Consider the following 72,089-nt stretch of genomic DNA (forward strand, 5'->3'; position numbering starts at 1 on the left):
ATGCGTCCTGTGAACGTTGCCTGTTCCTTGCTGGTCTCTTGTTTTCTTTTTTCAGGACTTAAAATTAATATCATCAATAATATGGCCAGTGACAGTGGCATACTTCTCCATATAGTGATCTGAAGTAAAAAATTCTGGAAACAAAGTGATCCCTCGGAAGCATTAATCACAACAAAATTACATAAGAATTGCAGACAGTTGCCTCGTACTTCACTTCAGTGTTGTTAATATATTTTTCTGGTACTTCGGCACTAATATATTTTTCTGGTACTTCGGGTGCCAGCACTTTTAAGTGTTGAGAATTGAGTACCGCTCAAGCCGGTGCTATGGGGCGTGAGGGATGTTGCACTTATTCATTATCCCTCATGTATAGACTCGATCAAACCGAGTCTGCAATTCTAATTGTAATTTTGCTGTGATGAATGCTTCTGAGGGATCACTTTGTTTCCAAATTTTTAGCTCACCTGAAGTGGTCAAGGTGAGGTATAGTGATGGGGCTATGTCCGGCGTTGTGCGTCGTCAACAATTGGGTTGTTAACAGTCTAGCAGTCCCAGTTTTGATTGGATCATTGTCAAACTTTGTCAGAATGTTTGTCTCAATGAAATACAGATCGAGTTCGAAGATTGGTTATCTCGAGTTAAAAACTAGGTCACAGGAGCTAAAAATAGAAAAAGCTTGTTAACACTCTAGTGGCTGCAGTTTTGATCCAAATATTCTGGAAATTTGTGAGGAAGGTTGTTTAGATAATTTCTAGGTCAAGTTTGAAGATGGGTCATCTCCGGTCAAAAACTAGGTCACATGAGCTAAAAAAAGAAAAAGCTTGTTAACACTAGTGGCTGCAGTTTTGATCCAAATATTCTGGAAATTTGTCATGAAGGTTGTTTTTTTGATTTCTATATCAAGTTTTAAAATGGGTCATCTCCGGTGAAAAACTAGGTCACAGGAGCTAAAAATAGAAAAGGTTTGTAAACACTACTGGCTGCAGTTTTGATCCAAATATCCTGGAAATTTGTCAGAAAGTTTGTTTTGATAATTGCTAGGTCAAGGTCGAAGATGGGTTATCTTCGGTCAAAAAGTAGGTCACAGGCCTGGAGCTAAAAATAGAAAAAGCTTGTTAACACTCTAGTGGCTGCAGTTTTGATCTAGATATTCTGGAAAATTGTCAGGAAGGTTGCTTTGATGATTTCTAGATCAAGTTCAAAGATGGGTCATCTCCGGTCAAAAACTAGGTCACAGGAGCTCAAAAAAGAAAAAAAGCTAGTTAACACTGGTGGCTACAGTTTTGATCCAAATATTCTGGAAAATTGTCAGAAAGGTTGTTTTGATAATTTCTAGGTCAAGTTGAAGACGGGTCATATCCGGTGAAAAACTGGGTCACAGGAGCTTAAAATAGAAAAAGCTTGTTGACACAAGTGGCTCCAGTTTTGATCCAAATATTCCAGAAATTTGTCAGAAAGGTTGTTTTGATGATTTCTATGTCAAGTTTGAATATGGATCGTCTCCAATCAAAAATTAGGTCACATTGCTCAAATATGGAAAACCTTTTTAACACATTAGAGGTCACATTTTTGACTCAATTGTCATCAAACTAAGCTAGGATGCTTGTCTAAGACATTGATGGCAGGGGGAGCGATCCAGGGCCATCATGGCCCTCTTGTTTTTAGGGAAACATGTTTGTTTTTCTGTCTTGCATGTTTTTGTAACCTAAGTATTTATGGTGCTTGCACAAGATACCTCATAAGCTGGACATTTTGAACCGTCCCCTTCACCGCGCAAAATATGATAAACAAGATCAACAAGGAAAGGCGGGGTTCACAAGTCATGCGCTCAACTTATATATATAAATATAATATATATTTATATATATAAGCTAACTTCTCTGTACATCTATCCATTTTACAAGAGCACAAACAGAAGTTCTAAATGCAGTAAGTGTTGCATGTCTTTTCATCGAATGACAAGCTATGTTCTTACTTTAGATTAAGATTTAGATATGTGGACATGTTTTATATAGTTCATCATTGTATATTGTATGAAAGTTCTCACGAACATCAACTGCATTTTACTTTTATGTTTGCTATCCCTGTATATCGTAGAAAATGATTCTCAAACTTTAGACTGGAAACAGCGTGATCCCTCGGAAGCATTAAAATAGCAAAATTGCAGACTCGGTGTGATTGAGTTTGTACATGAGGATAATGAAAAAGTGCAACATCCCTCACGCCCCTAGCACCGGTTTGAGCCGTACTCAATTCTCAAAAATTAATAGTGCTTGTTTCAATGATTTCGAAATTTAAATCTTCTGCCATTTTTAAATGAAGATATCGTGGGTTTTTACAAAAATTAAAGTGAACCATATTCAATAAAAACGGATAGAAAAATCGTATGTAAATAATGACCTTTAATACCAAAATACATTTCTGTTATTAGAATGGATTGGTGATATTTTGGAAATTAAAACGTGTCATATGAATAATATCATATTTCGCGACAGTATGGAATGTTTTATAGTTATACTTTCGGGATTTGATGTATTATGGTTATATGTTATGTTTTGTTGTAGTAACATTACATTGAGTTGAACGTTGTGCTGGAATGGTATAATATGGTTTTGTGTAAAGTTCCCACAACATATTAAAGACTAACCAATCACTTTCAAGTGATGTTATGTAATTTTACAAAAGGGAAAACACAGTCATATAGTATCATAAGGATAATTAAGATAAAACATGTTTCATACAAGTTTCTTGATATGGTCTCTTTTCTAATTGCAAGATTATTTTGATTTTGATAGACGGACGATTTATGTATTTCTTTGGTAAAGTGAAAACTTTAGGGAAGTACCAAAGATACCATCGTTATATAAATTCAATTATCAATTGTCTAAATCTTCCTTTTCTCGATTCCACTGCTTCAGATGAATAAATATCACATGCGGAAATTGCAACTACGTTCAGACTACTTCATCTTCTTATCTTCAGTGAAATTAAATCTAATATTAAGAGTAAATATTCTAAAGCACATTCATAAGCAAGTAATAATATGGAAATGTGAACTATTGTAGATGTCCACGCTATTGATGTTCAATATAATGGCATTTTCTCGTACATATATTGCATATATCTGGATGATGTGATACTTATGTTCCTAGTGATGAGCTGCCTGAATGTCATCATGATTAAACGATTTTAGTTTAAGAATACGTCTGCTTACAACTCGTTGATATTCCAATATTCATTCACGAAGACACATTAAATGATATCTGGCAGCTTCATTTCCTGAACATTGATATTAATCAGTGCTTAGCTAGATTCTCCTTGGGACTTTTATCTGTATTCGTTAAAACAGCAATTGTTTACTTACGGAGTTATGTGGTAAAGATCGGCATACCAGCGTTCAAGCGTAATTTGATCACTTTTACTTTTTCCATCATTTTAAGAAAGTCTATGATGTTTATTTCAAAATATTTTGAACTTATTCTAACAGAAATTCTTTAGTTAGCTAATACATGTTGTTTTTTTTGTATTTTTAAATTATTTTTCTGTTTGTAAAAAAATTCGTATAAGGAGTTAAATAGAAAAGGATTCTTTTCATTGTGAAATGCTAGTGAAATAACCAAATGTAATTTATTTCACGGAAACGAGCGTTGTATCATAATTTCTCGGAAATCGTTTGTGAAATTAAGAAAAAAAAAGAATCACTAAAGAAAGTCCATACATTGATATTACAGCTTATACATGGATATTACAAGTTTCAATTAACAAGTTTGGTACATGTATGTTTCGTTTTCTTCGTTTATATAAGATAATTGCTATTTATAAATTAAATCAAATCAACTAAATGTATAAGCTCTACGTACACTTTTATTACCGTTCTAACTTCACTGGCTCTGCATTCTCATCAATAACGCAGTAAAGGAAAAACAAGCTTGAGATTAATGAACAAAACCTTACAAAGTCTTGCCTAATCATCAAGTCCATTACGATAGAAATTTACAATCAATTGCATTATCAAATGGTATTCATGCTTCTATTTAGACTGCTATGTATTTACGCAATGCTATGATGTTAAGTCTGATCATATGAAAACCAAATCCCTTCACTTAAAGATCTTGTATGTTGTGATTAAAGTGGTAACCACACTAAATGAAATTATAACATAATTATGCAAATAAAACAATTTTCAAACATCGAAGAACATGTAGAATATGTACTGCAAATATTTGTGCATATCATATGTAATCATTACAATATATGCATTCATTTCTTATTGTAAAATTGGACTTTATAGAAAATAATTTTTTATTACCTCCCTTTATTTAAATGAAATATTAAATTCGGTAATTTCTTTATAAATAATGCTTTTATGAACCTACAATATTGATTAGTCTTAATTTGAGCATCATATTTATGATTTAAAACTATAACGAAATTGTGTCACAGGATCTTGACTTACTTTGTTTTGATTATTTTGAATGCTTTATTTTTCAACACTATCATTGGAGATTCGTAAAAATATTTGTTTATAATAGCGGGAACCTAAAACAATTGCTACAGACAGATTATTTACAATGTAACATTAAAACGACTGAATATTTATATTAATGATTTTTTATCAGTTCATTTGTATCAGTCTATTAATTTCGCAGGTTGAAAGCTTGATTTTATAAAAGAATATAATATACATTGTTGTTGTCACATATATAAGCGATCATTTTCTTTGAACTATTACCGTTCATAAGCTTATTAAGATATAACTGTCATGTTTGCCTTAACAAAGTGTTACGACTTATCAAGCAATCCTGTCTAATGTCGTATGCTGTATAATTACATTTTCAATACAATTTTGTCTGATTTATTTATAATTTACCGAGATTAAACAATCTAGCTAGTACATTGAACACAATAAGCATCTTTGTTGAGCACTTACTTTTTCTGTATAATGATGATATGCCCGTTTATTTTCTCAAGGAATGGGTTTCAAATAACGTCCGAGAAATATCTATTTTTAGTCCCCTACCGGTTTACCGGAGGGGACTTTAGGTTTACCCTCCGTCCGTCAGTCCGTCCGTCTGTCTGTCCGTCAGTCCGTCCGTCCACAAAACTGGATCCCGCGATAACGCAAAAGTACTGAAAATATTTTAATGAAACGTGATATATGGATAGATGGCAGTATGGAGATTATGCACGTCTTTTTCTTTTCTTCCTATGTTAAAAATTCTGGTTGCTATGGCAACAAATAGACTGAAAATATGGCAAATTTTACACATAACCTGGATCCCGCGATAACGCAAAAAGTACTGAAAATATTTTTATGAAACTTGATATATGGATAGATGGCAGTATGGAGATTATGCACGTCTTTTTTTTTCCTTCCTATGTTGAAAATTCTGGTTGCTATGGCAACAAATAGACTGAAAATATGGCAGATTTTACACATAACCTGGATCCAGTGATAACACAAAAAGTACTGAAAATATGTTTACGAAACTTGACATATGGGTAGATGGCAGTATAGAAATTATGCACATTCTTTTCTTATCTTCCTATGTTGAAAAAACTGGTTGCTATGGCAACAAATAGACTGAATTTCAAGATTTCTGATTCTAGTTTTTAAGTTTTTTCACTATAAGTTCTTTATTTCTTAAGGTATTTTCCTCAAACTTTAAGTATAAATTGCTTGTCATCAACCACATCATATGTGACAAGGTTTACAACTCTAGCTCAAAATTTATCAGAATTACCTCCCTTGAACTTAAAATTTTCATGAAAAAAAACATTGTTTTTTTAATAACTTCTTTTTCTGAATGTATCTACTTCAAACTTCATATAAATGTTTCTTATTATCACTCAACATTTGTGAGTGTTCAATACTCTAGCAAGACTATTTCCAGAATTATGCCCCTTTTGAACTTAGACTTTTTTTTGAGAAATTGGTAATTTTTACTCCAACTTCTTCAATCATGATAGGATTTTAAAAATGTTATATTTTGATAACAGGGATGTTTAAAAAATAACTTTAGAGTGTCCTTCAGTCCGTCTGTCTGTACATAAAAACTGTTTCGTGTGATCACTTTTAAAGAACTTTTTCAACACTTAACATAGGAAACTAAGTGAATGGCCAATGGCCCTTCAGAATGTTGCTTGGGCTCTTACCGGTAGGGGACTTATGTATTGCTTGCAATACTATGATAATTGCTTGTTTAATTATGTTTCAGATAATGCAATGCGCTATGCAAGACTTCATTATAATGTTATATCAAGTTTGAATATTTTCATGCATCGTCTTTCTTTAAATAATATTTGAATGTTTAATCATCTCAAGTTGAATATATCCGAATCCCTTGTTCCTGCTGACAAAGTCGTGCATTTCAACATTAATTTAACACATTAACTACAAATTGTTGCAATGGTTAAAATGCGAAGATGCGAAATTTTGAATTTATGATAAAAACAATAAAAGCAGTCAACAACAGCTTTCTTTTTAAGACCGTTGACCTGAAAGAGTTGTGTCAATAATCACCCTGGATGAACAAGTTTTGTCACGTGACCACAAATGCAAACGCCGATTTAACATTTCAGCAAATATTTGCAGATATCTTTTTTTCCACTGCGAGCACAAAAATAAGACATAGACCTTAGGACCCGGCGTAAACTAAGCTTTTATATTATGTGAGTAGTCATTACTAGACTTTAGTAGTTTTTTAGAACACTTCGACACAAATGTGTTTTTCGCAAAGCAAACGCCGATAGGTTTTACTTTTTTCTATCATTTTTTTTTCACTGGAAATACATGTTGAGGTAAAATAATAGAGGATATGTCTTTTTACATGCCATTCCCGTCCCTAACTCATTTATAATTCCATTAGCAAAGTTATATTTGACGTAATCCCATGTCATTCCCCGTATTGTCTAATTTGCAAACGTCGTTTGAACATGTAAAATATGCAAACGCCGGTTGAACATATTAGATATATAATATTTCTTGCATCTCAGACAGGATTTTCTTGCATCTCACACGGGATTATCTACCGTTTACACCGGTGCTGGAAAACTCTGTCTAACATCCCCATGTAAGACAAGTCGCGTGCTTTAAATTACGTCATTGATGCGCGCCTTACATGAATGAATCGCGTTCTTAAAATGACGTCATTTTTCCGTTATGAATGAAGTTGTATGTTCATACGCTACTATAAGAAAAAAGTGCGTAATGAGAATATCAGTTTTCATAATTTCTGTTCCGAAAATAATTGACATGTAACATGCAAGAAAAAGAATCTAACACCGGCTGTCAGTACAGACGGGGATATCTAGCTCTCTGGTAACTGTTTAGCAGAAACTCGACAGAGCCTCGTTACCGCTGTAAACAGTTACTCTCGAGCTAGATATTCAAGTCTGTACCGGCAGCCGGTGTAAGATTCTTATATTCTTGCATCTCAGACAGGATTATCTACCGTTTACACCGGTGCTAGAAAACTCTTTATCACACACCCGTGCCGATTTTGCGACTCCGTAAATATGGTATTGCACGGCCGTGCATATATTTTGACGTGACGTCATTAGCGTTATACAAACATAGTGTAAAGACGCGCTAAATGTTAGCGTTATACTATAGGCGCGTCAATGAAAAATGACTCTTAGTTCACTTTAAACGGTCTTTATTTCGGGTATGTGATAAAAAGAATATTAAATTCGTGTAAGTTCATTACTGAATTTATTGCACTCGTTGAATAAAATAATATTATGCTCGCCAAAGGCTCGCATAATATGATTTTATCTAACTCGTGCAATAAATTCAGTATTGAACTTACACTCATTCAATATCCTCTATGTCTTACACCCCCATGTAAGACAAGACGCGTGCTTTAAATGACGTCATTGACGCGCGCCTTACATGAATGAATCGCGTTCTTAGGATGACGTCATTTTTCCGTTATGAATGAAGTTGTATGTTCATGCGCTACAATAAGAATAAAGTGCGTAATGATAATATCAGTTTTCATAATTTCTGTTCCGAAAATAATTGACATGTAATATGCAAGAAAAAGAATCAAACACCGGCTGTTGGTACAGACGGGAATATCTAGCTCTCAGGTAACTATTAAGCGGAAACTCGACAGATATTCCGGTCGGTACCGGCAGCCGGTGTAAGATTCTTATAAACCGGTGGTTATTTAAGTCAAGTTGCAAATATTACAATTCTCTGAACAAAAGACTTCTCTCTTTTCTCCTTTTTTTATTTCAAAACATTCTTCTTCTTGAATAACAAACTTTTATAAAACTTCTGTATATCCCATATATACATGTATACATAAAACCATATAATCTTCTCAAAAATCAATTCCACACAAAATCCGTCGGGAATAAACTTTGATTTAAAAATGTAGAAAAAAATCCATCTTCTTAGGTTGAACTATACAGCGACGTTGAACTACACAGTGAGATCACTTGGAGTTACTTGTTTCAAATAAAATTTAACGAAGGTGTTTTCTTTTGACCAATCTGCAGCGTTGAGAATTTGGACCTAAAGCTCTCGTAGAATGTGCTGTTTCGTTTTTATGTTTATCTTCATAAGCCTCTTGAATATTGGTTTTTGTAACACGTTTGTAACCAAAAGAAGACATAACGGTTGAGCTTCCGACAGATTCAATAAATCTGGAAACCATGGGCGTAGTGGCCAGAATGTTATTAGAATCAGTTTGCAATGAAATTGTTTAATATGATGAAGAACTCTGGAAATGAAACAAATATAGTTCAGCGTTCAAAAAGACATCAACGGGTGCTTGCATATATTTCAAATGACCAACCCATTTTACATAATCAAACGACGTTTGCAAAATCGACAACAAGTGGAAAACATGGGTTTATCTCGAATATAACATTGCTAATGAAATTATGAATAAGTTAGGTACGAAAATTACTTGTAAAAAACATATATCTTCTATTATTTTCCCTCAACATAGGTTTCCAGTGAACAAAAAAGATTAGAAAAGGTAAAACCTATCGGCGTTTGCCTACCAAAAAGACAATTTGTGTCGAAGTGTTCTAAAAAATCACAGAAGCCTCGCAATTACTACCTACATAAAATAAAAGCTCAATTAACGCCGGGTCCTAAGGTCTAGGTCATAATTTTGTGGATGCAGTAGAAAAAAAGAAATCTTCAAATAATTACCTGAAATCGGGTCCGTAATTGCTGAAATGTAAAATCGGCGTTTGCATTTGTGGTGACAATACTTGTTCATCCAGGGTGATAATTGTCAAAGCCGCAAAATCATTTTTAAATAAATGGATATAAACAATAAGATTCGCCTCTCATTATAAAATTACATAACCTGCAACAAGGTTGACAATTTTTGCTATATCTTTGATCCTCTTAAATCCAGTAAAATTCCTAAATAATAATTGTTCTACTTCCGATCGTTCGAACACCGATCGGTCGCACTATCGAACCTTATTTCTGGTCCCTTCGGCAGAAATACATGTACTCCAATCTATTTTAAGTTTATATCTTCTTTCTGTAGCAAATGAGTTGGCGCTCCATCCGAGAATTTTATACAGAAACCTGAAATTAAAAAAGGTCTAAATATGTTATGAAATAAATTCATTACACTAAAGTTAACGATCAGGAAAATGATACTGGCTTTTTTAGGTTTTATATTACTAGTATTTCTGGAATATGTTATACAGAATAAAGAAGAAATTACATTTTATCTAAAGTATTATTTCGCTAGAAATAAGATCAATTAACTTTATATTCCGTTATTAATCACTTCTTTGAGATAAAAAAAATGTTTGAGAAACAATCTAGCGGCCGTATAGATTAAATGTTCTATGTGTAAGGAAACAAAACTTGAAATTAGGAGTACTAACCAGTTAGATCTCATTATAACGCCAAAGGTCATTAATAAGCCTGTGAAATTAGAACGTCTTTTCCAAATAAACCCGCTTTTTTGACAAAAGTATATTTAGCTTATGCATAAAGCTGATAATTTATTAGGTGATGTCCCTATTATTTATCGTATTAATGTCTGATTAGAAAGAAGAATGTATGCGCGTTAAAGTTACTACATTTATTCATTTTACGAGGATGAGTGTTAAGTCAAGTAAACATCCGTCTAACAGGTATTCAGTCGCCGAATTCAATCTTAAATGCATTTTATTGTCTTATTGCGGTATACTTAAATATTTGAATATAGCAGAACCGATTGTGTTTGCGGTGAACACATTTTCTTAAAGATAAATATTTCGCTTTGGAAACAAAACAAAGTCGCAGGGAGCAAGGGCTGTTGAATGCGTAGGATGGGAGAGCACAACTTTTCCAGCCTCTTAAAAATATATGAAAAAAAAGATCAACAAGGAACGGCGACATTCAATGAAAACACGACCAAACATTGTCACCTTTTGCGGGTCTTCGTTTTTGAAAGTATTTGTTTAGCTTAGATCTTTAGTTAGTTAAATGATGCATTTACATATTTACTTTAACCTAATGTTAAAGAAAAAAGTGTGCCAAATAATTATACAACGTGACGTCATTTACGAGGTCACGTCAGTAAGTTGGTTTCCGGTACTGTGTACTACGCTGGTATTTTACTGAAACAACGTAACAGGCTTAAATTCAAAACAGTGAAAATTATCAGATTGATAATTTTACTGTTTCGAACAGTGAAATAACAGTATTTCATTTCACTGATATATTTTTATGAACTACCGAAAAGCATGTAATAAAAAAAGTTCCTGAAGAAATTTACTAGGTTTTATTTTGCAGCTGCTTTACACGTCAAAGGTTTTCCTTAAATTCAAATTTACTAGGCTTTAACAATTTAGTACACTCAAACCATGAAGCCTCTGATGTGTTGTGTGTTATCTTGTATACAAAGTTTGCAAACAATTTTGTTTGGCACATTTTATTTTCTTTGTATTGATCTACCTATTTATTTTTAAAGAGAGTGAGTTTTATAAATATTTAATTATTAATTAGGTTTCAAATAATGTAATGCGTTATGCACGGATTTTTTATAATGTTAAATGAAATTAGAACATTTCATGCATCGTATTTTTAACACTTATACATCTTGAGTATTTCCATGTTCCTAGAGCCTGCTGAAAAAGTGGTACACAGGCTTAAACTTTCACCTGCGGCATAAATAAAAAAATGCAAGTGATAAAATATTACATTTTAATTTAATAAAATACAAAAACTTTTCAAATTTATTGAAATTAAAAGAACTCATGCCAAGAATTGTTCGAAGGTAATTGGAAAATCTTTTAAATGATATTTCTTTTAATAAATTGATATAGACTATAAGGCTCATCTCAATTTATAAAATAAAATCACTTGTAAAAGGGCTTTGCTAAAAACGTTCTTTAACTGTAAAACCTCTTTAATCCAAATATAAAATGACATATCAAGATGTAAGGATGTTAATCATATGTTTCAGGAATGTCTTAACAATGTCCTCCAATATAAAAATGTATGTCCTCTTTCCTAAGCAGTTGAGTTGGCGTATACTTATCACAGTTTGATAATTTCAGGTTTCTTTAAAAGACATTTGCGATCAGAAAAAGGCCACCTGTTAAAGTTTCAAATTATTCAAGAAGAAATTTAACAGTTTTTCACCATTATTTAACATGTCACTTTCCGTTTTGTAATTCAGATAATATATTAAAACATGATTTCTTGCCTATGTATACAGCCAGTGCTTTCTGTACCTGTTTTATGCATTTCACTACTGATTGTTCAGTAAGATCGATTTCTGTTTTTGATCTTGAATTCATCTTAATTAATTATAAGAATTTAGATACGATTTGCATGATATATTGTTTTTTATTAACGATATATCTAAAAACAAAACCTGATCGTTAATTGTAAATTGTATGCCTGTTTTCAGCACATGTTTATGTGTAACTAAACTATTCACAAGAATAACGTACTCTTTTAAACATCGACAGCTTTCCATATATTCCATATTGATCGAACACACATAATAATCATGTTTGCGGATCCATTAACCATGTTTCAGAGTCTTTATATTGATATAGATTTGCAATTACATGTGCCGTGTACTTAAAAACAAAACATGTTTCCTAACAAAACATGAAAACGTCTAGACATTTCAGGAAATGAATGTGCATGCAACACTGCAAGAAAAGACTCGATGATAGATAAAACTGAAATGTTTTCAGAGTAAAATGTCTATAGAACCTTTATTGTAATTCTTATTACCCCCGTATAGAAATTATCGCCCATAACAAAACAATTAATTAACATTTATTTTGTCTGGTAACGTAATAATGTTCCTATTATAGTAAAAGAGGATGCTCATATATCAAGTACCGCCTTTTATGATTACAATGTATTACAATGTAAATAGTTCATGTAAAATAACTTGGTTCAAAATTATCCGCCGATTCCCTATTAATATGTCACACCAAATTCCACGATGCTAGATACATTATGCAGTATGAAAAATAATATCAAACTAATGCAAAAGTAAAAAGAATTTTAATTTGTCGATATAAGTGTCTTTGATATGATAGTTTAATAACACAAATAGTGTTAAGAATGGTTTCATTGAAACTGACTCTTATTTTTGAAATATAGAAATTGTTGAAATAATTACTAAACATATAAGTTGTTTAGAGTAAACACGTGGGCATACTAGCAATGCTTGCATAACAAAGACATAATAATTTCGTGTAGCTATGAACAAAAACCATTTTGTAAGCATAGAAATTCAATTATAAAAATTGATAGTGATGTATCTTCCTAGTAGGAACATTTTTATTTTAAAATAATTTGATTTAAGTGTACCTTGCGTTTGACTTTAAAAATGTTGTAATCATATACAATATTGACAAACAAACAATATTGACAGCATTATTGAAGGAATCTAATAAGAAATATACATGGTTCAATGAGATCATTTAATAGCATGTCTCATAATTTTATTTGATTTTGTTGTTATTGAAAACTTGACGTAACTGTTAAAAATTAACTATGCAGTAATCCACACATGTTATTTCCTAATTTCAATTGCATTTTAAAGTATATAAAGCAGTAAATTGGTAGTGTTAAATAATCACTTATTTGTGATCAAATTGATTACATAATATCTTGAATACCAATTTGTTTGTTATTTGAATGGTAATAAATTTATATAATATAAATTGTTGGTGTCTAGTAAGGCCCAGAAGTTGGCCTATATGTGTGCGCGCGACTTGCGCCCTATATCGATCGTTGAAGGGGAAGGTTTCAAAGCGTTTTGTAAAGAGCTTAATCCAGCTTACGATGTTCCATGCGTAACCACCATATCAAAATATGTTTCAAAACTATATGAGACGGAAAAGACTGATTTGGTCAATCTAATTAAGAAACAGAAAGGTGTAGCCCTCACATCAGATCATTGGACAAGCTTGGCTACGGAGGGCTATATCACAGTAACTGGCCATTTCATTGATGATGGTAATATTGATCTCGGTTCTGAAATTCCATAATCAATTTGACACATTTCTCTATAATTTATTTCAGTCGATAGTCAATTTTAGTTTAAATAATCAACGATCAAAATTTCTAAGACGTGTAAAAAAAAATATATTACCCGATTTAAAAATCCGTTGTCTAATTGTCATTTTGTTTTCTTCTTTCTCTCCTCTGTGTGGTCAGTTATTAAATTAATGGTTTTTTTAATAAATCACAATATCTTTGAGTTTCTTTTATTCTTTTATTGTGATTGCACTTAAAATTTATATACATATACAGTAATTTCACGATTGTCAAAATATTTATTCGCTAATATTTATTAAAATCTAAACCAACAATCATAATAATTTACGTTTTTTTGCAAAACTATTCATGAATTTTTTCTATTTTTCAGAATGGCTGTACCAGAACTTTGTTCTAGCCACACGTGGGGTCAAAGATAGACACACAGGTGAAAACACAGCGAACGAAATCCTATCCATTACAAATGAATTTGGAATTACAAACGACATTGTCACCGGTATTGTTACCGACAATGCTTCTAACATGGTTTCATGTGTACAACATCTTAACTGACCACATATCAGGTGTTTTGGCCATACACTTCAGCTTTCTATACGCAATGCATTCGAAAATTCTCAATTGATTAAACGTACCATTCTCTCGTGCAAAAAACTTGTAAAACACTTCAGAAAATCTGTTATTGTATCTAATGCGCTCCGTGAGAAACAAAAACAAATGAACATAAAAGAAAATATGTTAATCATAGGTTGTGAAACACGATGGAATTCGACATATGACATGTTTGAACGCATAATTGAACAGCGTTTACCTGTATATGCTGTACTGCACGACCCAAATTTTACAAAAATGGAAGATGCACGTGTCCTTTCATTATCTGATGACCAAATGAAAATAATTGAAGGGCTCGTCCCTGTCCTTAAGCCATTGTACATTGCAACTCGTACAATGTGCTCTGAATTGTACCCCACTGTTGGAGGGGTTTATCCGATTCTTTATAGCATTATTCGCCATCATTTAAAGGCAAACTCTACAGACTGTTCAGCAGTCTCGAAATTTAAGGCTGATGTACACGCAGACCTAGTTAAACGTCATGGTGTCGAATCCGATGACATTTGTACAAGCTTACCAATTCTCTGCACGTTCCTTGATCCTAGATATAGGTCACTGCCCTTCTTCTCACCAGAACAACGGTCTCGGGTCCATACCGAAATTTTGGCACAAATTACCAAATTTGAAAATTCATGCACATTAAATGACAGTCAAACACATAGCCCTAACAAGCGTTGCAAACTGCAATCGCAAGATGATATGTCATTTCTATTAGGCGATTACTATGATGCTTGCAGAGTAATTATCCCTCAAACCGCCACAGAAGAGGTTGAAATGTATGGGAATGAAAAACCCATACCCACTCCCCAAAATCCATTTAAATGGTGGAAAGAAAACTGCGAAAATTTCCCCAAATTGGCGTTTCTTGCTCGCAAACTTGCATGTATCCCGGCTACATCAGTACCGTCAGAACGAGTGTTTTCTCTTGCAGGAGGCACTGTTACCAAATTGAGGGCATCACTTGACCCTGATTCTGTAGATAAATTAGTTTTTCTTCATAAAACCTTTTCTCGCGCAAAGCCCTCAACGGATAATGCAATAAAAGGGGACCTTTGCAAAGGGGACCTTTGCAAAACCGTTAAACAGGAAATGCCCGAGTCCAGCATACCAAACGCATTGCCTCAGCTACCTAGCTTACCTGATTTGTAAACTCATAATTATACTTACGTGAGTGTTTATGGTTGTGTTAGCTTCCGTTACACTTGAAAAAAAATGTAGCGTTAGGAAGGAAGTTCAAGAAACTTTAAAAAATTGCATCTGTTCAAATCGTTGCATGTTTTAATCTTCTTATATGCACTTTATGATTTGTGTTAAAAAATACAATGAATTTGTAAAAGGTATCGTTATAAAATATCTTGTTGTTCTTTGTTTTTATTCCCTAATAATAAAGACGTTTTTTGTCGTTTTTACTGGAATGAATATATCTAAATCAATTCATTTGTAAAAATATTATACTACAGACAGCAGCAGATATTTATTTCTTTTAAATTTACGTTTTAAATGTTCCTCAGATTGAATGAAACGTTGAATTTTTTTTCAAAGGCCGAAATAAAATCTCTCATTTAGTGCGCAATGATTAGTGATATACGGCCCCTCGATTGATTTTCCACGTGGTGGTACTTGTGACAGCTGACGTCATACTGTAGGAAATGACAATCAAAGCGCTTGCAGTTTCGTTTTTTTGCAACCAAATTTCAAAGATTTCTATGTAAAGATTTTTCGAAGATAAAACTGATCATGTAAAAAGGTATTTACTTGTTCGTCACTTCAAAATAGTGTAGTTAGATTCTTTAGCAAATAGCAAGTAGAAATATATAGACTACTTTTATTTATTAATGTATTATCGCGCAACTCTGTTACCGACGTACTCTCAGTATTTTGTCATGTGCAGTCATATATACGTTGAAGTTAGAAATATTTGACATCGTTCAATAAAAAAACATGTAATGATTATTTGAATTTGTTTTGCCTCACTCAAAATATTCGTTATTAAAAACATCAATTAAATTCAGTACAGACATAGTATAATACGGAGTCCCATGCAACTTCCGTTTAAACGGTATCGTTTCGTTTTTTATCATTCGTGTAAACGGTTACAAATATTTGTAAACGTGGGAGCCTTTGTGTCTAGCTTACTGGAAGTGTGGGGTTTACCCCGTAAACATCAACATAATGCATACATTTTTAAGTAAGGTACCAAGAGTTAAAATTTGATTTTCAGCACAGCATCTAGCTAAAATGATCGACCTCTTTTATGAGAGGCAAATATGTAACGTAGATGTTACTTTACGTTATTTTTGTAGAAAATAATAAGCCTTTGACAGAATTATGTGCACTATTTCACAACAAACTTGTATAGTAAACGTAATGCTTTGAAGTTTCAACATAACGAAATACGTATCCAAGAATTCCATGCAATATTGCTTTGATATACGAAAGTAGATTAAATGGTTTATTTTTATCTTTGAATTCAAATGCATATTCCTGCTGAAATGGTGCGACACATGTTTCAACATTCAACTGTAGTCGCATTCAGTCACATAAATAATAACCAATCACAACGGATGAAACTGATGTTATATGAGATGTTTTTCTGATACATATAGCCATGACTGTCATTGTTCAAGATAACCTTTAAATCCTATACAAATATATTTAATCGATTTCTCAACTGTCTAGTTACTCTCGCATTTTATCCTAAAATAAACGGTTATAAGATAGACATGATTCATCTTGCTAGTGTCATTTATTAAATTGTAATATTCAAGAATGATATAAATGAAATATAAGGCTGTTTAAGTATATTTTGTAGGAACGAGAGAAATAATGCAGTTTATAACTCCTTAAATATGTGTCTTTCCCTACTTTTTGTATGCTACACAGTTATATGAAATGGTCAGAAATAACATAATTTGAAATCCGGAAGAGATGACGAATTCTTAGCAATCATTAGTATGATCAGGTTAGCATCTAAAATATCATAGTTAGATAGTTTTTTTTATTGTTATACTTTTTTTCGGATTGAATCTGCTTGTTTAGGTTAAGTTAATGCTTATGTCGATCATGTTTTAATCATATCCCTATTATTTAAATCTTAATATCTGATTAAAGATAAACGTTAAATTATGAAATATACGTTTCAGTTAATTCCAATATGATGCATGATCGCTTTGTTTATTTATTTTTGCAGAAGCGAAAGAGTTCTTTGAACATTTCTTGATAATGAATCTGTCCTTACGCATTGTAACAAATTAAGTATTAAGTATAATTTTCTGGAAATCTCTCAGTACCTTAAGTTGGAACGGAATAAATAGAGTCGGCTAAGTTTGATTGCTAGTCAGGGAGCAACAACAATCTGACAACCTATGCAGTAGTATCACCCGATCCTGTTTTGTTAGCTGCTACTAGCACATTTTTATTAGACTTATTAGGCTGCTACTAGCACTAACAAAAGACGCCTTTTCATACTATAGTATGTTTCTGTTAGTGCTACTAGCGCTAACAAAAGATGTAACTGTTGCAGCCAATAAAAAAGAGTCACGCACAATGTACACATTCCGCCATTTTTTAAAAGTATATTGGTATTGAGCATTTAAAAAAACAATTTAAAGAATGGACGTTTTGGGTTTGCATCAAATGGTAAATAGCTATTTAAAATAGAGTTTCCATTAATATGTCCACATTCAAATGTTATATATATTTGATACACTGGTCTATATTATATTAAAAGCATTGGTATATTAAGTTATATGATCCATACCAGTAGCACTGAATAGTTCAGCACTGCACGCATCAGCGACACGCAAATCCTAAACAAAACGAATGATTAAACCAAACTAATTCGAACAGTCGAATTCGTTACCATCACCGTAAATGAAAAAAAAAACCTTAAAAGTTAATAAGGGTCATACGGATCATTAGCATCTAGATGAGCGTGATATCTAAAAGAAACACAGTATATTTCGGGTAATGGTTTTTTCGGATAGCACCTTATTATAACTACGGTTTTAATTGCAATGTAACGTGTTGTAACAAACACGTGATGTAACTTTGGGACATTTACCTTCATAAAACAAATACACAAAATATGAAAATGTAAAAATATTACAAGCTCATACATCTAAGCTTTTCAATGTGACTTCTTGTTCATTGAATCCCAACCAATTTTTTATCATGATATTAGAGATTAAATTCCAGATAAAAAATGTGAAAATCAATGCGTCTTTCTATATACTGTTTTGCTAATTTACTGCAAGTTGACGTAATAATCGTTTCTTGTCAGTAGGTAGTTAAAACGCTACGTCACAGTGATCGTTTACAATTATGAAGTTCGTCCAATAAACGGTGGCACAATGGTGACATGTGTGTGTTTTTGTTTATCTCGTGGCCACTTGATACTATGTCGTGGCCACGAGTTACTAAGTCGTGGCAACTTGATTCTATGTCGTGGCCACGAGTTAACTAAGTTGTGGCCACGAGTTACTAAGTCGTGGCCACGATAGAGCTAAGTCGTGGCCACGAGTTACTATGTCGTGGCAACGAGTTACTAAGTCGTTGCCACGAGATAGCTAAGTCATGGCCACGAGATAGCTCAGTGGTGGCCACGAGTTACTAAGTCGTGGGAGCGAGATAGCTCAGTCGTGGCCACGAGATAAGGAATAAGTCCTGGTTTATTTTATTTGGAAGGGACATTGCCCATGGACAGTACATAGCCTATAAGTTAAAAGCCTTGTCTGATGAATAATTAAGCCATGGTTTATATAACCCAGAAAGATCAATGCACCTGATCATTAGATGACATCTAATAATTTCGAGGTCATTGGGTCAAAAATCAGGGTCACAGTGACGCTTAATGTAAAGTGGCACTTTTACAGGCTGGTCAAGTAGGGGCATCCTTGTACTATAGCACATGTCTAGTTAATTTTTGAAATTCGTATGAATGGTGTAATCTGATTGGTTATTTATCTCGTGGCCACGACTGAGCCATCTCGTAACCATGACTTAGTAACTCGTGGCCACGACATTGTATCTTGTGGCCACGACTGAGCTATCTCGTGGCTACGATAAAGTATCTCGTGGCTACGACATAGTATCTCGTGGCCACGACTTAGCTATTTCGTGTCCACGACTTAGTAACTCGTGACCACGACATAGTATCTCGTGGTCACGACTTAGCTATCTCGTGGCCATGACTTAGTAACTCGTGGCCACGACTTCGTATCTCGTGGCCACGACATAGTATCTCGTGGTCACGACTTAGCTATCTCGTGGCCACGACTTAGTAACTCGTGGCCACGACATAGTATCTTGTGGCTACGAGATAAATAAAAACAAAGACATGTCACCTTTGTGCCACCGTACCAATAAGCTATTTTATGAAAATTTGAAAAATATGTAATGTATTGCATAAAATGCAAACATACTTTTTAATGTTAACAATAAGCTTTATGGGTGGGCCATGATAAATTATGTAACACGAAGATATTTCCGGCCCGCACCATCCGCCCAGACATTATTTCTCGACATTTTTTGACAATAAGGATCTTAATATCTGCTGATGGTAGTGTTTAACAAAGCGACCTAAAAGGAAAGTGTTTATAAAAAAAATAGTTTTTTCAATATCAAATTAAAATGTACATGAAAAAGAAGCTAACTAAACCGGCTTTAAGAAGCCAAGTCAATGAAAAGAAATAAAGACGATAATAATTGGACTTAAAAAAGAGAAAAAACAGAATCCCTAAAGAAAGTCCAACACGTCAAAATTGAAAATGTTGCAGGCTCGGTTTGTTTGAGCCTGTTTATGGACGGTACTGGAAAGTGCAAGTTACCATAAATCCACTTTAACAAGAATTCGTAGCAGAGTTATCAACGTCCCCCGCCTAAGGGCACAGAGTTGTGCTATTGCAAAGATTGAGGTATGGATCTGGACTTTCAATGCTAGATCTGCACATGTCAGTAACAATAAATTCATTAAAGAAACTCCCTTTGTATGTGTCAACAGAAATATATATCACTATTTCAAAGCAATAAAACGTGACAAATACAAAATCAATACAGGGTATGGTGTGTTACATTACGTATATTTCTTGTCCAGTTATCAATCATGGTATGTCTGCAATTCTCAGATGAATTTTATTTGCATGGACCTGACTTGACATTATACCCTGTAACAGACTATTTTAGGCTTTGACCTTCAAGTTTGACCTTGACCTTTGAGGTAGGGGTCTAGGTGTTGCATATGACATGTGGTCTTATTATTGTTAACATTTGTGCCAAGTAATTTTAAAATCCCTTGATTGATGAAAAAGTTATATACTGCAAACAAAATATACCCTACAACAGATCATGTTAAGCTTTGGCACTCACGTTTGGCCTTGACATTGAAATTAGGGGTCTAGGTGTTGCATGTGATACATGATCCCATTATTGTGAACATTTATGCCAAGTAATTTCAAAATCCTTGAACAATAACAAAATTATGGACTTCACACAAAATATACCCTATAAAAGATCATGTTAAACTTTGAACTCTAAGTGTGGCCTTGACCTTGGAGAAAAGTGTCCGTGTGTTGTGCATGACACATTGTCATATTATTTTCAACATTTATGCCAAGTATTTTCAAAATCTCTTGATGGATAAGAAATTTATGCACTGGAAACAAAATTTCCCCTATAACAGACAATGTTAATCTTTGACAGTGACCTTGGTGGTGGGCGACTTTTTTGTGCATTACACATTGTCTTATTATTGCGAACATTTGTACAAAAAAAATCAAAATCCCTTAATCTATAAAGAAGTTATGGACCGGACACACAAAAAAATACACAAAAAAGTAGCCGAATCGCGCTAATAACCAACACGAGTTTTTAACAGCCTGTTTAATATGTTCTATTAAAAATATAAAACCTGATTAGGAGGTTGGGCTTTTAAACTCCTACGCAGGAGATAGAAATATCTAATTAGGAGTTTGAAACTCCTACGTAGGACTTTAAAACCCCAATGTAGGAGATAACAAAATGAATAAGGCGTTTTAAAACTTCAAAAAAAAAAAAAAATTAAAGGACATTATAAAATGGCACCAGGACGCTTCCGTAGTTGCGGACGCATTATATTATGATTTGATTTGCTCTAAAACCATACGCCTAACATTATTCATAATTAAAAAGTAAATATTAAAATATTATAAGCATTATTTGTAACATATATGTAGAAACAAATCTACACACCATGCGAACGTTTACTGTGTTTTCGTCTGATTTCCGGTAAAGTTGAACATTGTCAATTGTAAGCAATTGACACATTGTTACCAAGTCCTTCCACAGTTAAGACGTCCAAAAACATTGTTTTTAAAGTCATTGATATTGAACGTCATCAAGATTTCACTCGGTTTCCCAAATGTCTGTTGCTAGGGACTGATACTGTTGTGACGTGATTTTTTTCTTTGATTGACATTTGAGGAAAGCCCTGTTGTCGTGTTGAAACTGTCAGTCAAAAAGGTAGGCGGACTTAGTACACGTGACATTCTTAGGAAACAATGTAAAATAGATATCGGTTAATAAGGAATTTTTTAGAACTTATTACTGCGCTTCGCATGTTATAAAGTCCTTAATATTTGATATTTGAAATTCTAGTCGATAAAAAAAACAGTTGTATATCCAGTTTTGACACACACATGTTAAAAATTAAATCATATTGACGGTGCTTTACAATGCACCGCAAATTACTAAAACATATTGAAAAGGATCAGTCCAGTAAAACTATTATCTGGTCTCTATAATTTGTAGACCAGAGACTGAGGGGATGAATACTTTTGAAATGTACATCCTAAATAAAATCTCTAGAGTGACCATCTTCAATTCAGAGAGAGGTCATATATCTCCATTTCAAAATGAAGTTTTTGTAAAATTGTAATCCCAATGCTTTTACATGCGCTGTTCTGTTCCATACAGTAGAAATAATCCAATAGGCAATGTTTCCTGACAAAAAGATAAGCTTTTTGTCATGCCACAAAGATTTAAATGTTTCCTACATTTATAAGTCTGTGTGAAATAGGAAAATTTTGGGACGCCAGTATAAAACTTTAATAGAAAGTAATTTGACTTTTAAAGGTGCACTAAATGATAATACATGCTAAATAGCTAGGCTCAAAACTACGGTGGCACAGAGATGTGTCGTGGCCACGAGTAACTATGTCGTGCGCACGAGATTATTAAGTGGTGCGAACGAGATACTTTACAGTGGTCACGAATATCGAGCACGAAATACTAAGTCGTAACCACAAGTTACAAAGTCGTGCACAAGAAATACTATGTCGTGGCCACGCGTTACTAAGTCGTGCGCACGAGATAATTAAGTGTTTTGCACGAGATACTATGCAGTGGTCACGAGTTTCTAAGTCGTGCGCACGAGATAATTAAGTACTGTCCACGTGATACTATGCCGTAACACGATTTACGCTGTCATAATTAAGTCGTGGGCACGAGTTACTATATGTTGGGAACGAGAAAAATATCCAATCAGATAACATAGTATCTATAAACTTTCTAAACTTGCAACATTAATCCTTGAAACCACTGAATGCATTCACCATAAACTTGATACCACAATCTTAAGGATTTAATGAGGAGATCACTCTCCAAGGCACATAGATAAGATTTTTATTTTAATATTTTTGGCCCCTTGATTGGGACCATCCTCTGATAGGGATGATCAGTATGTAATACTAACGGCCTGTTAACCTTGTTCATACGATAATCTGAGTAGGAATATAAGCCCTGGTATATTTTATTTAGTAGGAACATTGCCCATGGCCAGTCGATGACCTATTTTGTTGTTTGAGGTCATAGATCAAAAGTCAAGGTAACCATGACACTATACAATCTGTAAAATCCTTGTGCGATGAATAATATACGAAGAAATATGTCGTGGTTTAAATAACTGCATCTACAATTTTAGGGCATTGGGTCAAATATACGGGTCACAATGACGCTAATGTAAAATCAGTTTCCAATCATATCTACTATATATGGCACTGTGTCAGGCAGGTGAAGTTGGGACAGCATTGTCCTAGGATACATTTCTAGTTAACTAAGAAAATTCTTATATATATAGTGTAATCAGATTGTATAATTATCTCATGAACACGACTTAGTAAGACATAGAATCTCGTGCGCACAACCTAATTATTTCATTCCCACGTCACTTTATTATCTCGTGTGCACGACCTTCTAATTTCGTGGCACGACATAGTATCCCGTGCGCACGAGATAATTAAAACACACACATGTAACCTCTGTGCCACCGTATCTAACAGACAGTTTTATACTTGAAGATTTAAATGTAGTTTTCATTTATCAGTCCACAGGCGGGTGATTAGTCAATGTAAAATAAGCATACCCCATGATAATTTTCAACCAAGCGTACCGATTCATTTAGATACATTTTGTAAATGTTTTCTTCAGCCGAGATATAGAAAGTCATGGCAATTAATTGGCATGCTAAATTACTTAATAGGCTTCAATTGTGTTTTCATGTATACATATATATGTAATTAGAATAACTCATAGGACACAGCCACATTGTCATTTGAAGTTGTTTTGTCGAGTTCAAAGCCTTCAAGAAAAATGTTTCAGAAGTCAAAGAATGAAATTATAGATATGAAATACTTTTTTCCTGCGTCTGAAGGAGAATTTCGAAATGTTATTCTGATTTTCGATGCTTTATATAACAGTTTTCACATATCTGCTTTGCAGTAATGTTTTCACATGCCATGATTAAGGAAATGTAAAAATGCTATTCTCTTCTGTTGACCAAACGTAAGAAAAGCTATTATATTATGCATAGTCACAATCTATTATTATTATTATATTATATTTTTTAAATAACATTTCTTTTATTTGTATTTTTTTCATTTTGCAGAATAAATTAAGAAATTTTATTTTACAGAAGAGGGAGAGAAATATTTTGATGAGGAAGAAGTAAGGGTGTTGGAGGAGGCTTGGGGAGAAGGCATGACTACCACCAAGAAGTCATGTAAAGAAAGAATTATGCAAGTTGCCAGACAGCTCAACACTGCTCCATGAAAGAATAGAGTGACAAAAATAAATCTATGAATATTAAAATCCACCATAGTCTAATTGCTTCTGTTGTATGTTACTTTAGTGTAAAGTGAAACTTTATATATTAAGCAAAAGTCGCTATATCTGCCCCCCTTCTACGAAGTCGTTGTAATTGAAAGTAGATGTCACATCATCCTGATTACCCACAATCCACAACCGTCCAGACCTTCTCTGCCATGTATAGACCCCTTATTACCTGAAGTGACCATATTTTAAGCGACTTTTGACTTTAGCGACCACCTTAAATTCCCATGATAATTTTCCGACAAATTCTTTAATTTGTTATGTAATTTTTCCTCAATTTGTCATCTAATTGTGGCCAATCTTTTCGTCGAGCAACCACTTTTATCTGTCAAGTCATTTAGCAATCATGAGTGTCAGCAATCAAACACTATGCATGTATGGGGAAAAAAAACTTAATTCCCAAGCCGCTAGCGTATGCGATACACGTGATGTGTATTATCAAATATAAAAACCTAAAAACCCAAGGCCTTATAATTCTGGAAAAATATCAAACATGTAGGTAATGGCTCAAAACCGTTTTATCCCAAAAAATTAATTTCAGCATATCATTTTATATGTATATAAAACCTTCCACATAAATGACTATCTTTGCATTTGATTATGAAGCTAACGTTAAGCTAGTTATAAGCGCAGGGGGGGGGGGGCAGCTTGTTTAAAGTTTATTTTAAAATGTACTTTCTTGTAGGTTTGGATAGGTAACAAAAGGGCCAAAGTGAAAAGGTTGGAAGGGCAACAAGTAAACTTCAGAGGGCAAAAAGTACAATTGTGGTCCTAATGCATACTCTCTGTTTTTAAGTTCGCAAGAAAGAGGTAATTAAGAGACTTTTTATGGTTTAAGATTGATGTATATTTGTACACATTGTATAAATTAAAAAGCCCTTTACGGCCTAAAAGTAGACAACATGCTCAATATTAGCTACGTGATCACTCACTGTCTGCCTTTCGTCTGTTTGTTTAAGAGCATTCAGTTAAGTAAGGGGTTAATGTCCATGTACAAGTTATTATTATGGGGATTTTTTTAAAATTAAACTAACGGATAACAAAAATGTTTTAATTTGGAAAACTTCAAGGGTTATATGTACAATTAAGTTGACCTAAAGGATTGTAATTTTTCTTTCATTTATAAAATTACCATAGATGTATGGTGTGGCACGTTCCTACGACTAAGATCAAGGTCAATGTGGGGGTTCAAACTTTGTCATTTTTTATGTTATATAAATATAAAAGGTGGTGGTCGTGTCCGCTCTGAAACTTCAGTATGAATGGCAGAATTTTGATTTTTCTTTCATATATGAAATAACCGTAGATGTATGGTGTGTAGCGAACAAGACTCGGGTTTCTGCCTCTAAGGTCAAAGTCGCTCTGGGCGTTCAAACTTAATTTTTATGTTATATAAATATAGATCGTGGTGGTTGTGTCCGCTTAGAAACTTTTCATTTTCAGTATGCATGAAAGGCTTTTAATTTTTCTTTCACATAAGAAAAAACCATAGGTGTATGGTGTGTCGCGAAAAAAGACCCGGGTTTCTTTGACTAAAATTAAGGTCACTCTTGGCGTTCAAACTTTGTCATTTTAAATTTTTATGTTATATATGGTAATGTCGGCTCAGAAACTTTGGTATGCATGAATTTAATTTTTCTTTCATATATGAAACAACCATAAATGTATGGTGTGTCGTGAACAAGACTCGGGGTTTCTATGACTAAAGTCAAGGCCACTGTGAGGTTCAATCTTTGTCAATTTTGATGTTAATATAAATATAGGCAGAGATGGTTGTGTCTACTCTGTAACTAATATGCATGACAATATTTCACATTGGAAATTATCATGAATGTATGATGTGTTGCCCTTAAGACCCGTGTTCCTACGCCTTAGTTCAAGGTCACTGCTGGGGTTTAAACATTTTCAATATTTATGTTATATACATATAAATGGTGGTTGTTGTGTCCGCTCTGTAACTTCCATACACAAAAAAGTTTCAATTTTTATTTAAAAATATGAAGTCACCATAGATGGACAATGTGTTATGAACAAGACCCAGGTTTCTTTGTCTAATTTAAAGGTCACTGCTAGGGTTCGAACTTTGTCAATTTTTACCACCGAACTTAACATGTAATGGGTAATTTATAACTAGAATCCTTCGGGGGCATTTGTCACGTTCTGTGACAGCTCTTGTCCATACATGTGTTATGCAAGAATCACTGGCCGGGACTTTGTCTAAAGGTCATAAACTCTACAAGAGAAATGTTGCTTTTATTTTGTATCTAAACCATATTGTTTTTCATTTGAAATGAACAATGACCTTAACAAACAGTGTCACGAGACCTGCTGCATTGTATAGAAACAAAGCACTACATTTGTTCCTACTAAATATATTAAGTGCATGTCGTATTTATGCAATGGCATATAGCATTTTTTTCACAAATGCAATCTTGTTCTTATATGTATATTATATTTCAAAATTAAGATTTAAAGAAAGTTTTTTACAATGTTCTGATCAGTCGATCATAGACAATTATTAGAAAATGAAAATCATGAATCAAACTTTATCTTGTAAAAGTTTCATGTTTCCATTTTCCGGTAGAACAGCTGTTACATTATCAATATTTTTCTGTGAAAACAAATGTGTGAAACCACTACCCTGTCAAATCTGTTGCAGGCTCACAAGACCCTAAATTATTTTTTAATCTTCTGCGGAAAAGTGGAAAGGTCTTTCTTCGGAAGAGAAAGATAAGTTTACTGAAATATCTGCTACGATGAGAGAGTGTCCATTTTTATATATTGACCGTGATAAAGTCATTTAGCAAAAGCTTAAAGTGATTTCAGAAGCAGTAATTATATTTTTTTCACCTTTAATCATGTTTACAATTTTTTTTTATAATTTTAATAATTATTTTAATATGAGATGCATTTTGCCTTTGATCAATATTACCAGAGATGTTTTGAAAGAGCTTGGAAAATATCAATACAGTAATAAGTAGTCTCAGTATGATTGTAATCTGGATATAATACTGGTTCATTGCACAGGCTCCGGTGAATCCTTTTTGCCAATGCATCTAACCAGAGTTCTTTTAAAATTTTCAACTTGTTTAATCTTCGGTCAAAACTAGGAACAAACTATGTTATCAGACAATCATGACAGTAAGTAATTAAGCGGATTTTATTGTAATTGTTTCTTTGCTGATAGTAAATCGCAACTTTTGAATTTCCATAGAATAAAAATACACGGATTAAGTATCTTAACATACACACCAAAAGAGCACACACATGTATACCCATTAACATTACTCATTTGTTAAATAGGCACATGATTTACAATAAGTGGGCTACAGTTTTGGCGGCCTTGGACTTGATTTAAGTGGTGGCCCAATTTCAGTTGCTGGCAGCGATAAGGCACTGAACTTCTTTAAGTGCAATAAGCTTGAAGAACAGTACAGGGCATATTTTAATTTGACAGGTAACATATATTCATAAGTAGTTTTAGAATTATCTGATGCCAATAACTGCATTCTTTTTATTTCTTTTGCATGAAAATTCAAGGTCATATGAATTTATTAATCATTCATTGATAGACTTCCCCTTTTTTTCAAGCAGTTTGAGGTTTATTAAAAATGCCAAAATATGGACTTGACCAGTGTAAAAATGGTTTCAAATCCACCGATTACATCTGATATTTCACTGTAAGGGTTTCATAATTTGAATTATTGATCTTTTCTTCATGGTATCACTGGAGCATTAAGTAAAATATATTTTCAAAGGTACTAAATAAAAAGTGGAATGTATTTCAGATAGTACCATTGCAAGCACTCCTGAACCAAACAAGGAAGCTGAGCTAATGGAATTGAGGCACAAAGTTCGCCAGAAATTTAATGAATGCTGGGGTAAGTTAATACGCACACGCGTGCGCGCACACACTCGCATGTTTAAAAAAAACTTTAATAGTATTACATGTGTAAAAACTATCTCTGACGTTCCGAAAATCGAATGAAAAAAGAAAACAGGAACTTATTTGCAGCAGAACGATTAGCTTTTCAAGCTGATTATTGAAACAAACTGAAAAATCAGAACGATTTCTCATACACAATTAATGTTGACACTAATTCATTGATTGATGTATATATGTGTATAATTAGAAGTGTTTACCACGTACTGCTTACCATCTGTCTGCATAAATGACTCGAGTGGAGTCTTGAACAGACCGCCCATTAACGATGATTGACACTTGTATATCGCGTGTCTGTGATATGTCAAGGGTCATATCTAGTCAATATACTAGATACTTTTTCACATGTATTCATTCAAAAGTTATCAGATTTTCTTGTTTCAAAATAGTAAGAGGTAAGAATATTAAATTCTCTTCATTTTATTTCAATATGTATGTATTGATGTATTGTCTGATAAGGCTTAGGGTGACTGAGACAGCTAAATTTATGAGGCATGCACTTTATCAACATCAATCAATTTAATGACATGATTAACTAGGTTAAATGCTGCCATGCTAATTAAATAAACATTTTTAAAGATACACTATGCACAAATTTGATGTTAGAAAGTACTGGTGATTGCTACACAGCATCTTTACAAATATAAAACAAGAGCTGTCACAGGAGACAGCGAAGCTCCACTAATTTAATACTGGACGCAGTAAGGAATCAGTTATTCAATTATGTTTATTTATGTATTAAGTTATAGTAAACAATTTGTTAAAATAAATTCCAAGTTCAAAGAAATTATGTGATCATAAAATAGATAAATACAGAATCCCTAAAAAAAGCCCAACACGGCAAAATTGAAAATGTTGCAGGCTCGGTTTGATTGAGCCTGTTCATGGACGGTACGGGAAAGTGCAAACAATGTGATAAACAAGATCAACAAGGAAAGGCGGCGTTCAATGAACGCAACCCCCATATGACCCAGCAACAAGAACCAGTGGCAAGGAGCCCAGGCGGACCCCAAACAAAAACAGGACAGGGCAAAGACAGAGCACGGACGGGTTAATCATTAAATGATAAATAATTTGTAACTGATTAGGAATTAAAAGAAAAGAATATTATGCCCACAAAGGGGATGGGGACAGGAGACCGGGGGAGGTGGGGGGCGTTTATAATGGAAAGTGCAAGTTACCGTCCACGCCCCCTAGCACCAGCTTAAGCAGAACTCAACATTTAACACGAGAATGGTGACATTTTGAATTTAGAAACATCCGCAGATGTGTTCATACGGCGGTTATCATGGAACCTTCAACGTGGACGGTAACTTGCACTTTCCATTATAAACGCCCCCCCACCTCCCCCGGTCTCCTGTCCCCATCCCCTTTGTGGGCATAATATTCATTTCTTTTAATTCCTAATCAGTTACAAATTATTTATCATTTAATGATTAACCCGTCCGTGCTCTGTCTTTGCCCTGTCCTGTTTTTGTTTGGGGTCCGCCTGGGCTCCTTGCCACTGGTTCTTGTTGCTGGGTCATATGGGGGTTGCGTTCATTGAACGCCGCCTTCAAGTTACCGTCCACGCCCCCTAGCACCGGCTTAAGCAGAATTCAAAATTTAAACATGAAATAGTAAAATTTTATATATTACTACATAATACATAAAAATTCAATCCCTACCTTCCAAATTTCAAAAATTTAAACATGAAATAGTAAAATTTTGAATTTAGAAACATCCGCAGATGCTTACCTATGAATACATAAAATGTACCGTGGTACTTTTAGTTTCTTCTATTTGGCCTTTTTCAACTTGGGTGGTTCCAGTATTTCAATTTAAATACTGTATAATCACCCTTAGGATATGCTGCCTGCTTTTTAAAATTGTCTTTTGACGTCTTATCTGTGATATGCAGGCTTCATAACCTCAGATCCCCTTTCAAAATTCCATTTTATTTAGTTCCGTCCATTGTTTTCTCGTTTAGAGCACAAGCATTATTTTACTTAGGGACCATACGCCGCTTTTCATGGAATGGCACTACTGTGTCACATTGAAGGTTCCATGATAACCGCCGTATGAACACATCTGCGGATGTTGCTAAATTCAAAATGTCACCATTCTCGTGTTAAATGTTGAGTTCTGCTTAAGCTGGTGCTAGGGGGCGTGGACGGTAACTTGCACTTTCCATTACCGTCCATGAACTGGCTCAATCAAACCGAGCCTGCAACATTTTCAATTTTGTCGTGTTGGGCTTTCATAGGGATTCTGTTTTTCTCTATTTCATTGTCACATCCGTGTTATTTGTGCCGTGTGGCGGCTGTAAAAAGTCGCCACGTACATTTAATCAATGATGTTATATTTTCGATCCTTGAAGATCGTTCAGCACGACATTATTGTTGTGTATACATGTCATGTGGTACTTTTAGTTTCTTCTATTTGGCCTTTTTCAACTTGGGTGGTTCCAGTATTTCAATTTGAATACTGTATAATCACCCTTAGGATATGCTGCCTGCTTTTTAAAATTGTCTTTTGACGTCTTTCTTTAGGGATTCTGTATTTATCTATGTTATGATCACATCCGTGTTATTTGAGCCGTGTGGCGGCTGTAAAAAGTCTCTCCGTACATTTAATCAATAATGTTATATTTTCGATCCTTAAAGATCGTTTAGCACGACATTATTGTGCTTGTGGTATTTTTAGTTTCAACTTTTCGGCATTTTCTAGTTGGGTGGTTCCAATATTCCTACTTGAATAATGTTGAATCACCCTTAGGATATGTTGCCTGCTTTTTAAATTTGTCTTTTGACGTCTTATCTGTGATACGCAGGCTTCATAACCTCTGATCCCCTTTCAAAATTCCATTATATTTAGTTCCGCCCATTGTTTTTTCGTTTAGGGCACACGCTTTTTATTACTTGGGGACCATACGCCGCTTTTCATGGAATGGCACTACTGTGTCACATTGAAGGTTCCATGATGACCGCCGTATGAACACATCTGCGGATGTTTCTAAATTCAAAATTTTACTATTTCATGTTTAAATGTTAAATTCTGCTTAAGCCGGTGCTAGGGGGCGTGGACGGTAACTTGCACTTTCCAGTACCGTCCATGAACAGGCTCAATCAAACCGAGCCTGCAACACTTTCAATTTTGCCGTGTTGGGCTTTCTTTAGGGATTCTGTATTTATCTATGTTATCTGTGATATGCAGGCTTCATGCCCGGTCCTGTTTTTGTTTGGGCTCCCCCTGGGCTCCTTGCCATTGGTTCTTGTTGCTGGGTCATGTGGGGGTTGCGTTCATTGAACGCCGCCTTTCCTTGTTGATCTTGTTTATCATATTTCATAACCTCAGATCCCCTTTCAAAATTCCATTTTATTTAGTTCCGCCCATTGTTTTCTCGTTTAGGGCACAAGCATTATTTTACTTGGGGAACATACGCAGCTTTTCATGGAATGGCACTACTGTGTCACATTGAAGGTTCCATGATAACCGCAGTATGAACACATCTGCGAATGTTTCAAAATTCAAAATGTCACCATTCTCGTGTTAAATGTTGAGTTCTGCTTAAAGGGGCAACATTCGCTGCCGCGGCAGCGAGTATTTGTGGGTGTGACTAATCTGTGATGTAAAACTGTCTGTTATAAACCCTGAACTATAAATAGCATGCAGTGTTAACCTGTAGAGAGAATGTAAACAAAAACAGCTGATTTTACACAGGAGAGGTTTAATGGATGTTTTATATAACTCAAAGATAAATTAAAGGCATTATCAAGTCATCTTGTCCAGATATTATTTTTAAAGTTTTTTTTTTCCACTGGAATGCTGTATGTGTCCTTGGCTTCATCAAGTCAGACAATTATATCAAAATCCAAAAGATGTGCCTTACATGGGGCATTTCTTTTAGAACCAACCTGCTAAAAATGTTCTTGACAGGAATTTAAAATATTTTTAAACTGTTAATGTATAAAATTTCTATGCATATGCAACATTTAGTTTGATTAACATTTGTGACTACAACAATTTACAACAAAATATAGTGTAAATGAAATATACCTGGAAGTTACTTTTACTGTTTTCATGAAGTTTAAACCTAAATCAGTACTTTGAAATTTAAAAAAAAAATCATAGATTAATGGATTATTGTAAATTTGTTGGATTTGATAAAGCAAGTCATTAAAAGATATTGTTTTATTCAGCATTCCAATGTGTCGTCTGCTGAAAATCTCCCTCCCTGAAATATACCAGAAATATACATCGTCTGCTACAAATCTCTCTCCCTGAAATAGATAAATACAGAATCCCTAAAGAAAGCCCAACACGGCAAAATTGAAAATGTTGCAGGCTCGGTTTGATTGAGCCTGTTCATGGACGGTACTGGAAAGTGCAAGTTACCGTCCACGCCCCCTAGCACCGGCTTAAGCAGAATTCAACATTAAAACATGAAATAGTAAACACTGCCACGTGCTTCAGTTTACTACTGAAGGTTCATGACCTGTAATGATCACATGGCCCCTCCCAGGGAAATTCAAATTTCAAATTTGACAGCCAGTATTTTTTTCCAGAAATACACTTAACAAAATTCTGGAAACAAAGTGATCCCTCGGAAGCATTAATCACAACAAAATTACATAAGAATTGCAGACTCGGTTTGATTGAGTCTGTACATGAGAGATAATGAATAAGTGCAACATCCCTCACGCCCCCTAGCACCGGCTTGAGCGGTACTCAACACTTAATAGTGCTGGCATCAATGATCCCGAAGGACCAGAAAATATAACAACACTGAAGTGAAGTACGGGGCAACTTTTTACAGCTGCCACACGGCACTTGACACCTGCTGTTGTGAAGTACAAAATTCTGGAAACAAAGTGATCCCTTGGAAGCATTAATCACAACAAAATTACATAAGAATTGCAGACTCGGTTTGATTGAGTCTGTACATGAGAGATAATGAATAAGTGCAACATCCCTCACGCCCCCTAGCACCGGCTTGAGCGGTACTCAACACTTAATAGTGCTGGCATCAAAGTTATATTTTGAATAATTTTGGTCAATCTTTATCAAAAATATCTATGCCTACAAACATGCCAAGTGTTGTTTTAATGCATTTGGTAATTAATCTTAAATCTTTGAAAAAGGGTCCCTGAAGTGAAGCATGCATAAAATTAATAAGAAACCTGCCCTAGCGCCATCTGCTGGCTTTTATAGTCCAGTTGGGCCTTTAAGCTGGTGCTAGGGGGCGTGGACGGTAACTTGCACTTTCCATTACCGTCCATGAACAGGCTCAATCAAACCGAGCCTGCAACATTTTCAATTTTGTCGTGTTGGGCTTTCTTTAGGGATTCTGTTTTTCTCTATTTCATTGTCACATCCGTGTTATTTGTGCCGTGTGGCGGCTGTAAAAAGTCTCCCCGTACATTTAATCAATGATGTTATATTTTCGATCCTTGAAGATCGTTCAGCACGACATTATTGTTGTGTATACATGTCATGTGGTACTTTTAGTTTCTTCTATTTGGCCTTTTTCAACTTGGGTGGTTCCAGTATTTCAATTTGAATACTGTATAATCACCCTTAGGATATGCTGCCTGCTTTTTAAAATTGTCTTTTGACGTCTTATCTGTGATATGCAGGCTTCATAACCTCAGATCCCCTTTCAAAATTCCATTTTATTTAGTTCCGCCCATTGTTTTCTCGTTTAGGGAACAAGCATTATTAGCTCACCTGTCACAAAGTGACAGGGTGAGCTTTTGTGATCGCTTTTCGTCCGGCGTCCGTCCGTCCGTAAACTTTTACTTTAAATGACATCTCCTCATAAACCACTAAGCCAATTTCATCCAAACTTCACAGGAATGTTCCTTTGGTGGTCACCTTTAAAAATTGTTCAAAGAATTTAATTCCATGCAGAACTCTGGTTGCCATGGCAACCAAAAGAAAAAACTTTAAATTTCTTCTTTTAAAAAACCTAAAGAGCTAGAGCTTAGATATTTGGCATGAAACATCTTCTAGTGAGTGTCTACCAAGTTTCTTCAAATAAAAGCCCTGGGGTCAAAATTGGCCCCGCCCCAGGGGGTCATTGATTTTCCCTATATGCATATAGTAAAAACTTAAAAAATCTTCTTTTAAAGAACCCATAGAGCTAGAGCTAAGATATTTAGCATGAAACATGTTCTAATGGGTGTCTACCAAGTTTGTTCAAATAAAAGCCCTGGGGTTAAAATTGGCCCCGCCCCAGGGGGTCATTGATTTTCCCTATATGCATATAGTAAAAACTTAAAAAATCTTCTTTTAAAGAACCCAAAGAGCTAGAGCTAAGATATTTAGCATGAAACATGTTCTAATGGGTGTCTACAAAGTTTGTTCAAATAAAAGCCCTAGGGTCAAAATTGGCCCCGCCCCGGGGGTCATTGATTTTCCTTATATGTGTATGGCAAAAACTTAAAAAATCTTCTTTGAAAAAACCCATATAGCTAGAGTTTAGATATTAAGCATGAAACATTTTCTAGTGAGTGTCTACTAAATTTGTTCAAATAAAAGCCCTGGGGTCAAAATTGGCCCCGCCCCAGGCGGTCATTGATTTTCCCTAAATGCATATAGTAAAAACTTAAAAAATCTTCTTTTAAAGAACCCAAAGAGCTAGAGCTAAGATATTTAGCATGAAACATGTTCTAATGGGTGTCTACAAAGTTTGTTCAAATAAAAGCCCTGGGGTCAAAATTGATTCCGCCCCGGGGGTCATTGATTTTCCTTATATGTGTATGGCAAAAACTTAAAAATCTTCTTTGAAAAAACCCGAATAGCTAGAGTTTAGATATTAAGAATGAAACATCTTCTAGTAAGTGTCTACAAAGTTTGTTCAAATAAAAGCCCTTGGGTTTAAATTGGCCGTGCCAAAGGGGGGGGGGGGGGCGGAGGTCATTGTTTTTCATTATAAAATTATGTGTGTAGTAAAAACTTAACATCATGAAACATCTTCTAATGGGTGTCTTCCAAGTTTGCTCAAATAAAAGCCCTGGGGTTAAAACTTGCCCCGCTCCGGGGGCCTATATACAGGTGAGCGACCTCAGGGCCATCATGGCCCTCTTGTTTTACTTGGGGACCATACGCCGCTTTTCATGGAATGGCACTACTGTGTCACATTGAAGGTTCCATGATAACCGCCGTATGAACACATCTGCGGATGTTTCTAAATTCAAAATGTCACCATTCTCGTGTTAAATGTTGAGTTCTGCTTAAGCTGGTGCTAGGGGGCGTGGACGGTAACTTGCACTTTCCATTACCGTCCATGAACAGGCTCAATCAAACCGAGCCTGCAACATTTTCAATTTTGTCGTGTTGGGCTTTCTTTAGGGATTCTGTTTTCTCTATTCTATTTGATATAAAGATGTTTTATCAAGTAAATCACTGCTTTATTATTATGAATGCATAAAAATGTCCCCCAAAAAAGGCACAAGCCCTTAAGTAGTTATGGAGGTAACAGCTTACAATAATATCATTATAAAGACTGTCCAATAAAAACTTCCAAAGACTTTACTGTGAATTTTAAGACTTTTTTAATATAATAAAATAATAAGACTAAGGATTAGAAAAATACATGTACATTCAAAACCATTCAGGATAATTTAAATAAGCTCTTTGGTGTTTTGGGCATCTGGCCTCCAAAGCACTGCAAAATCTGGTAATGGAAAGTGACCCTTCCATCAGAAGTCCTGCATTCACAACATTAAATCAAAATGGAAGGCCACTTGTGGATGCTTCAATGTTGCCGGCCACAAGCTATACCATACCAGCTGTACAGCCTCACATTTGCATTTGAAGAACTGAACATTTCTGCAGTCTTCGAAATTAGCGCCGGCCATAGACCGCTAAATTCCGCGCCGGTCTGGTGAAAATTGCCAGGTCAGTGGTCCGACGGGCCAGTAGATTTTTCAGCAGTATAAAATATCCTTTAAGAAAAAACTTTAAAAAAATAAAATCCAGCAGTTGGATTCAATCGACAGATTCATAAAAAATACTTATTATTAGACAATAACAGCGATAAATAATCGGCTGATGATTATCTAGCGTCGGAAACGTCTCGTGTTCGTATATGTTTTATACATGTCCGGTGTTATAGTACTTTTCTCTTACTTTCGCATCATAGCGTTCTTTAGTAGAATTATCCATAGGAACTCGAGAACGGGACCGCAGATTGCGGCGTATATTTTCGATCTTGTAACGGTTTTTAAAAACGTTTCTGCTACATCTAAATATCTTTTAGTATTATCCGAGTGTATGGACTCAAAAAATATATTATCAATTGAACCCAATCTGTCTCTTTTAAAACTGTTCAAATTTTACGGTATTATAAAAAAAGACAAGGAGTGACATCCGCCATTTGCCGCAACGTTTTCGGCATGAGTTTTTCCCCTTTGGCTACAATTGATTACTATTTCTTTCAGAATTTTGTTCCCGCTATTTTTGTCAACTATCAGGTATCGTCCGGATATAACGTTAACGGTTTATTGTTTACACGTGTTGACATGTATAGGCGGCATTATAACGGGCGTATTCGTGTATTGATTTGTTAAAATGGTGAAAACAGACACTTTAGTAATATGGTCCAACTGATTTTGCCTAACTGAAAAAAGGAATATTAAAACTTGATCCATAGATAAATATTTTAGGCACTCATCTCGTATTCATTACTAGAAAAATTAAAACAAAAATCAAGCATATCAAGGGGGATAACTTACACCGAACGTTGCGGCTAATGGCGGATGTCACTCCTTTACTTTTTTCAATATACCGTAAATTTGACTGATTTTTAAATTAGCAGATTATATTTAATTGAGATTAAATAATTAAAGACCACCCGCTCGCATAATATGAAAAGATATTCAAAGGTCGGACAAACAATATGTAAAGCCGGTACGGATTCGGATTTATGCGCCGCAATATGCGGTCCTGTTCCAGAGTTCCTATGGAATTATCGATCTGAAATGAATTTTCTTCGTCATTTTGAAGGCGCCAAGCCCGGTGTTAAGCGAAAGGTAGTAAGTGATCCCAACACTAAGAAAAATGAGTATGAAAAAAAGAGAAAAAGAACTTTCCAGCACTCATGCCTCAAAGAATTTCCGTGGCTGACATATGACGAAGCTGTCGGTAAAATGTATTGCACTAATTGTAAATTGAAATCAAACAATGATAATTCGCCATTTGTGAAGGGAAATGAAAATTTTAAAATTGATGTCATAAAGACCCATGCAAGTTCACGACTCCATCTGAAAAATGCAAACGTAATTTCTGCAGAAAAAAACCCTGTATGCCAAAGTCAGGCTGCTGAATGTTTAACAAAGCTGAAAAAGTCAGAATATGACAAGCTTGTTGTGAAATTTAGAACTGTTGACTGTTTAGCCAAGTGTCACCTTAGTTTTAATCTGTACAAAACAATATGCAGGCTTGACCAATTCAAGGGCCTAGATGTTGGCAAAAGTTATTTGAATGACAAATCAGCAGCTAGTTTCATGTCAGCAATTGCACAAGTGGTAAGACAAGATATTGTGAAAGTTTTGGATCAGTCAAAGTATTTCAGTTTTACAATTGATGGTGCTACAGACTTTATGGGTGACGATATTGAAAACATTTATATACGAACATGTACACTTGGTAATATCAAAGACACCTTCTTACATATTGGACCTTCAGAATCTGCATGCAGTCAAGATATTCACAACCACGTCAAGGGAGTTTTTGAGAAGCTAGGTGTCAGCAATGCCCTTAAAGATAAATTAGTTGGATTTACTGCGGACGGAGCATCAAATATGCAAGGTAAGTTAAGTAAATCTTTTAAATGATAGAATATTTTCATTACTTAATTATTCATCCTATTAAATAGGAAACAAATAGTTTTTAACATGTTTTAAATTTAAAATAAAAATTAAGGATTTCACCTTCAAATTCTCATTGCATACTGTAAATACTTTCACAATAGAATGTTACCATAAATATTAAGTTTGACATTGATTTTCCAAAGTCTATTTTTGAATGTTGAAACAATACATATTGTTTTTCTTTTTATCTTACATGTTTAAAAATGTTCACATTTTTTCAGGGAAGAAATCTGGATTAGCAACACTTCTGAAAACAAATTGCCCCCACTTGGTAGTCACACATTGTTTGGCGCATAGATTAGAGCTTGCCTTCAAAGACAGCGTGAAGGTGCAAAGTAAGAAGAATTATGACCAGACCATTACACTTTTACTTGGGCTTTATTATATATACAGAAAGAGTCCAAAGTCAAAAAAGTCACTTTTTCGAACATTTAATTCACTTGAGATGACACCTATCATGCCTACAAGGATTGGTGGGACAAGATGGCTTCCACATGTTGAACGAGCCATAAAAGTTTTCATGAAAGGGTACAAAGCATTCTGCTTCCACTTACAAAACTCCTCACACGAGAATGCCAAGGCAGAAGGGTTAGCGAAATTGGCTTGTGATGGACATGTGCTTGTCTTTATGCTTAAACTAAAGGTATAGCTTATTGTCAGTGTTATATTTAAGTTTAGTAAGTCATTTTAATTTTTTAACTTTAGAGTTATATAGACTTAAAAAAAATAATATAAATGAATATAAATTAATCATGAAACACATTAATTAGCAAAGTTTCTGTACATTTGACCTACTCAAGATAAAAGTAATAACAACTTACCTCTAGATTGAAAAAAAATCAAATCTACTTTTTCAATTTCCAGGATGTGGTTGGTGTCCTACAGAAGCTTTCACTTGTGCTACAAAAAAGGAATCTCAGTCTCGCTGATGCTTACACACATGTTTATGCCACACTGGACCTCCTTAGAGCACGCAAAACAAGGTAATATCAATATTTAATATTATATTTTATTATACTTATTTCTTTTAACATGGATTTAAAAGCTGATGGTGATTTGTTATTTTTTTTACTGAAGTGCTTAATGTTCTCCAAACAGAAGAGTTCCAAACTCTGCATTTATCATTTAAAGGCTCCAAACCAAAGGCAACAAATGAAAATCTAATCAATAGTCTCATTGACTGTCTTGTAACCAGGTTTCCAGCTGACAGTTCCCAAGTGTTTCAAGCTAGCTTGATAAGCAGTTTTAATAACTGGCTTGCTGAAGGTTCAGATGATATTACAGGTTAATAATGCGTTAAAGCCCATGTTGATTGTTATAAATGTTTGTTTATTTTTGTTTTGAATAAGCTGTTTCCATGAAGAATGTTGCTGTTACAGTCTGTTGCTATTGATTGTTATGTGTCTGAAAGAATTGTTTTTTTTTATGTTGTTTTTTTTTGTTATCTGAAACAAGTTCTTTTTTAACCATTTAGTATTCCTTTTTGCTTTTAATAAAAACTAAGTAAAAATATGTGGACCATTTATTAAAGAAATAAAATATGTATGTTATTGTTTTTAATGTTTGTGTAAGTATTTATCAATAAAAATAAATGCAGTTGTATGCTTATATACCTTATTTCAGCCAAATTTGGTTACTTTTATATATACTGTATACAGATTGTTGTTTGTTTTATACTAGATTATGGTACAAGTGAAGTAAAGCAACTTCATTCACAGTTTGGTGCTATCCTGCCCCAGTCTGGTGAAGCTCAACTTGACATTTTGTTGGAAGAATGGTCTCTTCTTAAGCATTTATTGTACAGAAAGTAAGTTTAGTTTCAAGACAAATGTAAATATCATAATTTTTTTTGAAATCAGTTAAAGTTCAAATATGTCAGCTACTTCTATAGGTTATGTCTTAAATATGAAATCATTTTTCTCTGACAGTTTCATTTTGGAAAGATATAAGTGTTGTATTATTAGGCATTGATGTTATGCAGCTTTAATGTAACTTACATTTATTGTTATTAACTTTACATCTTTATTTGCTTTAGAGTTGGACATAAGCTTGTTAATGGAAAACTTCAGTGGGAAGATGTATTCAGAATGTTGAAAGACCATGACCTTCACATCGTTCCAAATCTCATAGATCTTTTAAGGGCGTTACCGCCAACTTCTGTAAAGAATGAGACCACCTTTAGTGCAATGAAGCTCTTAAAAACTAAAAGGAGGGGTAGGATGAGCACTAGGACACTAAATGAATTGATGCTTGTCCACCTGGAGTCCCCTTCCATAGAGGATTTTAACCCTGACCAGGCAATAAAACAGTGGATGGTATGTTAAACCTATTTTATTGTAACCTCAGCATTGATTATCTGTTTCAAACTAAGATAACAGTCAAATTAATTTTAAACAAGATTCATGAATCTCTTTTTTTTCCATTAAAATCTTAGTGAAGAAATTATGCATTTTTTAAAATTTTGATAGGTAACCCCATCTGGTAGACCAAGACATTTAGGGTATGAAAGGTCATCTACAGTCCAAGTTCAGGCTAATGAAACTGACTGTAACAGTAACAAAGAAAATACAGGATCAGCCACAACAAATATTGAGGTGGTTAGTTGTAGTCAGCCTAATGTGGAAATGGAATTATCAAAGGTGTGTATAATATTGTGTTTTATATTGAGTCCAACATTTTATTTAAAGAAATGTCATCAGTTTTCATAATTACTTTTATTTGCTTTCTAATTTTGAATTACCCATATTGAAGAACATTTAGCACCTCTGTGTTCTCAGCTTTACTAATACTTTTGATCATTTTTCTCTTTATTACAGTGCGATGATTCTGATTGTGAGTCTGCCTTCAGTGATAATGGTTTAGATGATGATGATGATTTAGAGGATGATGAAAGCATGGAGATGTCTGCAGATCATGTCTTTTCTCTGTTACAGTCATTAAGTTTTTGCAGAGAATAAACAACAAATGTATATGAATTATGTTTTCTTTATTTATTTTTATAATTATTGTATGAATTTAAAAGCTACATATTCGGTCTAGCTAAAGATCATCAGGTCCGTTAAGTTTTAAGATTTTACTGGTCCGAATGTAATGTGCCTGTAAAAGTTTTTCGTGAAGACTGTTTCTGCAATGTTGACGACCTGAAATGAAACAAAACCATACTATTAGTCCATACCACATTGTAGTTATTGGGAACCACATCAGCATGTGAGATGGATGGATTTACACAAATTTTCCAGGCCATTCCACGCCTGCCATATTTTTTCACAGACATTAATTGTTAGATTCATTCAACTTCACATTCTTTTTGTTCTATTTCTTGTTCAACATAATCATATTATTTAAAGTATAACTATTAAACAAACATGATAATTTTGAAATCAATGGTGGATACTGCTTCATTAAAACATTGTAAATATAAGAGGAAAGATAGGCAAATGACAACTTTTTCATACTTTAATATAATTACATAATTATCATTAAATATTCTATTTCTTTGTTGAAAATATTGTTTAATTAGTAGATTTCACTTTTCTTTTTTTTTAATTACAAGGACAAGTGATATTTATAAGAGGGTGACAATTTGCATTGTGTAATTCTTAGAAAAAATGTCTCTGTGTGTTTTTTCATCATTTTAATTAGTCTGGCAAAGAGTACCCACATCTTTTAAGCTATACCAACTTTTGTCAGAACTGGTAGGTCAAAGAACCTACTTTTACAAATTCAAGTTGGCATGCTGTCTCTTTGATGCAGTAATAGAGGATGTTGAATGAGTGTATGTTCAATACTGAATTTATTGCACAAGTGGAATAAAATTACATTATCCTAGCCTCTGGCAAGCATAATATTATTTTATTCAACGAGGTCAATTAATTCAGTAATGGACTTACACGAATTTAATATTCTATTTATATACCCGAAATAAAGACCATTTAAAGTGAAAAAAAGTCATTTTTCATTGACGCCCCTTTAGTATAACGCTAACATTTAGCGCGTCTTTACAATATGTTTGTATAACGCTAATTACGTCATGTCAAGATATATGCAGGGCTGTGCAATATCATTATTACAGAGTCGCAAAATCGTCACGGATGTGTGATTAAACGTTTTATTGCACTAAGGTATACTACTAATAATATCAGGAGTTACTTATCTCTTATAAGTTTTTAAAAGTATGAAAGGGAGTGATAATTTTGATTGCTTATTAGTTGGCATGCTGCTAGCAGCTACTCTTACAATGTATGTTGACAAAGCTGTATGATTTGAAATGAAAAACTTACCTTTCTCCCTCCTCTTTTGGGTACCTCTACGTGGTGAGGAGGAGTAACATATGTCCGTTATGGGGGTGCGCTGCTGTGCGCCTGTATGACGGACATATGGCCAACACCCAGACTGCCTGTTTGCCGTGGGCAGCGTCCCGTAACCTAGAAAAGAGGGTCCTGGTAGTTGAAGGATACCCAGGGATCTCCAGTACTCCTAACACACTGCTTTGGCCTCTGCTTTAGGGTAGACGGGTGACCAAGTGAGCCCGGCTTTGGTCAATCGGCTGGTCATGCCTTGCCCTTGGATATATGTTTCTTAAATACTTGAAAATTTCATTGAACTTACACGGTCCCGAAATGAATACAATTCAATGCACACAAATTATTTAAAATAAAAAAATCTGAGTTTAAATTTTTATTCCTACTTGTGTTTCTAGTATACCTTTAATTCCTACTGAAACTGCTATGATGGGTGCCGTTATGTTAAAACAATATTTCATATATGCATTATAAATACAGTATAACATATCCAAGAAGGCGGTGGCTAATGGGCTAATTGTGTAGGTTGTAAATATTTGCAATTTATGCGAGTATATCTCTCTGGTATCCTTGATGTGCGGAGACTGGATATCCGTCTCCATCGCACATCCCCATGTTGGAGTCCGAGGTGGCTGGGGAACCCGGGAGACGAATTTTAAAACTTTAATCATGGATTTACAAACAAAAAAACGAAAATCGCAAGAAGATTCAAGTGGTAACATTTCATTTGATGGAAGTTTTCCCCGTTTTCTAATAATCAAATCAAACGGCTCCAAATCACTTACTGAACTTAGCCCCTTCATTATAGAAAAACAACTTTCGGCTTTAATTGGAACACCTAAATCTGTCAAGAAACTCCGCAATGGAGGACTCTTGATAGAGGTAGAGCGGAAACAACAATCAGATATTATTCTGAAATGTACCAGCTTTTTTAACATTGACACAACTGCCACACCACACCAGTCTCTAAACTCCAGCAAGGGCGTCATCAGATGTTCTGACCTTGCTGGAATGCTAGAAGCAGATATTGCTGAAGAGTTAAAATCACAGCAGGTGTCAAATGTCAAGCGCATTCAGTCTACAAGAGATGGTAAACGACTGCCAACGAATAGCCTTATTCTAACATTCTCCACACCCATTCTCCCATCATCGAGACGAGTAGGTTACCTTAACGTTCGCGTTGCGGTTAACATTCCAAACCCAATGCAATGTTACAAATGTTTCAAATTTGGTCACCATGAATCAAATTGCGTTAGGCAGACTATTTGCCTTAGATTTAGCTCAAACCATGACAAAATTGAGACTTGTAACGTTCCTGTTAAATGTGCAAATTGTGGAGGAGAGCATTACGCCACCTCCCGGTCATGCCCCTTGTGGTTAAAGGAAAAAGAAATTCTTCGTCAGAAGTATACGCAAAATATTTCCTTTCAAGATGCACGAAAGCTTGTTGAATCACAAGGACCAAAACAACTGTCGTATTCAGCTGCAGTTAAAAAGTCTGTTAAGATGGTTGACTCTGCAGTACAGGTCAACTTATGTCAATGCCCCCCAATTAAGTTACCATTACCTACAAAGCATACAGCTTCACAAAGTAAGCAGTCTACCTCTGTGCAGACTCAGTCACCATTAAAGTCTTCTCCAAAGAAGCAAACCGCAAACATTCAAATAGCATCTTCTGAGAAAGTTATTCAAAAACAATCGCCTAAAGAGCGAATTGTCATCACAGATCGGTTGAAGAAAGCAATGCGGAACCCGATCAACACAGAAAATCGGTTCGATCCACTTCACGACACCCAATTGATGGAGGATGAGGATCTTTACCTCTCCCCTCCTCCAACTCCGAATAGCAGAAGTCCAATAAAGTTTCCTAAATGATATAAATATTCTTTAAAATGGATAATAGAAGTCATTCTATCCTACAATGGAATTGCCGAGGTCTTAAGTCAAATTATAATGATCTACTTTTACTATTATCAAAATTCTCTCCAAATGTATTATGTCTTCAGGAGACTATGTTATCTCCTAAAGATAATATCTCTATAAAAGATTATACACTTTATAATTATATATGCACTAGTAACGCCAGAACATCAGGTGGTACAAGCATTGCTATCGCAAATTGCATTCCTCAAATAGAATTAAAACTTAACACAAGATTACAAGCTTTAGCTGTGCAGGTGACCTTACATCGACCACTAACAATTTGTTCTTTATACCTTCCTCCAAATTTAACGGTAACAAGTGATGAACTTGAAAGTATTGTTCGGCAATTACCATCACCTTTCCTTTTGTTAGGCGACTTTAATGCTCACAATCCTATGTGGGGCAGTACATCTACAAATAATAAGGGTAACATAACTGAAAAATTGATAGATAACTTTCAGCTTTGTTTATTAAACAATCGGTCACCTACATATTTACATCCAGCTACAGGTACGTTTTCTTGCATCGACCTCTCGATTGTCCACTCTGCTATATACTTGGACTTCGATTGGAAAGTTTTAGATGACCAGTACGGCAGTGATCATTATCCATTGTTACTTACATCAAATGACTCTATACCAGATGAAGGACGTCAAATTTTTAAATTTAAGAAAGCAGATTGGGAAACATTTACTAGGCTCTGTTCTATTGATCTTACAAAAAATGAATTTGATTTCACCTCTGATGATATAGCTGAAACTTTCTCTTCAGCATTACATACGATTGCTTGCAAAGTTATTCCATTAAAAAAAATAATAAAAGTAACAAAATCAAAAAACCATGGTTTAACGATGAATGTAAAAAAGCCGTTCGTATACGTAAAGCTTCACTCAAAAAGTTTGAACATAGACCTACAACAGAAAACCTTGAAAATTATAGAATATTTAGAGCCAAAGCTAGAAGATCAGTGCGTCAATCTAAACGCCAATCATGGCAATCTTATGTTTCAAATATTAATTCAAATACTCCTATTAGGAAAGTCTGGGATGCAGTACGAAAAATAAGTGGTAAGTATAAAAAGAGTCCAACTGTTCACTTAAAAACTGGTGATGGCCAATATGCCAAAACAAAAACAGATATTGCAGAAACTTTGGCTAAAACGTTTGAAAAGAACTCTTCTTCAAGCAATTATTCAAATACATTTCAACAACATAAATGTAAAGCTGAGAAAGAGTATATTAATTTTACTTCAACAAACGACGAAGACTATAATTCCCTTTTCTCTATTGATGACTTAATTTATTCAATCAAAACTGCAAAAGATAGTGCTGCAGGCCCGGACGAAATTTACTACCAGTTTCTTAAACATTTACCACCCCAATCCCTAGACTTGCTTCTTGAAATTTTTAACAAAATTTGGGTATCTGGTGAATTTCCTAACACTTGGAAGAATGCGTTGATTATTCCTATCCCTAAACCTGGAAAAGATTCAACTGACCCTACAAATTATCGTCCAATTTCACTTACAAGTTGCCTCTGCAAAACATTCGAGAGAATGATAAATAATCGGTTAGTTTGGTATCTAGAAAATAATGGAATTATCACTAATTTTCAGTCAGGTTTTCGTAAACAGCGAAGTACAAACGATCATCTTGTACGACTTGAGACTTTTATTAGAGAAGCCTTTGTAAATAAACAACACCTGGTATCAATTTTCTTTGATCTTGAGAAGGCTTACGACACTACTTGGAAATATGGTATCCTAAAAGATCTAAAGGATGCTGGACTTAATGGCAGACTTCCTCTTTTCATTTCTGGTTTTTTAAACGATAGGCACTTTAAAGTAAGACTTGGTTCAACTTTTTCTCAAGACCACCAACAAGAACAAGGTGTTCCTCAAGGAAGCATACTTTCTGTTACACTTTTTGGCCTTAAAATAAACAATATTGCTAGCGCTCTTACACCAGGCATAGATTGTTCTCTATATGTAGACGATTTTCTTATCTGCTATCGATCGAAAAGTATGAAAACAATTGAACGGCAACTTCAACAAAATTTAGATAAAATTCAGAAGTGGGCAATAGAAAATGGGTTTAAATTTTCAAAGTCAAAAACTCAATGTGTTCATTTCTGCCGACTGCGAAAACAACATAATGACCCTGAACTTTACATATCTGGTTCTAAGATTCCAGTAGTTGATGAAGCTAAGTTTCTAGGAATTATATTTGATAAAAAACTTTCTTTTATTCCACATATTAAACATTTGAAAACTAAATGCCTAAAAGCTTTAAATTTACTTAAGGTTTTATCAAGTACAAATTGGGGATCAAATTCTTCCACATTACTGAAATTATACAGAAGTCTTGTCCGATCAAAATTAGATTATGGTTCTGTAGTATATGGGTCTGCAAGAAAATCATATCTTCAAATGCTAGATACCATACATCACCAGGGTTTACGTTTAGCTTTAGGTGCTTTTCGCACCTCACCTGTAGAAAGTCTATATGCGGAAGCTGGAGAACCATCGCTTTATCTTCGTCGTAAAAAGCTATCACTTCAATATGCAACTAGAATTTCATCTAATAGGAAAAATCCAGCTAAAAATATTATTTTCAAACCAAGTTATACTGAAAAATTTGTTAACAAACCAAAGGAAATTAAACCATTAGGCCTTCGTTTAAAAGATGATTTAGATAAACTTAAAATTAATCCAGACAGTATCCTTCAAAATGACGATGAGGATGTTCCACCTTGGACTTATAATTCCCCGGAAATAAATATTAACCTTTCAAATATAAAAAAAGGCATCAAATTCACCTGAATATTTCAAAGAGAAGTTTCTAGCAATTAAGGAAGAACATGAAGATTTTATACATATTTATACGGACGGTTCAAAAGAAGGTTGCAAAGTAGGTGCGGCTGTGTTTGAAAATAATTTTACATCTAGTATGAGGTTACCAGATAATGCATCAATTTTTACTGCTGAAGCAAAAGCTATCGATTTAGCATTGTCATACATAGCACAGCATACCCACGATAAATTTGTGATATTTTCTGACTCGCTTTCTGTTTTAATATCCATTAAAAATAAAAAATCTGACAATATCATGGTAAAGAAACTTCTTTTACGATTTCATGATATACTAAAAACAAAATATGTTAAATTATATTGGATTCCAAGCCATGTAGGAATACGAGGAAATGAAAAAGTAGATGCTTTAGCTAAACAATCATTAAATTTTCAAAAAACTGACTTATTGTTACCTGCTTGTGATTTTAGACCGGCTATAAATAAACTCGTATCAGCTGAATGGAAAGCAAATTGGGACAATGCCGTTTTTAATAAACTTCACGATATAAACCCATCTCTTGATATGTCACCATCTCTATCTCTGTCAAGCCGTCGTGATCAAACAGTTCTTCTTCGATGCCGAATTGGACACACTAAAATTACCCACTCTTATCTCCTCACAAATGACAATGCCCCTTTCTGTGTAGGTTGTAATGAAAAGTTTACTGTCAAGCATTTTCTTCTTGAATGTCATGATTTTTCACAGGCCCGTAATAGATTTTATTCTGTAAATTCACTCAAAGAACTTTTTAATACAATTCCATCAAAAAACATAATTGATTATTTAAAAGAGATAAACTTGTATTCTAGGATCTAATTGGCTCATTTCTATTGTCATTTACAATTGTTTACATAATATTTTAAGCCTATTATAGCATTCGGCACGATATGGCCAGTTTTGTGTTGACGTGCCGTAAAAATCCAAACAAACAAACAAACTTACCTTTCTCATCTACTATTGTCATTTGCTTGACATATGTTGTGTCACATTTATGACCTGTTAAATTCCAAGGTGTGTTGTCTGGCCTAAAGCTCAGAAAAGCTTCTCCCTAGTAAACAAAAGACAAACAATAAAAACAAGAGCACTGCTAGATGGAGATTATGCCCAAAAGTGTTTTTTTAGTAAGGATGAAGCATTTGTAAGACATGAGAATTAGCTGTTCATCCTATAAAATTTTACAGCTGTAGGTTGATTAATAATTAAGTTATTAATAATGACTTTGACCTTGTGACCCCAAAATCAATAGGGGTCTTCTACCTAATATGGAAAAACATTCTAAGAAGTTTGAATATTGTGGGCCAAACGGAACTTAAGTTATGCTCTAGAAACTGTTTTCAGTATTAATGTTAAAGTGACTTTGACCTTGTGATCCCAAAATCAATAGGGGTCTTTGACCCAATAAGGACAATCATCCTATGAAATTTGAATATAGTGGGCCAAATTGAACTTATGTTATGCTCCGGAAACTGTTTTTGGTTTTAAGGTAACTGTGACGTTGACCTAGTGACCAGAAAATCAATAGGGGTCTTCTGCCCAATATGGACAACCATCATATGAAGTTTGAATATTGTGGGCCAAATTGAACTTAAGTTATGCTTCCGAAACTGTTTTCAGTATTAAGGTAATAGTGATCCTGATCTTTGACCTTGTGACCCAATAATCAATAGGGGTCTTCTACCCAATATGGACAATCATTCTATTAAGTTTGAATATTGTGGGTCAAATGGGACTTAAGTTATGCTCCGGAAACTGTTTTCAATTTTAAGGTAATAGTGACTTTGACCTTTTGACCCCAAAATCAATAGGGGTCTTCTACTTAATATGGACAATCATCCTATGAAGTTTGAACATTGTGGGCCAAATGGAACTTAAGTTATGCTCCGGAAACCAAATTGCTAACGGACGAACAGACAGACGGATGCCAGGGGGTATAACATAATATGCCCTTTCGGGCATATAAACAGAAATCATTTAAATTATTACTGGTAATGTTTTTCTACCTTCAAAAATTGCATAAATTTATATTTAACATACTGAAAAATTTAAGTGCCAGATAGTGGCAGACACAGTAGAAAAGAAGAACAAATATAATTTTTTAAAACCCCATAAAGGTTTTTGAAATGGGTAAATTTTTTTTATTAATGTTTTTTTGACCCTCCCTCTAACTTTTGATAACGTGACAAGATTATTGTCCTAAGTTACAAGGGAAAAAATATAACTGTCCTTTTTTTTTACATGAAAATAAAAGATTAGTAAAAATTTTAAAAGTCAGTTCAAAGTAATTGTGTTACAAAAAATGTTAAATACAAAATCCCAAAAGAAAGCCCAAAAGGAAAATTTTGAAATGTTGCGGCCGGTTTGTTTAGTTGTTCAGGAGGGTACGGGAAAAATTTGAAATTACCGCCACCCCCCTAGCCCCGGCTAAGCGGGGTTCAAATTTAAAACATAATAGTAAAATTTATTATTATAAAAAAAACATAAAATTAAACCCCTACCTTCCCAAATTTAAAAAATTTATGGAGGTGTGCATAGCTATGCCTCTGAGAGAGGCAGTCATAGCACAAGCATTCCCAAGGGCAACAGTCCATGCATCTGAAAAGGTCTCCTTGGGAACTACACATGCAGCAGATCCTCTCTGATGGTATCTGTGCTTCATGATACTGTCTCTGAAAACATCTGGCCAATATTGTCCAATTTTCCAGCCGAGATTCCTTCTCTCTCTGGTATCTATCACTGACACCTAAATAAAAGTAAGAAAAAAAAGTAATGCATTTATACATTTGATTTAAATTACATGCATGACTTGAGAAAAACAAATGTTTGTTAAAGGTTATGAATGGAAATCAGGTGACTGTCACATAGAATCCACAGACTATTTTTTCCAGGAACTGTTAGTTCAAAATAACCTTATTTTCAGTAATAATGATTACACTTAGGTAATTAACATAAATTATCGCATGGCACTTACAATCCATGAAGATTATCAGAAAGTGGTCAACATAATTATGCAAAAACAGCCCTTACTGTAAGTAACGCAGTAGAAATATGATTATAAAATACTGTAAAATCAGCGTTAAACTCCACACATAAATGTAAAAATATAACTTGGATTTGAAATGTTTTTACTTTTCTTGAAAGTTTCACTGTTTTTGACAATATTGTTTTCTTGAAAATTTTTGGCTATCTGGGGTATAAGGCCTCAACATTTCTGCATTAAGTGTATGACCTTGATTACACATTTAACATTATTCTGGAGGGGCGATGGGGGATTCACCCCTATTTTTGAGAATTCACCCCTATTTTTTGAGAGGAAGGGGGGAAATTTTACATAGACAAAGAAGGAAAAAGATCAACAAATGTAATAAATTCTCACTTTTCGATAAAAATCCCCCCACCCTGTTTTTCTAATCCTAGTATAGACACTGATTTAAGTAAACACTATTCAATGTTTCTTTTTAAACAGTTCTGTAATTTACAAATATCCAATCTTTATCCTCAAATAGTTTACGATGTTACAAATTTTTCTATCAAACTTGAAAATTAAGGCAATGCCCAAACTAAATTAATATGTGCAAAAAAATATCACAAAGCTACTTACAGGTAAAAATAACCTATGTATCTAGATATTAACAGTGTTGCATCTAGGCCGCGCGATTGCACGATTTGCACATTTTTTATGCAGATCGCACATTTTAATGAAGTCAATTAACACAAAAATTGAAGGCTATGACAAGCAAAATTGTAATTCCCCCTACTGAGGGTCTCCGTAGGGGGTAGCAACCCACTTCCCCCAAATTGGATTGAGGGCCCTGTTATTTGTATTTTGTAATGTAAATTTCAGCTGTAAATAATAATTTTTTGGATGCTATTCCATTTCTGTATATATCACAATGTATTACGATAATTATATGACTATTTATGTGCTGATGTATTAGCTGTTTGATCTTTTTTGTGTGTGAATAAATTAGTCATTACCATCAGAATATGTATAAGTTCATACAAATAATGTTCAGACATCGTCATAAGAAATTGAGTACTTTAGATCAAGAATTGTCAGTTCAGTAATTGGTGACATCAGTTATGAAATCTCATTAATCTTTTCCAGTCTGAGTAACTGCTGTCAGCTTAAGCATTGTTGAAAACTCCTTAATGAAGTTATTAACGTAAAGATGTTGTTCTTTAGTGTTAATTCAATTTTAAGGAAATTCAGCTGGTTATTAATCAAAAGTGATTGATTATAGTTTATCACAACAAATTAAACTGATTATTGTTTGTGGAAATCGTCAACTGATTCCTATCACTATTTGCCATAAAAAGCAGAGTTTTGATTGGAATTTAATTTTTTGAATGTCAAATTGAGAGGACAACTATTCTGTAAACTTTGGTTGCGATTTCGTTTAGTTTTGGATCATAAAAAATGTTTAAACAAAATTATTCGCCCTGCACAAAAAAAAAATGGCCAACAACAAACAGAATAAATAACGCTAAACAATTGTGCTCACGTTAGATAAAATCAGTAGTGCTGCTTGTATTAATTTTAATCATTAGTGTCCAACTTTATTTGTCATCCAATGAAAAGGCTGTATTTCTTAAAATTAAAGAACAAAACTCGATACTATATCTTATTCCGTCCATAGTGGACTTTTATTTTTCATAGTACTTATAGAACGGCATAGTGACGTAATAAAGTGAATGATAATGAGGCCAAATAAAGCTTGACACTAAATATTTTAGTATTCATCCGTGCTGTTCTACAGATATTAGAAACATTCTCCTGTCATTATCGCTCCCGTCAAAGTTTCTAATTTCTGTAGAACAGCACGGATGAACACTAACATATATTTAATATTTTCCATGCATTTCAGTTGGTAACTATTCTAGTTGGCCGCCATTCTGAATATTTTATCTCTTTTTTGACCTAGGAGACACAATTCATAACATCCACTGCCAAGTTAAACCAAAACCAATGTTCCAAATAGCCTACATTTGTGTCCGATAATTTCGAGGTTTCGCGGCCCCGGGCTTTGGCTTGCCTGGCTATAGACTACATGTTTATATAAAAAAGAATAGTTACTTTTTGAAAAACTCTGATAATACTAATAGCGAGCTCTACGAGCTGGCCCGAAGGGCCTGCTTGCAAAGCGAGCTTTACGGTAACGCGAGTACCTGCTAAGTGATGGTTTTGAAAACTTTCGTCCGAAGTACCGAATTGGACACATCGCAACTTTTCGAAATACAAGATAACGATAAAAGCCGATGTACTCTGATTGAAAACGAAAGCATAGACTGGTGTCCTGCGCACTTATATAGGAACCATAATAGAATGGAGGAACCAGAATAAACGGAAGCAGTGTATAAAATACCGAATGACAATTTTAAAACGGAAAATGTAAAATAAAAATGAACGATTATTTATAAATATCTTACGGTAAAAGAAAATCAAGCTCGCTTTGAGGCTTTGCCTTTTTCATATTAGAAGGGCCAAGAAAATAAAACTCATAAACCATGATGAGGTGATCTTTTTATTACTTGCTTTTTCTTTATCACGTGTATCATCATGATCAGCATCAACATTTTCTGCAGAACAAGGCGCGGATATAAAATGAACATCGGCTTTTTCTTCCAACCTCTTTTCTTTTTCGGTCCATTTTTTCGCTAACTAAAATATTTCGCCGCCGGCTATCTACATACGCAGTCTTCATAGATTGTATTTTCCTTTTTTTGAAAAGGGGCATTTTTGTTCTTCTTGTTCTCTTTTTGTTTTTCGTGGCGCTTAAACTTTAATCAATGTCATTAGGCGATTATACAGTGTTATAGCGTCTACGCTATTAAGACTTAATAAAAGTTTAAACCGAGGCAGTAAATTTGAAGGACGCAGTCATGTAGATTTCATTATAAATAAAATGTCTAACTTATAAATTATGTTGTAGTTCTATTTCATGCCTCATTATTCCGATAAGCCCCTAAGTGATTTACTTTTGAAAATGTGCTGTACAGTTCATTGATACTTCAAATAAAATAGGGTTTACATCTTGTATTTATAACATAGATAAATGATCTCAATAATTATCATACGACCAGCCGATTAATTTTCGTTCCGTAACAATTTGCTGTTAAAAGAGTGGTTAAACAAATTAAAAAAGGAAAAGAATGAAAAAGCACAAAAATTGATCTCGCAGTTACGCCTTTATTTTTATTACTCCGTCATGTAAACTTTGTAAGTAACATTGTCTTTTGTTAGCGCTAGTAGCACTCACAGTGGCATACTATAGTAAGAAAAGGCGTCTTTTGTTAGTGCTAGTAGCAGCCTAATAAGTCTAATAAAATTGTGCTAGTAGCAGCTAACAAAACAGGATCGGGTGGTAGAATGGAGATCGCATCGGTTGCATCTTTTTCTCTTTGATCAGTTTAAATCAATTTGATAGTTATAATCCCACGAAAAATGTCATTTACGATGCAAAACAATTACGTACATTGTAAACGGATGTCTCATTGTATGTCCGACATATTGTTTGACAATATTGACCTGAGACATTTAAATATTCAACAGCCAATTGTCGGACATTATCGGATTGGTAATACGGATTTTTAAGTATAGCATAACGGTATTCATGGTTTATTGATCACTTAAAGTAACCGACACAATAATTGCCTAACTAGCCTCAGTAATAAGGAGTTAAGACTTAGTTCCAAATTGAAGGTTGTAGATTCAAATCATAATGAAACGTTATTTTATATGTTTTTTATGTTTTGATTTCATAATTGTATTTTGCGAAACTTGAATACTACTAAGTTTTTGTACACGCCAATCAACCATTGTACGACTGTACAAATTGAAATTATGAAAATTTACATATACCGTATAAGTACCTAATCTCAGACCCAACACATTCTCAAACCTTGTCTTCAAGAGATGTTTATTTTTGCTATAAGTGACAATGATGTCATCAGCTTGTGAGCATAAAAGCTTAGTATCTGGGAGACATGTCTGCTGCTGTCAAATGAAAACAATGCATAGGAACGGATAGGTACAATACATATTTAATTACTTACTTATAATAATTTCACACAAATAGCTATTACCCTTGTAAAATTTGTAAATACACCACTAACTGTAAAAATGAATATTAGAAGCAAGAAAAATCAACTTAAAGCAGGACCCTGCATCCTGTAGGGTATTTCAAGGTCATGTGCTAATGATTTGACAATCACTTGACTGGCTTAACTGATCAGATACTGTAAGAGGTATGAGATTAGGTTCTTTATTTTAAGTGGTCTTGTCAATTTTTTTCCAAGATAGAGCTAATTTCAGCCAAATTTTACAGAATTGTCACATAAGGATTGAAGGTTTAATATTTGAAGAATTATTATAAAGATATATTTATATTTATACTTAAAGACCTCTTGAATTCTTAGAGGTTTGAGAACTGGTTTGTCAACGATACATCTATATATCAAAGCTAAGTTAAGACACATGAAATTTAAAAAAAAATCAACCAGTAATACTGCATATAAATAAATCAAAATAAAGAAATCTGCTGAACTTGCAACGATTGTTATTCTATCATATTAAACAGGCACAGTAAAAATCAATTAGTAAACTAACGAAATATCGTCCGAGTCTCGGGATCAATATTACCAAACAATACCAGAAATAAGACATTCCCAAATGATGACACTGATAAGTATTACAATTGGTGGCTTTGTTTACTCCAACAAGCACTATGTATTCCTAATACTTCTAAACTATCTCGTAAATGAGTGTATACGCAATAAGACAAGATAGGGCACGAGAAATGAATATTAACGAAATGCTAAAACAGTCTGTATTACTTTTATAGTGATTACTATTACCCCTTTTCGAAATTATTGTCAAACAACACAATGAATTTATGTAAAACGGGAACCAAAAATTACCGTCTTACACGAGTCTGTCACATTGTCGGATAAATAAAATACTAGGAGAAACCTGTATTTTTTCCTTAGTGTATTTCTTATAAAACGTGAGCCTTTGCTAAATATTTGATTTCACATACCTACAACCACTTCAAAACAGTGAAGACACATGCTCGTGATGAGACAGACATTACTATGCAATTTTCAAATTTATATCGCAAAAATAATAATGTAGTGAAAAGATATTGTAAACTTTATGTCTCCCGTAGAAATTTGTTGTGCCATATCTGTGTAACAACTTTTCATTACTTTACTAAAAAACATGAACTATTAACTTTAGTTATGCTACCTACAAACAAAATGGACCATGAAAAGACTCGAGCTTGCAACATTTGCAATTTTCCATTATAGATGTTCTCTGGGGATACGTATTTTTTATTTTAAATATCTATTAAGTGCTGAACTATGTCCAAATAATCTCAAACAAAGTATATCAACTTTGACATTAAAGCGATTCCTGCAGACAATGTTTGGCTGCTATTGACCAAAGTATGTATAATAATCAAATACAATAATCAACAATAAAAATTATTTTAAAGAAAAAAAAAACATATATGTGTAACTTGTGTACATTAGTTTAATACCTATAGCGCAATTACGTGTCGGTCATTATATGCTTTTACACATTATTCATTGAAACCTTATATCATATTTTGACCATGGCGTTAGTTGCTTTTATAACATTAGACAAATAGATATTTACTATGATAAATATAGCTGAGAACATTGAAACTAAATTTCTGCGCTACAGATGAATGTAAGACATATCTGAAACCGATTTACGTATCGTGAAATAACCCGAATTGATTGTATATCATGTTTCAGTGTAGATGGGACTGAAGCATTTCCCAATCATTGTTAGAACATTTGCGCGTATATGACGTCCCCATAATTGGTTATACTTACATAATATGTGAAATACGATTTTAATGATAACCTTATACAGCAATTCGCATACATAATGAATATTGTTAAATTCCTTGTAATGTATTGGAGTTTTTTTACGGTCTATGGGTCAATTCAGAAGTTGCACTTTACATTATTATCATGAAAACCGAGTCCCTGCAATTAACCATATATATGTGTTGTTTGGTGCATGCTAAACAAAACAGGATAATCCTTATTCGAGATTTATTTTTAACAAATTAACATCTAAGCATTACAAAATTTCTAGCATTATTTGTCTCACATTAATATTCTAAACTCACACAGTTCGGACAATATAGCTGCATCAACATATTTATTCGTTTTGTGTTATTTTTTTGCTATTGTTTTGTTGGTGTTGTTGTTTGTTGTTTTTTATTTTATTCATTTTGTTTTGTTTTGTTTGTTATTGTAGTTTTTCTCTGAAGAAGAAAGATGATATTCACAATTATGAATAATACAATTGATGTACAGATATATTATCTTTAAAATGACACTTGGACGATGGATAGCGATGTATAACTTTTAAAAACAAAAAACATTTGAATCATGACTTGGTATTCAAGAAGGAAAAATGAGGTTCATTCACAAAGAAACATTATGTATACTTTATGGTTAAGTGCTGAAAGTGAAAAATTAATAATTCAACTAGTATGACATTAAGTAATAAATCAAAATTAAGTTGTTGTTGTTGTTGTTTTTGTCTTTTTTTGGGACGGGTGGGGGGAGGGCAAAATAAAAATTCGCACCTATTTCTATCAATGTAATTATTTGCATTTGAAATATAATCACTGCTATTATAATGAAAGATTTTAGACAGTAAGTCGAAGTTAACCCATTACGCATGAGCATTTGTGAAAAAGGCTGTCCTCCGCGTACAAGTCAAATGCTATAAAATTCTGCCTTCAAATACTTTCAAAACTGCACAAAATGTTTGACTGGAACTATAGTACAACATGGCAGTCTTCCTGTTAATTGAGGTTTCAAAAGTGCTGGAATTTATCAATTGGATTGAGAAGAGTCAAAGGCTTTCAGCGTGGTTACACGTTATCATAGCATTAAGCCTGTTACAAGTCCAAATTCCTTGGCCGATGAGGGGCGGCGCCGCCACCCTTCAAGAGCACCCCAATCAAACAAGGGGCACATCCATCCTTCCTAGTAAACACGCCCTCTGAGTAATCTTTTGGATAGTGGGGGCGGCGCGGAAAAGGTGGCCACTTTTTTAAACAACATTTCTCAAACAAAAAACAAGTGATTTGGTGTACAATAGGCACATGTGTCAATAGTATTTCAAATATTGATAAAAACAACAGAAATGATTACTTTATTTGTAGCATCAAAACAAATCGAATGTTCTAGTCAATAGAAAAAAATTGGCGACCGCAAATGTTAATGAATTTTCTGGAAAAGCGATACCCTCAAGAGAAATGAACAAACAACAAAAAGTTGACAATTTCAGACACGAATTTATTTAAATATGCTCATTAAAGATTACGCCTTCAGTGGAATTTAACATACAACACTTCAATTATATCAAAAGGAAACATTACAAACCAGAGATAAAGTGTAAAGATAAAGGTTTTCTTATTTTTTTTTATTTTTTTATTATTATTTTTTCTATCTTCTATTTCATTTGTTTTTTACTTCTTTAACAAAAATACTTGTGTACTTGGTAGAACCCTTTTTCTTATTCAGATATTTGCTAGGCTCGGGCGATTGACCCTGTTCATATACGGTACTGGTAAGTGCAAGTCCGAAGATGTGTTCATACGGCAGTTATATCATGGGGCGATTTTTGGGATTGATATCGAAGTTAACGACATTTTTTAACTGCTACTCTGTTTATCGTGTGAGAGCTTGTAGCTCCAGCGGAATACGAAATAACAAGGTAATTTGTTGTGTTAGATTAAAAGAATGATAAATGTCATTCCAATCACCCTGAACAGCATCAATATTGTATACTCTAATAGTGCATAGCATTGATATCAACTGCAATTTCATTTCTAAAATTTGATACGATCAAATTACCTTACAAATCTGAAGATTAGAAGTATTTTACTCCACTCATGACATAGACATTGACTTGCTAACAGTTTGGAATGAAATATTAACCGCATTGTAGTAATACTAATTGTTGTGTCACAACTGATCTTATTTTCTTGAATGATGTTTTGATAAATGATACATTGAATAAGATTTAATAAATAGTAAAAGGTAAACATGCTAATTTTAGAAACAAAATATGAATTATAATTACAAATGAAGTGATTTTATCAATCTTATTCATAAATTATGTTTGTTAGGAAAAGTTCTATTCGTAAGACTAGGTGATATCAACCTAGTGAAAAATTCAAAATGAAATATAATCTCATTTGAGAGAAAAAAATGCTAGATTCTTTATTTCTTTCTTTCTTTCTGTCTTTCTTTCTTTTTTTTTCTTTCTTTCTTTCCTTTCTTACTTTCCTTTTTTTTCTTTCTTTTTCTTTTTTTCTTCTTTTTTGGCTTGATGGACTGAAAATTATTTAAGGAGATCTTAATTACATTTGACATGGGTCTAAACTAGTAACTAAACACTCACTGTCTCCTTTTTCCAGAATAATCATTTTATCGGTGAAAAATGTGCTAACATTCCAAAGCGTTTAAACGCCTTTAAATAAAATCAGTCTGAGCATCTATCTAACGAAATATCAATTTCCAATTAAATTCAATTCTGACCATTTCTTCATAATATTTTGCAAATATTTCAGTTTTAGTGCTCGTGTTTAGAACTATCCTTTACATTTATTTTATAATGGCATGAACTATTTTATTCAGTTGATTTTAGAACTATCCTTAAAGTTTGATTTTAAAATGACAAGAACTATCCTTAACATGTTATTTTGTAATGACAAGAAATTGCCGATAGGATTCGGTGATTTCAGTTTGAAAGTTATAATGGTCAATGAAAATTCTTCCTACATAAAGTTCTTCCTTGTACATTTTACAGGAAGTCAAACTGATTTAAGTCGGCTTTCGGCCGTAAAAAAACAACACATTGTTGAAAGTGATGCTAGATATACGGTTTGCGATATTGCAAGAATGGTTGGTACTAAAATAATTTTTTTCTTCATGTTATATTCTAAAGAATAGCATTGGTTGAAATAAATATTTCTGCCAGGTTAGTGTCCCATTTATTATGTTGAAAAAAACTATTTTTTAAAAAATCATTCAGCTGCTCGAATGTTTTCCAAAATATTTACTAAAAAAAACCAAAAAAAAAAAAAACGCAAATGTAGGACCTTGATCAGTATAAGGAAGGTTTTTGTCTGGAATTTACTTCTGTAGTGCAGGTTTTGTGACCAACTCGGGTGCAACCTTCGTAAAGATTAAGTATAGAAGGAAATAATTTAATGTAAAAGGAAAACTATACAAATTAGCTGGTTACAAACACAATCAACCTCTCTACCTCATAGGTCTACAATTGTAATAAACCTTTTAGACAAAAGAAAAAAATAACAGCTCTACCTCGACCTCCTTCCTTCACCAGACCTCGCCCTTTTCTTGATATTTTTAATTATCTTTTTTTTTTCCGAAATTTGAAATATACTTCGCTGGAGGTAGATGTCATACAGCCACTTCAGCGTGAATTTGATCCATCGTCAATATGCATTTCTATTAAAGGATGTAGGGACTTTCCTTTGAGGAAATGACAAAATGAAATTAGTTATCATTTAATTTAAAAAAATTCAATTCCATTATAAGCTATTCCTATTGAACAACCATCGTACATACTAGTAGAATTAAAATAATTTCCAATCCATTTTCTCTCTCGACATGTACACACACTACTCTATAACAAATTTCTCTTTAAAGCATTCAAATCCATAAAAATTCTATGTCGTTTTGTTAAATTTCAATTTTTTGCACTTACTTTTAAAAGTACTTTTAACACAGCCAAGGGCTAGATAATTATATTTCAACAGTGAGATCTATTTAAAGTACGTTATCATCATTCCTTTTATATATTAACCTTATAGAGTCCAAACTCGTTTGCAATGAACTATATAAATTTAAGACTTAAACTACTAACTAAGTTAAAGATTATGATATTTAAATTACTACAAATATGATTATCAACTGATTGTAGACTGTTAGTTCGTAGTTTACTCATAGTACCGACAGGAAAAGGGATATTCAGATGCGCGTATATTGGTTACTTGGGTTTAACTTGACCACCTCGCACAAATCATGTAGCCTCATGCTTCGATACGCTTTCTATTACTTAAATAGTACCCTGTTTTGTATGTACCTTCTTTGAACTAATTTTCATATTTTTTCGCAGAATAATAATATTGTTTACACTGTGTTTTGTACTTTGAAAAAGTAATTCAATCTTTGTGATATGTACTGTCTATAATTATAGAACGGAAGCACTTAAATTTCACCACAATCTATATCTGTACACTGCGATTTATACTCTAGATTTATTGACGCACTTGTGTATTTTATTTCCTATATATCGGTGTCTTGCAGACAAAAAAAAATGGAACGGAAATAAGCAATACCTTAAATTGTTTCAATTCGTCTTTCTAACGCAATATTTGACAAAAGTGCAAACATTTTTGTTTGTACATAAAATAGAATGCAAAGATGAAAGACTGATATAATAAACCATTTCTTTTTATCTATTTATTGAAGGTAAAATATGATAAACAAGATCAACAACAAAAGGCGGCATTCAATGAACGCAATGCTAAAACGACCCAGCAACAAGAACCAGCAGCAAGAAGCCCTGGAGGATAAAGTATAAATAGGACAAGGCGCAAGGCGGAGCACGGACAGTATAATCACCTAAATAATACTTAAAAAGAAATAATACTTACCGATAAGGAAATTTAAAAAAACAGATAATTAATTGATTAATAGGCCCACAAAGTAAAAGTAAATCTTTAATTTATCCAAACATTTACATGTTGTACACGTTAATCATATCTTCAATAAAATTGTGTTTTATACATATCTGTTGATCAATAAGATGACATTGGCTAATGAGCCTTATGGACAAAAAACAATCCAGTAAGACAGTACCATTAGACAAGTAATTACTTGGGCATCAAACAGAACAGGAACAGCTCAAAACAAGAGCCGCTTCTTCTTGTTAAAGATTAAATGTATATTTCCTCTTTACTAGACTATCATGGTGTTTATTAGGTGCAGTGGAAACTTTGAAACAGCATTATTTAATAAAACAAAACATATTCGATGGAACCGAGTATGCACGGTCATGTACTTTTGTTAACGTTGTTTACATTGAGTCTGAAGAATCACCCCTTATCCAGATATGATATCATTCCATTTGATGTGGCAAGTTAAACTCATCAAACTAGATTAAATGTGAAATATTTTCGAGTATTGAAGTAATTGACATACACTATGACTTTACCAGAATGTTTAATTAATCCCGTCGTTGCTTCCAAAGCCGACGCTGCAGAGACAAAAAGTAAAAGCCTCAATTAATGTAAATTTCAAATTTGGTTTAAGAAAAACATAATCTTGAAACAGATACATCATATCATATTTTTGGTCATTGTGAAATGCGCTATGAGAACTTGAAGAAACTTTATTGACTGTTCAATAAGAAGACCGGACATAAGTCATTTTTTTACATCTGGGAAATCGTCCTTAATCCAAGTATCTTAAAAGCTTCAAGTCACCCAAATTCAAATTCTTTCAGTTCTGAAAATTGAATTAACTAGAAACTTTTACCTTGTTTAAAGATCAATATGCACATAATAGCAATTATGACCTTTTAGTGATATCAGCCTCAATCGTTATACATACTGAAGAACTATCAATTATCTTGTGAATCAGATCAAGTATTTCAATTCACTAATTGCTTTGTGGGACATCAGGGATTTAGAATTTACTGTATTGTATTGTAAGCATATAATTGTGTCTGTAAGAAGCTTAGGCTCTCGAAAGATGTGATGTGATAAAATGGAATTAGAAATGTAAACGGATTAAATTGGATTTATTGTTAGCTGTTAGGAGGTAATAGGTAATATTAGAAAATTGATATTTACTTATAATGGTTGAGATAGATGCCAAATGGCGGTCAACACGGCGGCAGGTACACTTTACAAATTATATGTTCTTGGGTATATATTGTCGATGTCTGGTCTAAATACATCACAAATATATACAAGGCCAATAAACAAAAACAAACAATGCACGTTTGGCATTAAGTCAGAAGAAGGAAAACATCTTGATAACAAAATTGTTTAAACGCTTAAAATATCTTGAAATTTTGTAAGATAGTTTATATAATGTTGCCCAATATTTGTATATATATTTCTTACCGTTTTTGAATGAACTGATTAAATAATTAATATTAGTTTAAAATTTAGTGTTGTTCAATGCTGCGTATAAATCAATCATATTATTTTAAAGTAGAGTAATTTATATTTTGCATTTTGAATTTTATAACAGAAGAGTAAGACTATGTATACTGTGTATACTTTTTGAATGATTGGGTGGATGTATCATAATTTTGTTGTGCATGTTTATGAAGAATTGTATGTTCTGCTATTTTTACAGGACCATACTGTGATGACATTTAGGAAAAAGTAACAGTGAACCTTTAAATAACTGAAATATAAAAACAATTGATACAAGCGCTCGATATAATGACAGTTTTTGATTAACTTTGGAATATCGACAAACATTCTGACTGAAACGATCAAAATTGATATATTGTACTTTGATTTTAATTTTATGATTAACTTGACATTAAAACGATAAAATACACTTGCAATTTAGGCCCTTGTGAATATTTTATATAACGTGACATTGCCTTTTATCTATATGTTCATGTATGTTTTTGGTGTGTTTTATTTTGTTTGCTAATTTTATTATTAATTTGGATTTTTAATGAAAGCCCAATTACGGCATGTGACCACACGTTATTGTTTCTTACATGTACTAGACAATCATGTTAAAATGTTAAAAGAGAATTATAAGTATTAAAGTATAAGATGCCTAATACAGGGTTGCCCATCTAAAAAGTAATCATTTTCAGTGGGGACACAGAGTTTCAGTTAGGCGTGGGGGCAGAAGAGTCAATTTTTTCTCAATTTTTTCTGTTTTCTTCTTTTTTGTTTGGCCAGAATTTTATTGTTTTTTCTTATAGTACAGTTTATAAATATAAATGCCCTTTACAAATGTGTTGAATTAAATTATATATCTAATACCTTAAGGATTTAAAACTTAAATGTCCCTTTTTTGCAATTTTGTTTCCTATGTTTCCTATAGGTCTATTTAAATGTTGCTCTATTTTGTGAAATAATCTATGTTTGAATCTTTACAATAGGCAGGCCAGAAATCCAGTTTTACTTAGTTAAGTAATATAATATTTTTCTAGAAAATTTACATTATTGCCAACAACTGCGTCGCTTAATATGTATTTTTATAGGTATACAACTCTATATAATTTAATAATACAAATACTGACAATTTCCGTGTACGTAGATGGAGTGTATACGTGTTTTTATTTTGTTCGTTTGTTGTTATCTTACTAATGCTGAATTTGTGGTGTTTTTCATTTTTCTGCAACAAAATTCAATGTCTATAACTATGTCAACTTAATATCAGAATTAATTATGGTTTAGTCTTATTCACTCAATAATCAAAGGAAACCATACTGCAGTAATGCTCCCTATCAATAACAAAAGCATTTTTAGGTTTCTATCTTGATTTTGTAAGCATTTGTTTTGCTCTAATAAAGGAGAATGGTGCCATAATCTTTTACAATATGCTTTGTTTCCTTCTCAAAAATCTCGTTACTTGTTGATTCAATTTTATCAATTATTTTCATAACTATAGGGGTGTCATAATTATATTATCGTCGATATTGCATTTTGATTTATCTTTTATAAATAAAATTATTTACATTTTATTTAGAATTCTTATCCTTTTTTTTGTTTCCATGACAATCGTCTGATATTCGTTTTTATTATTAGTGTACAATAATTTATTATTTTATTATCACAATCTAGCTGACTAATAAAAAAATAACAAAAAATGGTAATAAATGCTAATAAGCAAAGCTTTAATTTGTTATAAGATGTTCGACAAGGATTATTACAAGATCGTGTAAGATAAGTATATATATGCTAATATGAATGTTCACAGTAAACTGTTATAAAATACGGGTATCGTATAGTTATATCTGAACAGATACGACGTTTGATCAGCGTTATAACAATAATTAAGGAAACTGAATTTCGTGACAAAATAAAAGTAAGATAATTAAAAAAATTGTAATGAGCAGTCTGTCAGACGAAACAGAGTATTGGCTACATCTGCAAGTAGCACATACTTATCTCTTAAATCCTTTGTACTGTAATGGTTATTGCACATTCTGCATAAGGATTAGCAATAATATTTGTCGCGTTGTACAATCGAAAAAGAAATATGCCTTCTGGAAGCAATGAATCGTCTAGACAGTCCAACAAATGTCTGTAAACGTAGTTATCAAACAAATAAGACGATAATTTGAGTGTGGTCACATAATGAGATAGGTCTGAATTACTAGAACGAAAAAAAGACATATGTTTATCTCAGTATATTCTTATATGAGAAAAAATTCGTCTGCATACAGTTTTGTCGTTGATTGTTCCTTCTTTAATGAAAATTACTGAATAAAGTGGTATTTTCACAGTGAAATTAACAACAACTGACTCTCTTTTTCGAAATTCAAAATAAGATAAATTGTATGTTTGTTTGATTTCTTTTTTAATTTTAATTTATTTTATTTTATTTGTTTTATAATAATAATAATAATTATAATAATTAGAATGTATCTAAACGGCTCTATGTTAATGTCTTTCTTGTGTAACCAAGACATTATACTTTATGACTTATTCAAAGTGGAAAGAAGTATGATTTTATATTCGGACAGTTTAAGTCTTAAATTTTGTCTTATCAAAAAAGTATACAATTATGTTATGTTTTGGACATCTGATTAAGAGAAAAAACTATTGTTATAACTAGTAATACTTATATGTAACACTTAATATGTAACACTTATTCTATATTTTCTTTCTTGTATGTTTCATTCCCACGACAAAATCAATGTTGCATATGCTTCTATTGATATTACGTGTATAATATTCATAATCTAATGAAGTCTGAAATGATAACTATTCAGCAGAAATAATAAACTAATGATGTATTTCAAAAGATTTATTTTGCAATTATATTGCCTTTTAGATGTCTCTTGGTAAATTGTTAAAACATAATTGCACAATATAACATACATCTTTCTCACGATTTATATAAGTTGTAATATTATTTACTAATGATGTCGTAAGATTTATGACAACTGGAGAAATATGTCTTACTAATGGCATTAATTTATTTTTATTCTCAGTTTTAATCTAGAAAGAAAAAAAACAAAACTGTAAAATGTCAAGACAAGTCGCTTTCAGTAAGGATTGTAGGATAAGCAAACTTTCTATTCCACATTTGTATTTAAATTTTGCAACATGTCCCGAAAATGATACGAATGATAAAGAAATTGTAAAATATACAAACAATTCTTTTTAAGTAATGATAACTAAAGTCATGGACTTTTTCACATTTTATAAATAAATTGAAATATTTTAGGTGTTTAACATTTGCTATTACAATAAACACTACATCGAATTATGTACTTTGCGTCCGTGCATATGACGGAGTAATGTCTTAAAGCAAAATAGCGATCTATCTTTGGCTTTGATGTGATGTTCAAAATGTTCTTTATAGAAATTATCTGTAGAATAAACAAGCCTTAGTGTAATGTCGGCTAAGCTATAGTCGTCTATATTCTAATGTATGAGGTAATCATGAACGTATCTTTGTCTGATCTTATATTAAGAACATAGTCTGACCATATAAGTGAGTATACTCTCTTTGTGCTCTGATTCCAGGTCGGTCTTATCATATATAATCTAACATGGTTGATGTTGTATAGAAATTTCATATATAAATATGTAAGGTGTTCAGATTATTTTGAAGAAGAGAAAAGCAACATATGATATACACTTGTGTAAGATTTAATTAAACGTTTGAACATGTAAGCATTAACACATGATAATAATGTTCTTTTTTAATATTATGATATGAAAACGAGTTATTCACTTACTAACTGGAAGGTAGAATAAAAATGTTTTTATTAATAAGGTGATCTTAAGAAGATCTGGGTAAATGGAAAATGTATTAAAGCAGCGACAAACTGTTACAGAGACCTTCGTGCTCTGCAATTATCAATTTCCAAAGGAAACTCTGCCTTCATTTGTAAAAAGTCTGTACAAATACTAACTTCAGATAATATTTATGTTTCACAAATGTAACTTGGTTAACGCTTTACGACATCTAAAGTTTGTATCTCCTGTTTTTGTTTTTGTTTTTTTGTAGTTTTTTTTTCTTATTAAAAGTAAAAAAGAGCATGTCTAGCAGTGATATTTTTTTCTTGAATTTCTTTTCACGAATTTTTAAGTAATTATGTTTACTTACTTACTTCAATGTTGTTATATTTTTCTGGTCCTTCGTGATCATAATTCCAGCATAGTTGAAAAATCAGTACCGCTCAAGCCGGTGCTAGGGGGCGTGAAACTATCGTCGAAGAACTATGCATATTTGAGATTTTAGGGTGTATAATGGCAGATGAAACTCTTTGAGATCTATCATTCTTATATTATGTAATCTGTAAATTTTTTAAAGATATGTATCATACAACGGCTTTTTATTCTTTAAGGCACACATAACATATTTTAGGGGGTCAGTGTACTTTCCCGTAACCATGGTAACCTACAGTTCAAACATTCAGTAATGATATGCCATTTAATCGTAAAACAAGTATTGCAAAAATGCAAATTTATAAATTGAGAAACTGAACCCTTGAAATTATTGCAACTCTTAGATTTTATTTTCTTTGTGAGTTCAAATATTCTTATTTTTTATATTTTAAGATTATTTATTATTGAACGTTTAAATGTGCACTGTTTTTTTGTGAGTAATATTTATGTCAAGTGTATGTCTTCACCATAATTAGTATCTTTAAATGGTCAAAGGCATTTGAAATGTCAATTTGCCAATTGATGAAATGAAATGATATCTAATTATCGTGCACATGAGTCCTTTTGTTTGTCAAGAAATATAATACTTTAATTATCTTTGTGCTTTATGTGTTTTATATGACCGTATAAAATAATGGAACAATAAACCTGCACTTCTTATTAAGTTATATCATTGAACGAAGGTGACAGTATTGGAATTTTGTTCCTGTTGATATTGGAATTAACAAAGCTTACAGTCGCACGTCTTCTCTATCTTCTATCAAATTGAAAATGCAGAGTTGATGCGAAGTGTCAAGTAGGAAATAATGTTTATATTTTAGAACTTAAGATACAACATTATTCAACAATTATATGTGTAATTAGATTCAGCTACAGTGTAACAATTTAGCTGGACGATAAATGCATGTATAGTAAAACTACATATTTTATAACAAAAGAATTTGGATTTAATTTGATGTGTCATAATTAAAACAATCTTTCAAACTGAATTTGATGCAATAGATACAAGTTACATAATACTATTTCTCATAAAATATCATTTAACTTGTTTGCAAATGTCTGATAATTATGCTACGTTAACATATTGCCGTTAAATTATCACACGGTATAGATAAAATGATAGATGGTTACAATATTTTCTCTCCCAGATAGCATCTACAATTCCAATAAATATTAATTGAAGTATGATGAAAATAAAAAGGACATTTTCATTCACTTCAAACAAATGTATTAAATGTGCCGTTGAAACAAAATGGAACTCATTATATTTAGTGTTTAAGTATATTCGTGCGACACTAACATGAAAACTGAATGGATACCATAAGGTTAGAATGGATAATAAAGTAGTACGTTTATAGTATTTCAAATTGTAATATATCTCCGAAATACCTCTCGATTCCATGTACATATCGGAAATTGATGTGAATTTTATGTTACAAAGTTACAGCTCCTATTGTTTTTCTTTTTGTTTTCAACAATCATATTGAACAGATAAAGACAATAATAATGTTTGTAAGAAAAGGAACCGTACGTAAAGCTAGAGGTGGTGCTAATCGCCGGTCAACGCGACGGGCAAGGAGAAACTCTAACGAAAATATTTCTCCTTTACGCAAAGTTGTTACACAAGACGAACCTATAGCCGGGTCGTCTCAGAGACTGGATACTATTAATGAACTGAAGCCTGTAAGATCAGCTTCAGCACTGGTTGTGACATACAAATCAGCAAGTGATAATTCTAAGGTTTTACATTGTGACCAAAACTCATCCACAAGTCGTATAAGATCATGTTCTTCTTTTAACACATATCCAAAACATGAGGAATATAATTATAGAGAGGGCTCTTCTGCCAGAAGACCAAATACAACTATTGTGGTAAGTGGTATACTACCAATCGCATGCTGTAATTTCACCTAAAACGTATAAGAATATGATAACATATAAATATGTTGTAAATGTTACCTAGTTATGTTATACATGTGCGTCTATGATATTTTTATGATTTTATAGAGACAAACCGTAATTGTTTTATAAAATAGAAATATTTCTTCTTTTATCTTTAGAAATATATACTCTTGTGTTTCTTTTAATTAATTTTGTTTTAATAAATAATGGTTCTTTGCCAAAGTCAATACTTACCAAATATTAAGTAATTAAATTGATGTTAAAACCTATTATAACAACCAATTAAATATTATGTTCCGCAAAGTATAGATAAGTCTTATCAGAAGTTTAAGAGTATTACATCTTAAACTACATTACTTTTCCTTAATGAATTTTTTATAAAAATGTACAAGAGGTTCTTCCCTTAAATCCAACTTTAAGAGATAATGAAATAAACATACATGTACTCTACGTATGTCATGGAAGCCCACGATATAAATTCAAATACAAAGGTAATGGTGCTTTGAGTATATGTAAATGATCCATGAAACTACCATTTAGAAGAACTGAGTGAAATGATAATAATCCTTTTACACAGATTATCAAAGTTAACAAAAACACATTTATAGATAAAATTGAATTTCATCAATCGCTATAACGTACTTGAATAGCAAAGCTACAAAGAAGGAAATTTATTAAAATAATTCATACATAGGATACCAGCTCATTAAAAATCCTGTAGCACATTTAATAGTGTAATTATAAAACAAATTTGTAAAAACTAAAGAAGTAAACTGATTATTTTCGTCGACACGGTATGGGTAAAACTTATGTGTTGAACTTGGTTTCTAAGAATCATAAAGTAGTTGCTTTACAGCGCTTTAAATATACTTGCTTATTTATGTATTCACTCACAACACTTTTAAGAATGTCGAGATTGATCACGCCTAGCAAACAACAAAGCTACCTCTTTCGGCGGCAAACGTAAAATCGCTCTAACGATACGTCCGTGCTGCTGCATGTCCCAACAAAGGTAAAGTGTTGTCATATGATATAATTGTTTTGTATTATCTGCATTGAACATTGAACAAATGCTATACGATTAGGATTTGTAACGCCGCCACAACAACTATTTAAACATAAAAAGTGCACCTAAAGTTATATGAACTTATTTACGGCGATTTGTATCCTGTTCTATTATGAGGAATACATATAAACGCTGATGATAGATGATTTATTGTATAGCTTCGTATGGCCTCAAAAGTGTGACGTTTTTTTTTTCATGATTTATCCTACACATTTTTTTCTATTATCAAGCATTGGTCTATCACCATTATAAAAGTCAATCTTTTGAATTATATGACTAATTCAGCTTAACTTGACAGCGAAAAATTGAGCATAATGTCTTTTTAATTTTCTCACTATAACACAATTTTTCTACCATGGGAAAAGATACGATACAAGATATGATCCTTGCATATAATACTTAACAAGAAATAGTGTCCATGTTATTTGTAATATAGTATATATGGTCTTCCTACTTAATTTCTATCGTTGTGTATTACTGTACGAATACGCTTTATATTTTTATACATATTTTCCGTTAACAGAATTTAATGACATTTAATTGTAAAGGATTTATGCCCCCATTCAGAATCGATACTTACACTCACACTTATTGAGTAAATCCCATATAATTGCCTTACGGTCAAGACCGTCCTCAACTTCTCAGTAAAGTTGTATTCAGATTATAAAGTTAGTTTCGAGTAAACTAAGGTAAGTTTGAAATTTGCGAGGTTAGGAGGGGGAAACCTGGAGGTGTCCTCATTAAAATTATACTGAAACCACTTAGGTTTGAGAATTGATTTTGATTTATTTTAGTCACATGTACATTTAAATGGATTATTTACGGTAACTGACAGAATATGAGGAAACAGATAATTTGGACTAGAGATAATCCCTTTAAAATTATGTTACATGTAAATGTTTTACATGTAAAAGTTGAATTTTATCAGAGCTTTCGATTTTCGATGGAGTGTGCACAATTTATACTCGGAATGATAAAAATAGTACTAGAACTATAAGTCTATTCAGCTCGCGGATTTCAGTACTTATACCAAAAATTCTTAATACGGGCCTGAGTCGGTGTGCAAGTAATACATAGCCAAGCAGGGAAATAATAAGAAGTAAGTAATTTCGTTGTTATACACTTGCACTGTTATAATCGGTTGCCTCCCATTAAACTATAAATTTAAAATGGCTTGTCATATTCTTCTGTGGGTCAAGTAATTCTGATTGGCATATTGTAGATAAAAATATCTTTACAAAATCTACAAATTAGATGATAAACAAAATGTTTAATATTTATCAGCTGAAGCAAGGTGTAAACGGTTATGTTAGTCCACAAACATTAAGTTTGTTTCTACGTTTCTCTTCTAATAAATGTTTTACTGTTAATCAGTGTGAATCAAGCGAAATGGGTGATGTTGAAATGAAATTGTATACTTCTTAATATCTGTACAGTTTTCAATACTGCAGTGGACAAAATTGGAAGCCAGAAAACGTTAAAGGAAATTGACAAACCCCATCTAGCGATATTCAATTATCGTGCGAATCATTGATGCGCGAGAATGGTATTTTCTTTACTTTGTTATCTCGCCGACACTATGAATAGAACGTGAGTAAACAAAGACATAAATAGGTTATACACGTCAATTTTCGTTTAGAACTTTTGTTAGAAAAATGATATCATTCAAATAGTTTGTCTTTCTATAAGAGCAATCCTTTAAAGAATAATCAAATGCATAATAATTATGATTCTGTTGAATCAGAAATTTTCTCAATTTGAAAATGTAAAATTGATATTTATATAACTTTTTCTATAACTATCAAAATTAGGTATTAGAAATTATAACAATTACATGTTGTTTTCATTATGATATTTGTACATTCGCAAATCTACTACAATATGTTTTATACTCTTTCAGTAGTCTTTTTTTAGCAACTGGGGACATTTTGTTTATCGTTCTAAATACTGAATACTAAAACATGTCAAATTTTTGAAATTTATATGTAATAATTTTACAACAAATATGGTAAAATATCAAGCTTATAGCGGTTCATGCACACATTAAGTTTAGAATAAAGGCTTAGTTTGATAGAGCAACACTCAATGTGTTAGTTCAGGCCATTATCTTCCGTTAAAGGTACGAACCTTCCGTTATTTTACGCTTTTCATGGAATGTTATGAACGTGCTAAATATAAAAGAATTTTTTATAGTTCTTATAGGATGAACACAACTCAGATGTTTCCAGGTTTTGAGTTACACCATTTTCATGTTAAAATAATGAAAATCCGTTGTAAGGGGCTTAAACGATAGCATGCATAAAATTCTACGCCCATGATCAGGGTCAAATAACCCAAGGCTGAACTATAAAGAAACACTATTATATTTAATCATTCGACTGTATATTATAATAAAATTATTATTATTAACTGACTCATTCATTAGATAACCATATATTTGTTGCTTTGAGTATAATTTTTTCAGATAGATACTTTTTTTTCTTTAATAAAAAAGATATCATACATGCATCACAA

General features: G+C 33.1%; 2 protein-coding genes across 3 annotated transcripts; both read left to right on the forward strand.

Moving 5' to 3' along the window:
- The first annotated feature begins 14,350 nt into the window (after positions 1–14,350).
- Positions 14,351–15,262, forward strand: LOC132724755 (E3 SUMO-protein ligase ZBED1-like). The gene has a single exon (XM_060709713.1). The coding sequence runs from the start codon at positions 14,351–14,353 to the stop codon at positions 15,260–15,262; it is 912 nt and encodes a 303-aa protein (XP_060565696.1).
- Positions 15,263–37,588: 22,326 nt separating this feature from the next.
- LOC132724759 (uncharacterized) lies at positions 37,589–41,172 on the forward strand. 2 transcript variants are annotated; one of them, XM_060709718.1, is made up of 7 exons: positions 37,589–37,994; positions 38,278–38,699; positions 38,921–39,039; positions 39,737–39,863; positions 40,092–40,371; positions 40,525–40,695; positions 40,873–41,172. In XM_060709718.1, exons 3-7 carry the CDS (start codon positions 38,922–38,924, stop codon positions 41,011–41,013), a joined length of 837 nt encoding a protein of 278 aa, XP_060565701.1. In that variant the 5' UTR covers positions 37,589–37,994; positions 38,278–38,699; position 38,921; the 3' UTR covers positions 41,014–41,172. The 2 variants fall into 2 exon arrangements, with proteins under 2 accessions (XP_060565701.1, XP_060565702.1); XM_060709719.1 differs by having other exon boundaries at positions 37,589–38,699.
- Positions 41,173–72,089: the final 30,917 nt, after the last annotated feature.

Source organism: Ruditapes philippinarum, unplaced genomic scaffold (genome assembly GCF_026571515.1).
Source record: "Ruditapes philippinarum isolate M1 unplaced genomic scaffold, ASM2657151v2 ctg1068_1_1_1_1, whole genome shotgun sequence".
Taxonomy (NCBI): domain Eukaryota; kingdom Metazoa; phylum Mollusca; class Bivalvia; order Venerida; family Veneridae; genus Ruditapes; species Ruditapes philippinarum.

Bases quoted from the DNA above. Each gene is read 5' to 3' on its own strand.
- LOC132724755 (XM_060709713.1), top strand. From the start codon at position 14,351: ATGGAAGATGCACGTGTCCTTTCATTATCTGATGACCAAATGAAAATA.
- LOC132724759 (XM_060709719.1), top strand. From the start codon at position 38,922: ATGTGGTTGGTGTCCTACAGAAGCTTTCACTTGTGCTACAAAAAAGGA. The intron at 39,040-39,736 runs GTAATATCAATA...GTTTTATACTAG, and splicing joins CTTAGAGCACGCAAAACAAG to ATTATGGTACAAGTGAAGTA. The intron at 40,696-40,872 runs GTGTGTATAATA...TCTTTATTACAG, and splicing joins TGGAAATGGAATTATCAAAG to TGCGATGATTCTGATTGTGA.